At 33.1% G+C, this 72,089-nt stretch overlaps 2 protein-coding genes across 5 annotated transcripts; one reads left to right on the forward strand and one right to left on the reverse strand.

Moving 5' to 3' along the window:
• Positions 1-21,014: 21,014 nt before the first annotated feature.
• LOC114741281 (kinesin-like protein KIN-UA) lies at positions 21,015-29,132 on the forward strand. 3 transcript variants are annotated; one of them, XM_028929543.1, is made up of 19 exons: positions 21,015-21,427; positions 22,225-22,325; positions 22,444-22,566; positions 22,811-22,996; positions 23,349-23,570; positions 23,684-23,840; positions 24,133-24,282; positions 24,843-24,931; positions 25,225-25,428; positions 25,700-25,813; positions 26,074-26,193; positions 26,294-26,425; positions 26,644-26,776; positions 26,883-26,975; positions 27,375-27,500; positions 27,604-27,729; positions 28,040-28,183; positions 28,413-28,541; positions 28,620-29,132. In XM_028929543.1, the coding sequence occupies exons 1-19, from the start codon at positions 21,226-21,228 to the stop codon at positions 28,778-28,780; spliced, it is 2,712 nt and encodes a 903-aa protein (XP_028785376.1). In that variant the 5' UTR covers positions 21,015-21,225; the 3' UTR covers positions 28,781-29,132. The 3 variants fall into 3 exon arrangements, with proteins under 3 accessions (XP_028785376.1, XP_028785370.1, XP_028785381.1); XM_028929537.1 differs by having other exon boundaries at positions 21,016-21,427; positions 26,071-26,193; XM_028929548.1 differs by having other exon boundaries at positions 21,366-21,427; positions 22,235-22,325; positions 26,071-26,193.
• Positions 29,133-34,007: 4,875 nt separating this feature from the next.
• On the reverse strand, positions 34,008-35,786 carry LOC114741244 (AT-hook motif nuclear-localized protein 24-like). Of its 2 annotated transcripts, none has more exons than XM_028929506.1 (2): positions 35,605-35,786; positions 34,008-35,495 (listed from the first exon to the last, which is right to left on the reverse strand). In XM_028929506.1, exon 2 carries the CDS (start codon positions 35,402-35,404, stop codon positions 34,517-34,519), a length of 888 nt encoding a protein of 295 aa, XP_028785339.1. In that variant the 5' UTR covers positions 35,405-35,495; positions 35,605-35,786; the 3' UTR covers positions 34,008-34,516. The 2 variants fall into 2 exon arrangements, with proteins under 2 accessions (XP_028785339.1, XP_028785332.1); XM_028929499.1 differs by having other exon boundaries at positions 34,008-35,505.
• Between the last annotated feature and the right edge of the window lie 36,303 nt (positions 35,787-72,089).

Consider the following 72,089-nt stretch of genomic DNA (forward strand, 5'->3'; position numbering starts at 1 on the left):
TTTCGTTCATTTCACAATCTTTGCAAGTTGAAATCGAATCTACATTGACTTCAACCTTCGATTGTTGTTCTTCTAAAAACTTTATCCTTTTCTTAGAACTTACTAACTCCTTTGCAATTCTTACCAATTCTAAATGTAATGCATTGTATTCGGACTGTAATTCATCATAAGATGGTTCAGAAATTATTACCTCGTCTGTCTCTGATTCCTCATTTTCTTGGGCCACTAGACAGATGTTAGCGGTTTCTTCATCATCACTTTCTTCTTCTTCATCCGAAGAACTGTCTCCCCAGATTGATGTGACGAAGGCTTTCTTCTTTCTAAATCTTTCTTTCTTCTTTTCTTTGTCCTTCGTTCTGGAAAGTTGGGGACATTCCGCCTTGATATGTCCTGGCTTCTTACATTCGAAGCAAATGATTGGATCCTTTGATTCGTTCGGATATGATGAAATTCTGCGTTTCGGCTGGAACTTCTTTCCGGTTCTGTTCTTGTAGAATTTCTTGAACCTTCTGACTATAAGGCCCATTTCATCATCCTCAAGATCATCTTCATTATCATCTTCGCTCTCTTGAGTTTTAAGAGCGATGCTTTTCCGGTTCTTCTCATTCATCTCCTTTTTGTATTTTTGCTTGCTCTCATATTCAACGAGGCTCCCGAACAGCGCTGCAACAGAACCAATGGATTCTCCTTTGGTTTCTTCAATAGCTGTTACTTTCGGTTCCCATTCTTTTGTGAGACCGCTCAGTATTTTCCTCACTTGATCTTCTTGACTATATTTCTTCCCAAGTGCAGTGAGGTGGTTTATGAGATGTGAGAATCTGACTTCCATGTCTCGGATACTCTCTCCTTCCTTCATTCTGAATAATTCGAATTCGGTGGTGAGAGTGTTGATTCTGCTCTGTTTTACACTGGTGGTTCCTTCGTGAGCTATCTCCAGAGCCTCCCACATTTCCTTTGCAGTTTCCAGACTTGAGACTCTGAAATATTCCCTCTGGCTAAGTGCACACGTGAGTATGTTGATAGCTTTGTCATTTAGGGTCACCAGCTTCTTGTCTTCCTCATCGAACTCCCTGGGACTCTTGTGTACTTGCTGGCCATCTATTGTTTTCATTGGGACATAGTTGTCGTTTTCTATTACGTCCCACAAACCATACTCTGTGGCCTTGATGAAGATTTTCATCCTCATTTTCCAGAAGGTATAATTTTCTCCACTGAAGCCTGGCGGTTTAGATGTTGAACATCCTTCCGGTAGCACGCTATCTTCGAATCCTACCATTAGATCTCTCTTCGGACTGTTAAATCCTTAGTGAAGAGACCTGCTCTGATACCAAATGTTAAAATCAATCTCACCCAAGAGGGGGGTGAATTGGGTGAGTTATAAAAATTTTAAAATTAAAACGAGACAGTATTGAAAACAGAGAGTCAGAGTCAGGAGAGATTTCACCGCAGAGGGAAGACACAAGATTTATACTGGTTCGGTCTTAACCACTTGACCTACGTCCATTCCTCAGAACACCTCTGAGTATTTCACTATCTTCCAAGATCGACAGGGCTCTTGGTGCCTCGGTACAGTAATTGAATCGCTCAATCACTCCCCCTTACTCCCGTAAGGATACAAGCCCTCTCAAGAGTCCACACTCTTGAGTATCACTCAATAGTAATTAATGAAGAGTAGTTATCGACTCTCTTACAGAGTGAATTTAATGATGAACACTGACGCTCAGTAGTATTGAGGAAAACAGAGTATTGAATGCTAGGCTTAATAATCACAGGTGGTAGTTCCGCTATTCAATCCCTTCATTAATGCTTCTTCGCGCCTTTTATAGTTGAGATCGTTAAGTAGCCGTTAGACGGAAGAGCTTCTAGCCGTTGTGACTCCGTTTGCGTGTTTCGCCGATTTCAACGGTTCCGCCATTAATGCGTCTGAGCTTCTGACACTGTAGGTTGCAGTTTACGTAATCCCGTTGAAGAGCCGTTGCAGTCTTTCTTAGTGATCTGCATATTTTAAACTTTGAACAAGTAAGAGTCTTGCGGTGTATGCTTTAGTCATGAACTAAGAAGAAGAATGAATCGATTATACAAGGATTCTAGATGAGATGATTTATCTGTAAAAAGATCAGAAAGAGATCCTGGACATGCTTAATCGAAGTGGTGATCGATTACTTGTTGATCGATCAGGTTATCGATAAACAGAGTGAAAGCTTTTTGAATCAGTTCAACAATATTATCGATCAAGTGTTGGATCATTGATTTTAAGAGTTATCATAGTAAACGGAAATCGTTCCATGATCGAACAAGTGATTGAACACTTGTTGATCGAACAGATTATCGATAATTCAAATGTTATTGAAATGAAACTTCAGTCATTGATGATCGAACAACTTATCGATAAATGGATGATGGATAAGGTTATCGATAAACCATGAGTAAGAATATATTCAGTGAAAAAACACACACTATCTGGAATGATCGAACAGGTGATCGATCAATGAATATTCGAACAGGTGATCGATAAAGTGAAGAAAGAAATTTAATCCTGTAAGGTAAAGAAACTGATTATCGATCACGTTTTGTGAAAACATGAGTTTTAGGAAATCGGATGATCGATCATATTATTGAAAAGTCAATGATCGATTAGGTGATCGAAAAAATGGTTCAACATAAGTTAATGCGAATATAGCAATCCTTAGACTCTTTATCGATCATGTTATGTGAAAAGATATTATGCAAACAAGTTAAATTATCGATAATGTTATCGATAATTTGGTTGCAGAAAAACTAAATATAAGCAGATAAAAACATTGATTATCAATCATGTGATCGATAATGTTCTGATCGATAAGATTATCGATCCAGCAGTTAAGATGACTACCTGCATTCAGAGAGTTAGAGCATAATGTTCGATCATGTGATCGATAAACAAATGATCGAAAATATGATCGATAAATGATAACAGAATTAATGTGCAGAACGAGTAGAGTGTGTTACCTCTTATCGAAGTCGTTATTGATAACTGATTTATCGATCATGTGATCGATAAATGCACTTCAGATTTGGTTCTCTTTATCTGTTACTTGTTTGTTTATCTGATGTTATCGATCAAGTGATCAATAATTAACTGTAACCTTATCTGATTTCTATGTTAGCGATAATCGATCATTTTATCGATCAACAACTTATCGGATAGCTCTTCGATCAAAATACCTACTATAAGACTGATTTATACCTGAACAGTTATCTGAAAACTTAACGATAAACGATTGATCGATCAGATGATCAATCAACATACTTAACCCAATTAATCTAACTTTGTTATCATCAAAACTATAATCCTAACACAAGGCACACAAAAAAAAAAAAGAAGAAGAAGAATGAACACGAAGAAGCTGCGGGAAGTTCAAAAATGAAGGACAAGGCAAGAAGAAAAGTGTGTCAGTGTTAAGAGTGTTAGACACTCAAGTAACAAAGTAAGAGAGAGAATTAAAGAAAAGAAAGTGGGCCACAGGGGGGAATAAAAAATGGATAAGAAAAAAAAATTAATATGCATAAAGAATATGTATGGACAGGATGCAAAGGGGATTAAATATTTTTTTTAATATTTAAATAGGAATATTTTATGCATTTTAATTAAATTTTATTATTTTAATTATTACCAGTCCGATCTCTATCTAACTCATTAACTTTTGAACCACTGTCTCAACCGGTTTAATATCTGGCTTGGTTTTTTTTACCTTGCTATTCTCCCATTGCGTGTCAACTACTCAAGACGGTGTTGTTTTCCATCCTCTGCAGCCTTCATAAGCTACTAAAACTTGTAATAAAATTTTCAAAACAGCATCAGGCAAAGGACAAAAAGCAAAATAAAATAAAAATGAAAAGGGGGGCGCACATAATATATGCTCATAACCAGTTATTGATCACTAAGGTGAATGTCATTAGATAAAAGATATTTTTTAAAAAAATGATGAAGTGAATTGTATTCATTATCAGCATAATAGAAAAATTATCATGCTCATAATCTCTTTGCATTTATATATATACCACTATGTTCCTATTTATAAGCTACTAATGCTCCAAACTGCAAACCAAGATATGCATTAAATTTATAATTTTTTTTCACATTTGCCCTTGATAAAGAAAGAGTATTAAAAATAAGTGATATATTTTTTCTCACCTATTTATTAAGTCAATATGGGTAAAATTGAAAAAAGCTCATTAATTACCTATAAGTAACTTATATTTTGGAACAAACATTTTCCTTCCAAGTGACTATAAATAAGAAAATCTGTAATATAGTTCATTTTTATTTTATTTAGATTAATAATACTCATAATCTTCTTGCATTTATGTATCATTATTTGGAGGACATAAATTATGTTTAAAACAAATCACGAAAAACTAATAATGTGCAAGTTCCTATAATTTCATCTCATTTTTAATTACATCCTGATGTTTCTTTTTTCTTTTTACTTATTTCTTATAATTTTCTCAACTATAGGTATTTATCTTTATACTCATTATTTGCTAATTTGCAAGAGAAGTGATACTAGCAGCTGATGATGTGGATCTCATTTACATAAATTTTGTTCCATAGATCTAAATAAAATCACAATCAATTATAATACATATTATATGTAAATGCAAGAAGACGATTGTGTGCATAATAAATTTGTTACATGGACCGAAATAAAGTAAAAATAAACTATATTGCAAATTATATATAAATGTAAAGAGACTGTTATGAGCATAATAAAATTTATCATGCTGATAATGAATAAATTTTATTTCATTATTTCATTTTTATAAATATCTTTTTTATTTTGTATTTTTTGACGACTTGTGTTATCTAATGACATTCACTTTAGTCATAAATAACAGGTTATGAGCATATTATGTGCTTTTTGCCCTTCGCCTGATGCTGTTTCGGAAGTTTTATTACGAGTTTTAGTAGGCTGGAGAGGATGGAAAACGGCACCGTCTTGAGCAGCGGACGGGCAGCGGCGGGAAAAAGCATAGGAGAAAAGCCAAGCGCAAATTGAATTGCGCCATTTACGAATCAAACTTAACAAACTTGTAATAAACTAAATTTCTTGAAACTTCTTTGTACTTGATTCTTTTACTTGTGACTTCTAAGTAATTTTTTTCTTTCTTATTTTTTTTTTAAGTGAACGTATCCTTACTAACCAAATTTAATGCTCAAAACGCACAGTTTCGTCAAAAATAAGTCCTTGTTAGGATTACAATTCTGTATAATGCAAGAGTCAAAAGGGCTGATCAATTCGTAAAAGTTCTCCACGAGTTGATAATTTGCAATAAGTAGTCTTTTATTATCACATGCAAATCCCAAATTTTATTTATCAGAATTTAGTGACTGAACTCTTGGCATCTTTATTAAAAACAAAAGAAAAAGGACCTTTGAGAATTCCCAGGAAAAAAAGAAGAGTTAAAGTGCATCCAGCATCTCAAAGTATTTTTTTAAATGTATTTAGCGTCCTAAAGTATTTTGTAATGCATCTAGTATCGTGAAGTATTTTTTCAGATGCGTTTAATACCGTGAAGTATTTTTTAGTGCATCTATTTTTTTAGGTCTATCTAGTGCCTAAAAATATTTTTTGATACATCTTGCACCGAAACTAAAAAAAGTTTCAGGTATTGGATGCATTTAAAAAACTTTAAGGTGCTGAATGCATAAAAATATTTTAAAGTGCTAAATGCACCTGACAATATCTTTCGAGGTGCTGAGTACACCTTATCCCAGAAAAGAACTCAACTATACCCAACTTTGATGAGGCACCTTTTCGACAGAAACATTATCAGTCAAGATCTCCTCCCACATGCCTCAAAAGATCTGGTTGACTTGAAATACTAAAGTGCTGGTTGCTACCAACTCATCAAGCATCTAAAACTTTCTTGTGTATTACATGAAGATGAAGGACACTAGAGATAATAGCCTATTACTTCAAACTCCTGTGATTCAATTCAATTTAGTTGTTAGCTGAAATACCCTTTTTCTGACGGAATCACCAATACAGCAAAAATACACACACATACACAGAGACACTAAATTTGCTTCACCAATGTGGTCCATACTTTTCCAACTTAATGCAAAAGTGCATCTCATCTAGGTGGGGGAAAAAAACCCTCTTCCTTCCATTATTATGAAAGCATCCCCTGTCCCTCAAAAACTCTATTCATCTCTTGAACAGGGGATTGAAAATCATATCAGAGCTAGCTACCTAATTGTTACCCAAACCTTAATAACCTACTGAGACATAACAAACAGGTTCTTGGTTGGTTGCTTGTTTGTTCAAATTGAATTATTTGACATTTTCATGGGATTAATGTTGATTAAGATGAAGGCCCTCCATGTGAATATATTGATAGAGATAGGCGAGAGCTGGGGGATTTAAGGAGTACATATAGGTGATTGCACGATTAGAAGCACTCAACTTTTTTAAACAGAGTATTGATTAGTACTCTTCATGATGAAGAACAGGGAAAGCAAGCGTGAGCTTTTTAAGACCCTCAAATATCAAATCAGAATTTGTTTCTCCATTCTCGTGAGCTTTAATTTTTTCTTTTTAAGAGGAAAAAAGATGATGATAAAGTTTGGGGTCTCTCTGCTTTATGCAGAGAGTGCTTTTATATTATTTGACCTTTGTGTCAGTGTTGAAGTTAGGTCCATCTTATTTTGTGTTTGTGTTTGTGTTTGGCACTCATAATTTTCACCAGATTGCTACCCCGCTCACCTACTTGCTTTGGCATCTCTGCTTCTGTGTTCAGTTCTTTGTGCGCTCTTTTGGTTTCAATCTTTAAATCCCATTCCTTTTCTTTTTATGAGTAAATTGACGATTTTGATCTTTTAAAACTAAGGTTTTCCCGGTCATTTTCAAAAGTTAAGTATTTCATGGGTTTATTTTTCCGAACCCCATCATTCTTTTAAACTTTGACTGGAGTGCCGTAGAGTTCAATTCTTGTTAAACAAACTTTGTATTCAAATTTTACCAATAAAAAAGTACAGACTATTAAACCAGTGACAAATAGTTTTAAGTGATTCGATACTTGTTCTTCAAAGATAAAGTTTTAAGTTTGGATTTCAATAACTTTCATTTGAATTAGTTATGACTCAATTAATCTATTTTGTTTTACAAATTTATAATTATTTTTCTAAACAAATATATTGACCATACCTATTGAAGAGAACTTTCATCAACGATAGCAATTTCTAATGCAAAATAATTTAAGGAGGTAATTTAAGTAAACCAACATATATTTATTATAAATAACTAATTTAACTAATTTTATTAATATTTATAAATTAGTTATTTAGTTTTAATATTGAAAATCGGAGGGAATATTATTAAAAAAAAAAGATATTAGAAAATTTCTTTTCCCTAATTTAAAGTTAATGATGGACTCGCCTAATAGGAGCAAAATTATAAGTTTGGAAGGTGAAGAAAGAAAAGATTTGAATGGGAAGATGATTAGGGGGTTTTTGTGATTAAAATTGACATTATAACTACTAAAATGTTGCTTATGTAGTGGATTGAGTGTTAAATCAAATGTGTGATTCTTAGCTATTACATTTATTTCGTTAGGTAAGAGATTATGACGCAATCTCCGACAACACCAAAATTGCTCATAAACTTCTTTGCCTGCCTTCATTTATTCATTCTCACTTCATTTTCCCATCTAATTCACCCTTTTCATGCCCTTTGCATGTTACTCCGCGTACAAGGTACCAACTATATGTTCCCTCCCTTTCATGTTTTTTTGAAAGTTGATGCTTAATTACTCAATTGATAACCTTGTTACCAAATTATAAGCATTTGAATCAAATAAAAAAAAAAGTTAAGGTTAATCTAACATTTTAAAGTGTTTTTTCAGATACGCTCACCATCCTAAAGTATTTAATGGTTCAACTATTACTTAGAAGTATTTTTTTCAAATACACCTGACATCCTAAAGTATTTTATGGTTTATCCAATGCTCTAAAATATTTTTTTCAAATGTGTTTAACACCTTAAACACCCCAACCCTAAGCCCTAAATTAGAGTGCTTAATACATCCGAAAAAATAATTCACCTTCAAGGTTGTAGATGAACTACAACAGGACGCACTTAAAAAAAATTGTGGTGATTGATGAACCATAAAATATTATAAGGTGCTGAATGCATTTGATGATGCTAAATGAAACTAACTCAATGGAAAAAATGTTCAATACATTTTATAAGATTGAGATATTGAGTTTAGCCCCTTTTTTAATAAAAGTTTAAATGAGTTGAATTACAATGACTTACTAAAATTTAAATAGATTTTATTATTTAAAATACATATATAAAGTACCATCAGATTTTCTTTGGATCCCTTATTTATTCCATTTAAAATGGATATTCAGATACCCGCGCCCTGTTAAAAATATAGGGGTATTTTACTTCACTTTGTTTTTTCCTGCTCCGATCCATTTAGCCTTTAATATGAGACATTTTTTGAAAAAGAAATTTTCCGTCCTTCAGATAAGACTAAGTTCGGTAAAACATCTATGAGTTTTTCTTTTTTTAAATATCTGCATATCCAAATTGCCTATTTGGGCTGCTGTGTGACTCTAGGTTAATAATTTTAGTTAAAGATAATTTGAGAATGTTAAATAATTTTTCAACTAATCAACAATCTTAAGTAATTTTAACCACACTTTTTAATATACGTGATTCATTTAAAACGTCTTATGTAAAAAAAAAAAAAAAAAAGTATGTTTTTTTTAAACACAAATGGAGTGGATTCATGTGGCCTACAAAATTATTTTCGATGAAAATCCTCATATTCACAATAGGATTTAAGAATTCACTTTTACGTTACACAAAATAAAATTCTCCCGGCGTATAACGTAAATTCATTTTAAAATATGTGTATAACACGCTTGAATATGTTTAATTAGATAAAAGACATGGGGGCCCTATAAAAGTGAAACTAGAGTTCGTTGGCCAAAAAAAAAAGGAGCGTTTTCTGAGTCCACAGAAGGCAGATGTTGGATAATCTCACAAAAATGTACAGAATTTTAATAGAAAAAGTATTATAAAGCTATTGAAAGGAATTAAAAGGTTCCCTCTCAATGCATTTCAGTTTGAAAACAAAGAACATGCCCATTCATATTTGATTCCAAGGGCTCCGTCTTTATCACTTTTTCGTGACACAATTGTAAATCCGGGGCTTTGGCAGTAGTATTATTATTTGCCTAGATTTGCGAATACAATAATAAATTCAATAGTAGTGGTACCTGACTTTAGGGAAACTTTAACTCACTAAATAGGCGCGTTATTCCTTGTTAACAAAACTTTCGAATCCCCATGCTGATCATTTCAATTCATAGAAAATTTATAATCTCTCAGTGTTACTCTCTCTCTCTTTCTCTCTCTTCCTTTTTATAAAAAACATTCCCTCACGTAATGATATCCAAGTTTAACGTCTTGCATTTCAATTATACAAAATCAGGTTGACCCGTTCTTAAATTTGTGTTAGCTGCAATTCGATCTCATGCATCAATTTTACTGTTTTTGTGCTTCTAACTTACAAAAATATGTGAATTCATTCTTAAACTCGTGCTAATTTTTGGATTTGATTATTGCACTACTAAAAAAAATTCTTTACACTAACTAAAATGGGCCTATGACACTGAAATAATGACTATTGTATAAACAACCGTTGTTAAAAGTCCCCACTTATTACATCAATGGCAAAACTGATGTAAAAACATTATTTTTAAGCCCGATCATTTTTCCACTAGGCATAAATATTAGAAACTAATTAAAAAAAATTCACTTCTTAAACCTGCTATATTTGTTATAGTTGGTCTAAGAAGTGAAACTTTTTTTTAATTAATTATTTTTTCTTATATTAACTAGTTGTTCTTGTGACATTTATCTTTTCAAGATTTATTTCTTTTGCTTGGTTGCTCTATTTCGTCATCTCCAAATGGGTTAAATAATTTTTGAGTGTTGTATTTCATGAATCGATGCCTTCTTTGAGCTAAAAGCTAGTTCATTTTGCAAGGATTACTGGGGTCAAATCTCACAACTCTAAGTTGGGCGCTATTGTTCACTAATAAATAGGCATTTTGATTATGAGCATTAAAATGGAACATATAAACATTCCCAAGCTATTGCTCAAGGCTGTAAAAGGAAAAACTCTAATTTAATGAAACAATCATAAAATAGACTTGATTACGAATTGGCAAACAACATTCCGTATGATTGATTATGAATGAGTGGAGCATGTCTTGGTCACGATAACATCCTAATTTTTTTATCCCTAAGTGTACAATAAATTTATAAATAAATATTTATTAGCATCGATTTAACAGAAGTTAAATATATATAATTAATTAAAATAATTATGATCTTATGTGTGTGTATATGTATATAACTATATATATATGAATCAATAAATAAAATAACAAATTCAAAAAGTCTCACATAGACTAAATGATGAGAGGATAAGACTCTATGAGTCTATATATAGGTAGTAGTAGGAAGAGTTAAGAACAAATTAAATAATTTTCACACATAATTAAGATAGTCTTAGTAAAGTGTCGTGTACAATTTTGTAAATCGTTAGATTAGGCTAAAATTTAGTCTATTAGTCCAAGACATCTAAGTCAATTTCAACGGTTGGATTATTGATCAATCTCTAAGGTAAGAGTTACTAGGTATGCACTGAACTCGGTTTTCCAGATTTTGGACATAGATCCCTGAGTAGTAAATTATTATTTTTAAATTTGTTCACCATCTAATCGAGTTAAAATTTGGATAATGGACTCAAGACATCAAATACTTTAATTTTAACGATTCGATTGATAGTTAAACTTCTGTGGTAAGAATAATTTAATTTGTATTAAATTTGTTTCCCTTAATTTTTTTGAAAATACATCATAGGCTATAAATTGGGGGTTTTCTCCCTAGGTTATAAATCAATTGTAATTAATAATTCTAATGATATAATCTATTAATTTAAAGATAATATAAGATAAAAAAGCTTAAGAGTTGAATCTAAATCATGGTATCTCTGTTCTTACTTCAAACCTTATAAAAATTATACGAGCCAAAATTTTGGGTAACAATTCAGAAATGTTAGAGGGGGAGTTATGAGTTGAAATTTAATATATAGCTTACCTAGAAGATACTTTAATAATGTCTTCTTTTTTTTGTAGATCTGAAATTTGGTTTGGTAGCCCCAAGTTAAGGGTTTTGACTTTGTTTTTTTTTTTTTACTCGTAAGCACTTGTTAGACACCAGGTAACATGAATTCTTATTTCTTTCTCATACAGGTTCTTCTATGAGGAGTTTTTAATTAAACTGAACCTATCAAGATAGATTTTGAATAATATGGAATAAGAAAACTGCTTTGAAATTATTAAAAAAAAAACTCTCAAGAAATTTGGAATGCACCTGATGGGATTGGTTTATGAAGAATGAATCAATTACTAGAACTTTAGGACAGGATAGAAGCCTGATGAATGATTTTTAGATGAAATTATGAAATTGTGGCATACTATGTAGTCCACTATAGTGAAGTATCCAAGCTACTGTTTTATTTGATTGCTTTTTTTATGTCAACATGAGTTTTTGGAATGATATATTTCTGCCTTAATTACTTGAGAATACTATTGTATGGTATGATATTAATTATCTCATATGGTTATGGTATGTTTTGAATCTCATGTGATATGTATTCTTGCGATACCTGATGAGGATTGAGAAATATCACGACTATAATGAATTGGTTTAATACTCACAAAAGGTGTTGTGATGAAGACTGATACACATATATTACCATGTGGTTTGCCTCCATGGCGCATTATGGTTGGTCTCTTAGAAAGGACAGTATCCCCCCATTTTTGACACTCTAGAAGTATCCTAGGGTAATATCCCCTAAGGGCAACATCTATGCTAGGATACTGGGCAATAAACCTATTGGGGCAGTATCCCTTTTTTTTTTTGGAGAAACCCATGGCCCACATGTGCTATGCCGACTTTGGCCAGTTCATATTACACATGTGGGAACCTTGTGAGAGTTAGTAGTTTTATGATTAGAACTTAGCCCACAGGTTCAAGTTAGCATGTATAAGAAGGATATAAGAAGGGAGTTAAATGACTATTAATAGATAACGGATGATGATTAAAGCATGTATATATGTTGATATTTCCTTTAGCTCATAAGTTTGTGATATTTGTTACATACTATGTGATAATAATATGTTAATAATTTTTTAAATTGTTAGTCCCACCTAGTGTCTTTGAGAGGACACTAGTAGGAGAGGTAGTTAAGAGTTTTCATTACTGAAACAGTAGTCTCACTCTGTTACTTCTATCATTTTCAGATAAGAGGAGTAGAGGAGTCGCGACGAGGAATGAACTTGACGCGTGAGGTTACCTTTATTGGTGATTACATCTCGAACTCTAGTTTTATTTCGTCATTAGTTATTTGTCACCCAACTCCATGTTAAAACTATTGATATGCCCTTAATTATAAATTTTCTGTTGAGAGCCCTGAAGGCCATGGATCCACGATTGAAAATTTTTGAGGATTTCTTTGAAATAATTTAAATTTAATTTTGTTACATTACTTGTCACGTGCAAACTGTATCAATTAGGTACATAGAAGGCTTTGTATAACCATGTTAGGAGTAAAATTCTTTCCTAAATGGCTATGCACAATGGATAGGTATGATTCTTTTATAATCATGATATGTTGTACTACTAGCTGGTTGTCTTATCTTTTTATATCATGGTTATATGGCAAAGAGTAAAGAAATCTGGAACAAGTTTTATAACCAACTTTTTTTTTATTACCATGGTAATGATATTGGCATTTCTTATTTGTGTTAACTAATGCAAGTTCTAGATAAGATGTTACAGTCACCAAAGAAACAAAGTAAAGGTCTTGATTTCTTTGTAATCAAGACCCACCTTCTCGATCATAATTCAACCATATAGACTTATTGCCAATCCAAAAATTAAGTTTATTATGCAATTAGTTTCTTTAAATAAGAATCTTCCTCTTTAGTGCCCTAACTAATAGATTTGGGATATCTGCATGTTCCAGTTCAACAATATAAACATCTAAATGTCTAAGATTAGAGAACCTAGCACTTAACCTTAAGGCAGCAACATTTCAAGCTTAGCGATACTTGTGAAAGGAATTGAATGTTTGCTACAAGTAGATTTCATGCTTAGATATCAATTCACATATATCCAACACTTACAAAAATCACCCAAGCTCTCTCAAAATGGGGATAGAGCAACCAAACCAAAAAAGAATTGGAAAGAACAAAGCTGAAAGCAAGTTAACAACTAGCCAGTATTCCATAATATTTTCGAATCAATCAATAACAAACAGCAATGAACATAGAAAGAAAAGGCTAGCAATAAATAGCAAACCCATTCTAACTGCAAGCTATATGTAACCGCTCAAAGCAAGATAACACTATATTAATTAGAAAAGGCCAACAATAAACACATAAACAACAACGTTAGGACTTAGGGTGAGTTTGAAGAACAAAGGAATACTGAAAGAATAATCCAGCAATAAACAGCAAACCCATTTCGAACAAGCTATTTCCAATTCATACAAATAATAAGCCCACAAATAGTAACATTGATGATGAAAACGAATGAAAGAATGAGTTACAGGAGCCAAAGAAGTACATCACGTGGTTGACATTGAAAACCCCACAACATCAATGGTGATGATGAATATCTCACATAGACCATGGATATTATGAGGGCTTATTGCAAGTAACTCAAGGGAGAAATAAAATAATGAACATGAACATACCTCCGGGAAGAATAGGACAACAACAACACCAGCTCAAGCGGAGAGAGTGCCACGAGAGGCTATTCTATCTGGGAGTATGAAACTAAGCACGCAAAAGCCAATATCTACCTAGGGCAAACTTTCACTTGTTGAACCTATAACTGATGTACATATTAATTATAACTGGTATCAATGTTGATTAATACATTGTATGTTTCTCCAATCAGCGTAAATTTTCAAGAAGTGAAACCCAAAAAAACTCAGTTCACATTCATTTGCTCTTTAGACCAACTAGTGTGCATTTCTACTCTTAGGATTTGCTATTATTAGCAGAGATCATCAGAAAAATGCACAAAGATCATAAGAAACACAATATATATATTTGGTGGAGGCCCAGAGGTTGTTACAAAATATTTGAAGAAAAGATCACATATATAAACAAAAAAAAAACTACTCCTATTCATTAATCAAAGGAATAAGAGAAGAAGGGGGTTTTGTTATTGATGGCATAGAGGTAGACGATGACACGGTGGAGGCTGCGTTTAATGGCAACTACTCCGGTGGGTGGCTAGTTGAAGTGGGATGGTGGAGGCGGAGAAGGAGGGGTAAGAGGGGTGGAGAAGGAGGGAATGGAGACTGCAGGGGCAGTGTTCTCCAACACTTCACAATTGTGGGGTTGCTATGAAAATGATGGTGGAGATGAATAGTTATATTCTGAGCTTAAATAGACAGTGACAGAACATAGTGACTTTTAAAGTTTAGACATGTTACTCCAAGAAAACAAAAATGGAAGAGACAGGTGCAGCTTTCAATTTCCCGATGATAAGTAACACTAGTTATTTTCATAACCGATATAAGCTGCGTTTAGATTGATTATTCCCCCAGCATTCGCTCTAGTTTATAATTGTTACAATAGCCGCGTGCACATTCAGTACAAATATTGTATCATCATTTACAAAAATGCTAGTATCTCATTTGTTACATTATTGGCACAATAACCATGGTAGATAAGACAACGTAAAAAGGAGTGTTTTAATAGTGTTATTAGTGACTTCATTTATGAATTTCGTATAAATTTTTTTATTCAGTATGACCAACTCAATGTCGATGAATTTAATTTTAGTTATTTATATTCTAAATATATTTAAATAAAAATTTTGTCCTTTTTCATATTTTAATTATTTAATTATATATTTTTAATAGCTATTTATTGTCAAATTAAATTCTTATGATTTCATAATTTGAGTTTACAATTTGAGTTTACATCATTATTAAAAATAATATTGTTAATTTGAAGTTCAAGAATAATGACAAGATTTTAACCCAAAGAAACTAAAATCAATGACAAACATTTTGTAATTTTTTTCAGCTTACCTTTGCAATCAAAACTTTATTTTAAAACAAATTAATTTTATTGCAAAATCATTAGTGTGGTTTTTCTTTTTTGTTTAATATCGGGCTCATAACATTCGTCTTTCCTCATTAGCATGAGACAAGACCAAATGTCAATGCATCACGACAAAACTAATTTTCTATTGTTTTGCTGCTTTATTCCCCTCTCTCCCTTGTTATACAAAGCAACAATCAAAATCATGAAATTTTAAATATTGGTCAAATTTAATTAAAAATAATATTTTTATAATTCTCAAACTGTGATTATGATGACAAAAAAAAATTTTGTGATAATAATTTTAAAGAACATCATCATTAATAGTAGAAATTATACTCCTTGCTTCAAATCATCAAATCATCAAACTATTAATAAGTACAATATGCCTGATATATGATTATAGAATTCATCTATCATAAGGGGAAAAAAAGGAAAAATGACCAAAAAAAAGTTTGGAATTGTCAATTCTGAATTCAGGAAGCTAAGGGTTGAAAATGACATGAAGAAAAATAAACTTAAAATTTTGAAATTAAAAAAATCATAAAAATGCCTTTTTTTTTAAAAAAAAAAAAACTTTAACCCCTTGATGGCGCCATCGACTACAGGCGTGGTGATTGCTAGCAAAGTTTTTTTTTGTCATAAAAAATTATTTGAGGAAAGCGATGGCAGTGGAATTTGATCCCATCAAACCTTAATGATTTAGGCCAACAAAAAGAAAGGTAATCATTGAGCCACAAATGATTTATTATAAAACAATACATATATACACACATACATCAGTTAACTACTTTACTCTGGCTCTAATTCATGACAATAATTTATCTGAAAATGATAAGTCTTGATTGAGAATGACAAGTCTAAACTTGGAATTAACAAACTATCTTTTCCTAACACATAATAGGAAATAACATATGAATTAATTAAAAATGACAACAATTTATCTAGGAATGACAGGTCTTGATTGAAAAATAACAAATCCAAACTTGAGATTAACAAAACACTTTTTTTCCCTTATACATAACAAGAAATAACTTGTGAATTGATTAAAAATGATAACAATTTATCTAGGAATAACAAATTTTAATTGGGGGATTATTAGTCTAAACTTAAAATTAACAATGTGTTTTTTTATCCTTATATTACATCTGGCCCTTAATATAAGATTTCGTTTAATTTCTATTTTGGTCTTAAATATAAGATCCCAATTCACTTTGTCTCTCATATTTATACATTTTTTTTTCCAAAGTAGTCCTTCTAATAATGGTAGTTCTAGCCAATACACTTGATTGGCAAGGATATTTTAGAAAAAATAACACCTATTTATTATAAATAACTAATTTAACTTATTTTTTTAATCTCCTCAAATTAGTCAACTAGCTCTTATATTTAGGACCGGAGGTAGTACATAATATGTGAAATAACATATGAATCAATTTAAAATAACAACAATTTATTTGGGAATGATAAGTCTTGATTGTAAAATGACAAGTTTAGACTTGGAATTAACAATACCACAAACTTGAGAATCAATTAAAAATAATATTGTTACTCTCAAATCTAGGCTTGTCATTTCACAATCAAGACTTGTCATTCTTAGATAAATTATAGTTATTTTTAATAATTTACATGTTATTTTACATTATATATTAGAAAAAAGAGTTTCGTTAGTATCAAGTTTGGACTTGTAATTTTCCAATCAAGATTTATCATTCTTACATAAATTGTTGTCACTTTTTATTAATTTACATGTTATTTCCTCTTACGTATTAGAAAAAAACGCTTTGTTAATATTAAGTTTGGACTTATTATTTCTCAATTAAAACATGTCATTATCAGATAAATTGTTGTTACGAGCTAGAGTCATAGTATATGAGTTAACTTTTTTTTTTTGCATTATAAGATTAACAAATTATTGGTGGCCTCACGATCACCTTCTTTTTTTTTGTTGGCCAAAATAACCAATTGGTAGTTTCCTCAAATAATTTTTCATGGCTTAAAAAAACTCTACCACAAAAAAAAAAAAACTCTACTGGCAACCACCACACCAGCGATGGCCTCTAGCAAGGGGTTGAATTTTTTTAAAAAGACAAATGGGTATTTTTATCATTTTTCTTAAATTTCAAAATTCTAATTTAGGTTTATTTTCCTCCCTGTTATTTTCAACCCTTAACCTTTTAAATTGGGAATTGACCATTTCAAGCCTTTTTTTTTGTCATTTTCCAAAAGAATTCATCTATCATAAACCAATATTTTTTTTTCCATCCATAGATTAATATATAATTACATTAGTATATTAATATTTACTTTTATATATTACATTAGTAAAATATAAATTTTGTTTAGCTAATTTCACATTGATTAGAGAAATAGGAACTCAATTCAATATTTTTTTTTATCACTACTCTTGTTAAAAATAGGCTGTATCATTGTCATCTTATGAATTTACCCTCTGACATTTAATTGCTGACAAGGGTAACTTAGGCCAGAAAAAAGTTAATGACTTTTATTAAAGGGATAATTGCAATTAGGTCCCACTCAAGAGAATTAAATACAAAAAAGTCCCTTGAAATCATGAAATTATTCTGAAATCCCAAGGATCCTTTTTGCAATAAATTTTATTTGTTTAATTACCAAATTATTCTTCTTTTTGTTTTTTAAAATTTGTATTGACAACTGAAAGAGCAGTGGTTGACAACTCAGGGTGCAAGGATTGACAACATTTTCTCAGCATATTACACCATAAGTTGTCAAACTAGCCGCGATAGTTGTCAATCCTTGCACCCTGAGTTGTCAACCACTGCTCTTTCAGTTGTCAATGCAAACTTTAAAAAAAAAAAAGGGTAATTTGGTAAGTAAATAAATAAAATTTAATGCAAAAAATTTTTTGGGACCTTAAAATAATTTCATGATTTCAAGGGACCTTTTTGTATTTAATTCCTTTGAGTGGGACTTAATTGCCATTTTCCCTTTATTAAATGAAAGCTTATATTTTGAATCATAAAAAATTAGGAAAAAAGGACTTTTTTGGCTACCAAAAATACAAAAAGGTTTAACAACAAGGGGTTGGGCAAGATGGTAGGTAGTCTTCGCCTTCCATAAAGATGAAAATACAAATTCGATTCGTGGGAAGTGCCTTTGGTGGAAGAGGGGCTAACTCGTCCAAAGACACAATCTGTCCCCCTCAAATCCGGATTAGTCGGTTGTTCGGATGTCTAGCCCAAAGAAGACCAGAGCCCAGAAAAGGCCTCAGATACCGGATGGTTTAATGGGGAAAAAAAGAAAAAGAAAAAAAGGTTTTTATATGTGTAACGGTCTATTCTTATTTATAACTCACTTGTACTTCAAGCCCACAAATCAAGAATCAAGGAATGCATTGAATTCATAATTTTTCCCCACATTTACCTTATTAAAGAAAAGGAATCAAAATATGTTTCATATTTAGTCTCATCTATTTATTTTATCTCTCTCTACATTTATTAAGTCAACATGGGTAAAATTGAAAAAAATTCATTAATTACCTTACAAGTTACTTATATTTAGAAACAAACTTTTTCCAACTTATAAATAGAAATAAAATGATATATATGTCTTATTTATAAATTAATTCCAACATATTTCACACAAACAAAACAAAACCTTAAATTTTATTAACTCTCATTTAACATTTAATAATTTATCAAATTTACCCTATTTAATATATATAATACCTCACGAGAACAAAGTCCACACAATAATAAATAGAGGACAAAATTGTATATTTATGTAAAAAGTTGCAATCTCTGCATTATAAATATGACTAAAAAATTCTTTCTCCCTCTGTCCTATAAATATGACTAGAGGAGTATTATATTTTGTACCAAAACGAGTGAATAAAAATGAATAATAGTATTCTCTATTCAATCAATTTTTAACTACTCTATCATAATCATGACAAGTTAATTTTCTTTTTGCCAACAATCAAGAGAGTTAATTACCTCATTAAAAATCGTATAATTATAAGTTTTCAATCTTTACTCTCTAATTAACACTGACAATTTAAAAAGGCCAGTATAAAAGAATGACATTGGAAATTTTAAGGAAGGCTATTTATATTTAAAACAAGTATTATATTCCAAAAAACTTATGAAGATAACCTACATTTTAGATTCATAACTTTCTTCCACAACATGATTTACATAATCAAAAATCAAATAAGGAGTATAGCGTACAAAAGCTCGATAGCATGTACTCTTTTTAGCCTTACATATAAATTATAAAATTGTCTTACAATTAAATCACTTTCCATTTTTGCCCCTCATGAAGACTATCACCAAATCATTTCATGTTATACTCGCAACATTCTCCCTTACTAATTGGTCCTATATATAAAAAAAAACAGTTTGTATTTGTCTAAAAATTTAATAATTTTCAAGTAAAAAATTTAATGTATTTTTTATTTTTACCTTTAATTCATTATAGATTAAAGGTATATCAAGTATCTAAAGTGTTTTTTAAGTATATTAAGTATCTTAAAATATTCTATGGTGTATTCAGCGCTTTAAAATATTTTTTAAATTGCATTTAACATATATTTGGGAAAAAATTACATCTCTTACATATTTATTATAATTTCATTAGTTATCATTTATATATAGGACTGGAGGGAGCAGTGAATAATTTAGGATGGTTATTTGTAATTAATATTTGAAAATTTTGTAAAATTTTTTCATAAAATTATCCCTTTTTTGTTAAACATAAAAAAACACCCTTTGCATTTAGTGATTAGAATTCTAATGCATAAAGATAAAATTGTTATAATAAATAAGGCATTATGGTTGGCAAAACAAAGTAAGGCATTATAAAGAAAATTAATATAGAAAATACATGTGCTAACACTACAAACATAGTAACGATACGATCATTTTGCAACTTTTGATGACAAGTGATTAATATATTTGATCATTTTACCATTTAATTAAGGAAAAGTTATACAAATACTTTCTCCGATCCTAAATATAAGACTCATTTTATAGTGTAAATTACACTACAAAATAAGTTTTATATTTAAAAGAATATCAAACTAAAAATTGGGATAAAACATAAAATAGAAGCGCTCAAACATCTTGTTGTGTTTTGTGCAACAACGGGCAGAGCAAACCATACTAATAATCGAAACAAATTTGCTGACTCCAGCACAACACGCTAAAGGCAGTTTCGCTTCAACAGTGACTAATTCCTTGAGAATAAACAAACACTGATCTCGAAATTTTACTTGTATGCAAATGGAAATGTACGCTAATACGTGTTGGATTATATGCAAGTAATCTTGATCTGGTAGTACTATTATGCTTGATTCCCACGTCTTGTATTCCTCTGAATCTGCATTGTTTGTTTCTGGCAGTTCATGCTTTCTTCTCTCTGACGCGCCCCATCATCTCTTCCCAGATGGGGATCGCCACTACAACTCCGTGACATGTTTAGAATAATGTGACATGTTTAAAACAACTTGTAAGAAATTTTTTAATTATAATTTATAAAATATAAAATAAGTATGTGAGAAAAATTTTATTTTAATTTATATAAAATATGTTTATAAATATTTTAAAAAAGTTTTCAAATCTTCTGCGGATTTGATGGGGTTGGATTTTTTTTGCGATTTTTTAAAGTACTTTTAGTTTTCGTACTTTTAAATTGTTTAATGTGGTAAAAATTGAAAGTTATTTTCGAAAAGAGGACGATGCGGACCCACGATTTGATTACTGGACCGTCCCTCCCGCCGTGCAGAAAGCAAAAAAAGCTTCTACTTTAATTCATCTCTCTCTTCTGTGCAGCACTGAAGTCAAATTACACGCTCATTTTTCTCTCTCTGGAAGTTACGAAGCGTAACCCGAACTCTAATTTTTCTGCGTCACGATTCACGAATTTTTAGCGTCGCTCCGGTTTCTACTGTTTATGCATTTCCACTTTCATCACTATCATTCTTCCACTTTTAATCAATTTTTTAAACGTTATAGCAAAACCCTGTTGGAATTTCGTTGCTTGCGACAATGGCCACCTCTGGTGGTAGCAATGTTGTTAGAAATGGCACACATAATTACAGAAGCTCGCTCAAGCCGGACAGGCCTCTCTCTGCAAACTCGAACCCCAAGAATCATGTCAAGTCAAAGCCATTGTCTTCGACCGGTCAACGCCGGAATAGCACCGGCACCATCGGCGGTTCTTCCGCAGCTTCCAAGGACGACGCTGGAGGTCAGTTCCTCCATTTTCCTCTCTGTTAGCCTATGCGGATAATATTGGTAATCGGTATACTTCATGGTTCGGAATTTGAGATCTTTCGCCTCACGCCATTTTTTGGGCGGTTATTCGTTCAAGTAATTGCTTCGTGCTTCAATAATTTGAAATTACGCCTTAATTGTTGGTCATCTGGGATTGAAAGTAAACGAGTAGTTCTAGGTTGTCTAATCACCTGCCAAATTCCCAGCTTGGAATGCTCACATCGCTTCGGGGGCCAAAAATTTCATCTCCGGAGTTTAACAAGATATAAATATATGATTTTTTTTTAAAAAAAAAAAAAATTGGGCCAAAGATATTGCTGCATGAGTTGACCATGTAAATTAATGCTAATCGGAAATTTAGTTCTTCATAATGATGAATGTAGTTAGAGTATTGCCAATGAAGATCGTTAGACTTCTTGATGGACTCTTTGAGCTGTAAAGCCTGCATGGCATGGCCTTGGTCTTGCAAAATTTAAATTTTTATTTACCAAAAAGAAAAGAATGTAGTTAGAGCGTTAGACTTGCAGCAAAGTGAGATTGGGGGGAAAAAAACAAAAGAAGTGTAATGTTTGTTATTCAAATGCACTCTGAAGCCTCCTATAACTATTGTAGTTAATTTACTTTCTTTTTTGCCTCCAACGATAACTAGGGAGGCGTCTGTGCTGACTTGTGTTTTAAATAGTAATCAATGCATAAAAACACATGCCAAATTCATTGAAGCTAAGTTTTAAATTAGTGGTCTTACTTTGGCCCTAACGTGCTTGTTTGAAGTTCCTGGAAGAGTGAGAGTGGCGGTTAGATTGAGACCCAGAAATGCAGAGGAAATGGTGGCTGATGCTGATTATGCTGACTGTGTGGAACTCCAGCCAGAGGTATTCTAATTCAATTTCAGAATTTGGACCCTTTTCTTACTCGTTGACAAATAGGGTCTTGGGGACATCTTTGCACGGATCTTAGGCCGGTATTCACACTAATCTAGCTTTATTGCAGCTCAAAAGGTTAAAACTTCGGAAGCACAATTGGGATTCTGAAACTTATGAATTTGATGAGGTACTCACTGAATTTGCTTCACAAAAGCGAGTTTATGAAGTTGTGGCCAGGCCTGTTGTGGAGGTCAGTATTTATGATAAAGTGATTTGTGATTAATCTTGTATTGATGATCACTTGGTTTTGGAAGATGCATATTGGAGCATATCCAATTGTTTCTAGAATTCATTGTCCAAACTTGATTGCTGTGTTATGACAAAAAGAAGTTAAGAAGAGTTATTTCTATTTTGAAACCAAGAGCTAGGTTACCCCTGCTCTTTCTTCTTGGGAGAGTTCCTTTTATTAACAGATGTTAGTTCATCGCCTACAGAGTGTATTGGATGGTTACAATGGGACAATCATGGCATATGGACAGACTGGTACTGGTAAAACTTATACTCTTGGACGACTTGGGGAGGAAGACACTGCTGCACGTGGAATAATGGTGCGTGCCATGGAGGATATTTTAGCTGTTGTCTCTTTGGAAACTGATTCAGTCTCAGTGTCCTATCTACAGGTACTTGACATTTACCAAAAAATTAAGAGATTTGCGGATTAGGAACTGTTGGTAAAGAAATTTCCAAATGGGGACCTTAATTGAAGAGTGGTGTGTATATATGCACACAAACACATGATATTAATATTAGCCATTCTGTGGGTTAATATTTCATTCCTAAATTGGAAATTTCTCTTCCCAGAGTTCCTAAATTGTAGCTATCCCTACTATTACTACCGTTTTTGGTTATAGATATGTCTTTTCTGGGTATAAGTGTCCTATTAAACTACCTTGAAGTCTTGAATTTGATTTTAGATGATTAAAAAATATTGCATGTTAATAAGATGTTATGGCTTTTGGTGCTCCTGTTCAGCTTTATATGGAGACTATTCAAGATCTTCTAGACCCTGCTAATGATAACATATCCATTGTGGAAGACCCCAAAACAGGAGATGTTTCACTACCAGGGGCTAAGCTAGTTGAAATTAGGGACCAGCAGAGTTTTGTAGAACTGCTAAGATTAGGGGAGGCCCACCGCTTTGCTGCAAATACAAAATTGAATACAGAATCATCACGAAGTCATGCTATTCTTATGGTAAATTACACTTTGGGTGATAATTTTGCTCTTTTATTCGTAGAAGTTAATGTGCAATATTTCAAATTGTTGATTTTTTAGCTTGTTAGGGATTTGCTTTTAATTATTTGTAGGTGCACGTAAAGAGATCTGTGAAGGGAAGGGATTCAGGTCTTTCAAATGAAAATGGCAATCACTCACACATGATTAAATCATTAAAACCACCTGTTGTTCAGAAAGGCAAGTTGGTGGTAGTGGATCTTGCTGGCTCAGAGCGCATTGATAAGTCAGGTTAGAAGATTGATAGAGATTTTGTGATCTCTATGGTCGCTTGGTATAAGCTGAAGCTATTCTTTGAGGCTACCATCCATTTTTCTCTCCATTTTCCTCTTATTTTATATTTCTTGATGTGCCCTTGCATTTATTTTCTATTTGGCCAATCGGTCTGCTTATATTCCAATATCATATCTTCCTGCTTGTTTGTCTGCCTTGTTTTCAGTCTTCCATAGATGAGATGAATATTAGTTAAATTTCAGAGATAAGAAGTTTCTTTAACTTATATACTCATCATTTTTCTTGGTAGGAAGTGAAGGACATACACTTGAGGAAGCTAAATCTATCAATCTGTCCTTAAGTGCATTGGGCAAGTGTATCAATGCTCTTGCTGAGAACAGTGCCCATGTGCCATTCCGTGACTCAAAGCTTACTAGATTATTACGTGATTCATTTGGAGGTAAGGGTGTTCTAATACAAGGACCACATCATTTTTCTTATTCTCTTTTGTGTTGGCTTGAGCTTAGCTTTCTGACTATACAGCACTATACCACCTACAATGGCAATGATTTGTTGGGATAGAACATTTTATTAATAGTTAATTGAAGAATTATTTTGGAAAACATTTGTCATGTACCTAACAGTAATAAATTGTGAAGCTTGGGACACTTCACGCAATATTATTAACTTTTCAAGAATGGATAGCGAATCACTGTTAATGTGTGCACATTTAAAAATTATTTTTAAAAGCATTCGTGGCAAATTTATCTGAAGTCACTTTAATATATTGGATCATTGTAGTCAAAGCTATGTCTTGAATGAGAAGTTTCATGAATAATTTAATCGGTTGATTTGTTCTTGATTGATGGTATTGGTACTGTGCAATGCATAATTATTTTTTCACTTCTTTTAGACAGTGCAATGCATATTTGTCACAGGATATTTTGCATATTCGGTTTTCATGAACCAGATTTGTTGTAGGTTGTAGTATGAGTTTCCTGACATCTGAAGCTCTAACAGGTACAGCGAGAACTTCACTGGTCATTACCATTGGTCCATCTCCACGTCATAGGGGAGAGACTGCCAGTACTATAATGTTTGGTCAGAGGGTAAGTTGCAAATTCAATAGCTTATTTTCTTTATTCTCTCAACTTCCCTGGCCTACATCTGATAAGTGAGGTTTTGTGTTTGATCAATAGGTTAATTCTGGATGATTTTATATGCTAGGTGTCCCATGTTCTTTTTGTTAGTTGTTTTGACGTCCTGTGTTATGTGTAGACAGAACTTCGTAATTAAGACACGTGACTGTTCTCAATTTATTTCAGAGATATTGCTTATAATAAAATAAAAGTGGGTGTGCTGTAATCATTATGAAGATGCTAATTACCTGTGCAACTTGTAGGCTATGAAGGTGGAAAACATGGTAAAATTAAAGGAGGAATTTGATTACAAAAGCTTATCTAGAACGCTAGATATACAGTTAGACAGACTCAGTATGGAGCATGAGAGGCAGCAGAAGGCATTTGAAGATGAGATTGAGAGGTTAAGCAGAGAAGCAAAACGTCAGATATCTGAGGCTGAAAAACAGTATGGTGATGCATTGGAGGTTTGTTTCTACACTTTTCCCCTTTTTTTGGGGGGGTTTTATATCTGTACCATAGATTTGTATGTCCCATTTCTGTAAAATAGCTTCACTGCCGCTGCCATGCAGTTACATTTCTCTGATGTTACATATCCATAGTATCACCTTCTGTCTTGGACATGATAGCATGTGAAAAGATGATGTTTTGAGTTTGCTGAGGGCATGGAATGTGGTTGAGTTTTATGTCAGTCGAGTTATACTTTCTTGGTGAAATGACAATTTTCCTTATTCTCAGAAGGAAAGATTGAAATATCAGAAAGACTATTTGGAATCAGTTAAGAAGCTTGAAGAGCAGATGGTGATGATGCAACGGAAGAATGAGAACTCTCATCCAACATCAAATGGAGAGGTAGTGATTTTTATTATACTGTATTTGGTCTCAAGTGATTTCCGAGTGGTAAGAAATAGATTCCTTAACAGAGTAGAAGAGCAAGATATTTTGCAGATCAAAGGAAGAATCTGATTTTCCACATCACTTTGTACTTGTGCTTGTAGTTGGGCCTGTTCTCCTAATTGAGGATGGGTTTCATGTTGTTTTGGCCAATAACGTTGGTTTCATGTTAAGTCAGTGGTTGACATCCTTGTTTTTCCCCCTTGATCTCTTAGCTGTCTGCTGAGGAGGCAGCTGATCTGAAAATAATGCTTCAGAAAGAGACTCTTTCAAGAAAAGCTGCTGAAGAGGAAGTTAATAGTCTCAAAATTCAATTCACTGAACTGAAAAAGTCAGAGGTATATTTTTGTGTTTCTAATACCTGAGTTCTACTTTGCATGTGCTTTCTTCATCTATTTTGAATCTTGGCTACTGTTCACTTGGATGCTATGGTGATAGGCATCAGGAAAGTTGGAAATTTTAAAACTTCATAAGAAGTTGGAAGATGAAGCACGTGAGAAAGAGAAACTTCAAGGAGAAATAGCAATACTGCAAAGTCAATTATTGCAGTTGAGCATTGAGGCTGATGAGGTAAGTTGTATCAACATTGTACCAATGTCATAGTTGGTCTTTTCCTTTTTTGTTTTGTAGTTAATTAGTTGATCAGTTGTTATTTCAGCGGTTTTCTATAAAAGCGTGACTGGTTTTGCATCATGTCTAGTGTTCCTGACATTGTTTGCCTTCCTAAAAGGCTCTTAGTTTGTTGACCTGAACTCATTACTTCTATTGTATTTGCATGTATGTCTTAGTCACGACGACAACTTGGCAGACCTGGATCTGCAAAAGATGCTAGTGGTCCTGATTCTCTTACTTCCCAAGTTAAACAGCAACAACCTTCTGGTAATGGTGAAAAGGCCTCGATAGCTAAGCTCTTTGAACAAGGTAGTAGCATTACCCATTGCATGCATTTACAATTTGACATATTTCATTAACAAATTACTGTGCCTTTTTGAAATTAAATTTCCCTAATGATAAAAATATTTCTCAGTGGGATTGCAGAGGATTTTGTCATTACTTGAAGCTGAAGATGCTGATGTGCGAATCCATGCTGTAAAAGTCGTAGCAAATCTTGCAGCTGAAGGTTTTCTATATTGCCTACTTGTGTTAAAAAATCATATGTATGCTTCTCCTAGGGGAAAGACGTTAACGTGTGGAAGGGGGGAACACTTAGTTAACATGTCTTGTGGTTTGGGTTATTAGATGCGAATCGAACAAACCTGTGGAATATGTTAACTCTCAGTGTTCCTGATTCTGTTAAAAATCATATAAGGACAAGTACAAGGCAAAAGGGTATTTAAAACTGTCATTGCTTCCATTCAAACCTCCTCTGTGATCCAATATTTATCACATATGAGGCTTGGTTTATTACATGATGCTGCATCAAACAAGTGGGGTTTCTCCCTCTAAACTACATTTGTTGCTTTATAGACATCACGTCTAGATCCGTTAGCATTAACTTCTTTCCACCCTGGTGTTGTAGAAACAAATCAGGAGAAGATTGTAGAAGCAGGTGGTCTCAAGTCCTTGCTTATGCTACTTAAGAGCTCCCAAGATGAGATCATACATAGAGTTGCCGCAGGTGCTATTGCGAATTTAGCAATGAATGGTACAAATTCTCAACTGTAATCATAACCATGCAACCTTAATTAGATTATTAATGGAGCTCTTGTTTTTCTCTTGATCTGTAAACTTATTTTGTGTCATAACAGAAACCAACCAGGAACTCATTATGGCACAAGGGGGCATTAGTTTGTTGTCAATGGCTGCATCTAATGCTGAAGATCCTCAGACCCTACGAATGGTTGCTGGAGCTATTGCTAATCTTTGTGGCAATGGTAAACCGCTGATCTTATAATGCCTTATGATTATGTTGGTTGCCAGCACTGTAAAGTTGAAGCGCTTACTGCAATGTAGAAGTTGTATTATAATTCCCTGACTTGTTGCCAATAATAATGAGATAGATGTTGGTCAACAACAAACTCATTGAGGTTGCTCGTTTTACTAATTATTGTATGCAATAATCTGCTTTGTCAGCTAACCATTCCTTCTACTGCCTTTGCAAATGGATTAAGAACCCATCCACGATACAACATGTTTAAATATGTAGAATGACAAGTGATTAGTAGTGTAAAATGTGACAAACAGATAAGTTACAAACAAAGCTGAGGGGCGAAGGTGGTATCAAGGCTCTGCTCGGAATGATTAGATGCAGGCATCCTGATGTCCATGCACAGATTGCTCGTGGGATAGCAAACTTTGCGAAATGTGAGTCTAGAGCTTCTACTCAAGGTAAGTGGCCCATATAATGGATTACTATCTTTATCTTATGTGACGACATGGATATTTCCTTCTGAATGGTGTCGTAACTAAAACTCCTCTTTACCTTTGACATGTTTCTCATGTCTTCCTTCTCATTCGTGCATTACTTTCCTAGTTCACTTGTCATAGTCGACATACTTTGGTTATCGAAGAAAATTATTAGTCCTGTTTCATTAATGCAACGACCATATATCTACAGGAATAAAGACCGGGAGGTCTTTCCTTATTGAGGATGGTGCTCTTCCATGGATTGTACAGAGTGCCAATAATGAAGCCTCATCGATTAGGCGACATATAGAGCTTGCACTGTGTCACCTAGCACAACATGGTAAGCGTCTGCCAACAACCTAGAACTGAAGCTTCATGGAAGCAAGTCCTCTGAAATATTGTGTTTGATGTGATGCAGAAGTGAACGCAAAGGAAATGATTACCGGAGGTGCTCTGTGGGAGCTAGTTCGTATATCGAGAGATTGTTCAAGAGAAGACATAAGGACACTTGCGCATCGAACCTTAGTTGGCAGCCCGACTTTCCAAGCTGAAATGAGGCGTTTGAAGATAGTTTTGTAGACCAAATTAAAGCGGGCTTTAAAATGCAGAAGATATTACAAGTAACACAAGAAAGGAGGCATTCTTCAGTGTTCTAGCTGAAATTTTGGCAGCATAGAGTAGAGTTGGGTATGTAGCTGGCTGGTCATCAATGGGTGGCCATAATATTAATTGATTTTAATTCATGTGGGTTCTCTCAAGTTTGCCTGATCCTGTCTAGCTTGTATGTAAAATCAATTGATTTGTATATGAATTTTTAGTTGGAAGGCTAGAGATAATTTTGTATATCTTCCCGGATTGTATGTATGCTCGTTGCCCTTCACGACGGCAAGCATTGATTTGTTGATTAATGATGCTTTGTATTGTGTGGCCCCAATTCTATTCTTGAGAAGTGTTTACCCAGGAACCTTTGCTTTCTCATGAGATATGGCTTGCATAAGCCAACACATGCGCATTCACTTTTATTAGATCATGTGGTACCACCTCCGGCTCTTAACATAAGATTGACTTAGTATTATTATTTCTGCCGAGACACCATTAGATTATTTTCCCCTGGGCCAGAAGCATAGAATAACTTGAGCTTTGTTATATGATTTGGGAATTATATATTACTTCTATTTTTTGATATAAGAGTTAGATAGTTAATTTACAGATATTAAGAATAACAGTTAAGTTGATTATTTGTAACAAATGTATGTTGGTTTTTCTAAACTATCATATTTAATCATGTGTATTGGACTTATTTTTTTTATGAAAACTTCTTTAATATGTATAATCAATAGAGATATTTAGAAATAATTATAAATTTAAAAGGCAAAGTGAATTAAAGTTTTTATATTTATGATCAAATTTAACTTCAAACTAGCTTCTATATTAGTGACAAAAAATAGTAGTTAAGATTTGTTTTCCCTGGTGACATATGTAAGAAACTTTAAATTAAATGACAAGGAAATACTATTTTTAGCTTTTTTTTAAACATAAAATTATTTAACTGGGTGAGATTTTTTATTTGGATGTCTTTGAGCTTCACTATATTAGATTCATCAGTCTGAGTTGCTGTCACTTGAGATTAACGCTGTGTTTGGCTTGACGGAAGAAAGGGGAGGGAAGGGATTTTAATCAAGGGAAGGTGAGGGGAGGAAAGGGGAGGGAGCAATTTTAATAATACCTTATTTTGTTCTAATAAAAAATTGACTATTTTAACCTCAAAATTTAAATGAATTTTCTCACTTTTTTATTTTATCAAAATATAACTATATATATAATGCAATTCACTAATTTTGACTTACAAGACACAATCACACACTTATAGGATATAAGATAAAATGTCGTGAGTGATAGATTTCAATTAGAAAAAAGTCATTGAAGGTGAAAGAAAATACTGACGGCCTCTTGGAATTAGAAGAAGAGAAAAAAAAGGTTCAACAATGCTCACTAATTTTGGAGACAACTATCTCGACAACCTCTTGCTAGATATTTAAAAGAACTCTCTTATGTAGAAATGTTTACGACTGATTAGGGTTAACAAATCGACAGGGTATATGAGGAATTAAAGTATTTTAGTTAAGCTAATTTTGAAACTTAAAATTTTACCTCTCATCTCCCCTCTAAAAAACCCCACTTTTGGAGGGGAGGCTAGAAAAGAAGAGGAGGAGAAAAGAACCCCTCCCCTCTTTAAAAATATCTTAACCAAACAAGTGGAGGGGAACAACTCCTCTCTCCTCCCTTCTAAAAACCCTGTACCAAACACAATGTAAAGCTTTGCACCTCTCAATAGTAGGAAGGAAAGGACTCTCTCTCAAGGGTTTTAAGTAGTAGCAAGCCAGCAATATTCAGCAAGATATTATTAATTTATTAGTTTTCTTTCACTCAATCACTTACGGCACTGCCACTTTTAAATATTTTGCTACTTTAAGTTCTTATTTTTCTCCTAATACTATAACTTTTAACCTGTAAAACTTTTTACTATTAATGTCATGTGCCTTTATCTCCCAAAAACAAAAAAAAAGAGTGAATGAAATTTTGATGACTAAATTTTATAATCCAACTAATATGTTGGTAACAGAGTAATCAGAAACAAAAGATAAGTGAAAACATTTGGATTAGTTGGATTCACAGACTTTAAAGTTAAACACAAGTATTGAGGATCCTGTTCCCTTTAGGCTTTCCTCCTCCTCCTCCTCCTCTTCTTTTTTTTTTTTTTTAAATTTTGCATTTTTATTGCTAGGCACAGATATTCTCTTCCCTTATTAAAGATAATCCTATTCGAAACATTGTTATGTATTAAATGTGGGCACATCTTTTAATACATACTTGAACCCTGCTACAATATGAGGAATTAATCTATTATACTAAACCCAATCCTGTTGGTTAATTTTAAACATTAAATGTGGATACTTCTTGTAATAAAAATTTAAACATTGGTTCACTACGTGACATTGTATTCACTAGAGTCAACTCCCATTGGTTAATTTTCCCCTTTCTGTCTCTGCTTGTGCATGCAATATTTCTTGGGTGGCCTTTTTTTTTTTGGTGGAAAACGCCCACAAAACAGTACGGTAAACAATATTGTGCTCTGCTTGGTTAATTTTGAATGGGGCATCCTCCCTACCGTTGATATAATTTTATTCGGACATTAGTAAGAGTTAACAATCATTATTATTACTACATTAGAAATACGGTTAGTGAAAAATATGATGATTTCATAACTTTAGGAAGACATTATCAAACGTTATTGACACGGGCATGGGGTTACTGAGGCAGGAATAATGAGACCTTTGTAGGAAAATTTTATATTGGATAAATTAATCTTTTGGATCCCTATATATATACATATAGCTTTAACTTGATTGTAATTTAGTCCTTAAATGTTTATATAGATTAATTTAGTTTTGATTTGGCTACAACTCAGTTCATGAACTTTTAATCCTTATAATTTTGACTCAATTACAACTCGATTTATGAATTTTAACTTAATGCAGCTCAATCCTCATATTTTGCACTATTTAAAATATTGGTTCTTGAATTTTGGAAAAATAAAATCATATATAACATGAAGTTGAGGAACTAAAGTTTTAAATGATTAAAATTATAAGGATTGAATTGCAATGAATTAAAGTTTAAGGACTGATTTTTATTAACTATATGTCAAAACTACAAAGATTAAGTTTTACACTTGTTAAAATTTACGAATTGAATTAAAACCGAGTCAAAATTATAAAAACTAAAAGATTAACTTTCATTTTTGATGTTAGTTTATTCATATTAAAATTAAAGGTGACGAAGCCGAAGTTTTGTCAAATGAGAGGAAGAACTCGTGAAGGAACAAAGGACAATAGGAGAAATAATAGGAGGCAAGCTTTATTATATCTAATTGTTTCAAAAATACGAATGATATATTAATGATAAGATTCTTTTGTCTTCTTCAAGAATGATAAGCAGAATCGTGTCGCATGCGTTCCCTTTGTCAGTTAAAGTTAAAGATGCTTATGTAAAATTGTCCCCATGATACGAGAGTTTCAAACACTTAACCACCAATTAAGTTTCCTGTGCGTGTTTTTTATTATTAACAATTTTGTTATACAGTCCTTAGATTTCTAAAAATATTCCATAATTACCTTCCGACTAATTAGTCAAAGAGGACTGGAGGAGAAACAAATATTTGACAATTTATTTAGGAATAACTCGCTCACTGGTTTCATATAGTCTGTGCTATTCTCTTTGATCTCTAATATAGAAATTCATTGAGAGATTAAATTTAGTCTTAAATATAATACTTCAATTTATTTTATCTCTTATTTATAAATTTTTTCACAGACTATTAATATTAATTGCACATATTAAGAGGAGTTTCATCAAGATATAGTGTTATGGCAAATGATTAAAGAGGATACAATGACTAGTTCATACAGAGAAGTAGCTTAACTAATTTTTTTTAATATTTATAAATTAGTTGTCTAGCTCAAATTCTAAGTACCAAGAAAATATTTTTCAAAAAGGGAATTTTGGACATTGCAAAGTTCCGTCGCAAGTCTCCTACTTTTTGTGTAGTTGCAATATTTATGCCAATGCCTTGCAATATAGCGGTATATATAAAAACTATGCTATAAAAATAAGAAGTTATAAGTTGGATCCTGCTCATAATTTTAAATCGTTGGGTTGCCCTTATAATTAAAAAAATATTTTAATTTATGACAAATTTATTAACACCTCTCTAACATGAATAGTTAATATAATTAATTGGCCCGATGCAAAAGTGGGGAAGGAGAAGAGAAAAGCTCCAATTTTTGGTGTGAAGAAAAATAATTAATTAAAAGGATAGAACATGGGAAGAGGAAAGAATAAGGTTTGGTTGACAGGATTACATGTAGAGGATATATAGAGCCGCAACATGAAGAACCAAACTTGGTTTCAGCTTCGTTCCAACCAAGAATAGGTTGACAACTCACCTACCACCATATATATAACATAATTGTATTTGCAGCCAAACGAAGAAATTAAAGCAACATATTCTCTCTTTTAATTGAGACAATAATAATAAACCAGTTAGCTCAACAGTATAATCCTCTCTCTCTCTCTCTCTCTCTCTCTCTCTCTCTCCCCCCCCCTCTCTCTGTGTCACTATAAAATCGTTTGACCAACACATTAGAGTGACATTGAGAGATATATATACAGTAGCTAGAAATGTTACATCAACAAAGACATAAGCCAAAAGAGCGACCTTAAACGACCTAATTATTAGGAGTTCATGATTAATTTGCAATTAGCTAGGCCAGCTTTTTGAAGCAAAGCAAGTTTCAACCTGAAGCTTCATATGAGGAACGAGAGAAGGGGAGGGGGGTGGGGCTGCGCGCGCGCGCACACACACATAACGGCTGGATCGAAACCTTATTATTATGTTAAAGATTATGGATGCTTTTCAATGAAAAACTAGCTTTGGTGATGACTGCCTCGGAAAGGAGCTTTGATCAGACAATGCATGTGTGAACCATTTGATTTAATTAACTATAACCACTCCGCAAAATATATAATATAACCTTAACCATCGAAACTGTCGCACTGTTTCAATGAGTATTGAAATTTGCGATCCATTCCACCGTATAATGAACTTACCTTCACATAGATTCTTCTGCTAGCTACTATAATACAAGCTCTCCCATCAGAAATTGATACCATATATGATATACACATACATGCATGCATTAGGATATGTATATATGTTTGACGATGATCACAGCAGGCCAAGAAGAACAATAGAGAGAGAAGTTGCATTCAATGAATTAATAATCAACAACTGATCGAGAAAGTCTTACAAATCAACGCACAACACTACTACTTAGGCGAGAATTATAGTAACCTTATTCTCTTCGTCCTTGTTCTTCTTCTGTTTCCGATAACTACTCCTAGTAATAATACTACCACTACTACAACAAGAAGCTAAGTTTCAATTTCCACCTTCTTCATGTGGAAATCGAAATGTACTTGTTATTCTCAACTCTCACGAAATCAAACTCACCCAGAAGGATATATCATAATCATATCACAATCACAATTTACAGTCTCAATATTGATGGAGGTAGGAATTGATTAAACATACTATCTAATCATCATCATCATCGCCATCAAACTCGCACACAAAAGCTAAACAAAAGCAAGCAATATTATATCTCGGCTTGGTCTCGTACCTTGGACGTTTCGATAATGTCCCAAACCAAGTTTGAGAAATGGTGTCATCATCTTCAACATCATCGTCATTCATCAGTATGGAGGGCGACCTGTAGCCCAGAACGCTTCTGATGGCATCTGTATAGAATTCAGAAGATTCGGAGGCAGACCATGGAAAAGTGGAGCCGTTGCGTTTCCGTCCCCTAAAAGCTGTCCCGCTTGCTGTTGACCGCCACCTCCTGGCGACCCGATTCCGCCTTCGCCGCCGCCGCCTCCTTGAATCGGCATGGAGGGATCATCTTCTTCCAAAGGAAGCCTTTCATACGCAGCGTTACTGAACGATGCCGCCATGATCACCACTGGACCGGAAGCTATTAGTGTCCCAACCACGCTTCCTCCGACGACTTGCCCTTGTCCTCCTGCTAAATATATGGTTAATCCTGAAGCGGCCGGAGGAGCCGGCGGGGGTAAGAATGATCCGGCCAGTGACAATATCTCGAACCTTCCATGGAGAGTGACGACGGCTCCGGGAGAAGCTGGCTGCCGCAGAGTAACGTTCGTTACTGTGCCAGTCCCACTCATTATGCAAACCCCTCTCTGCCTCCGCCGTGCGAAGTTGGAGACGCTCTCGACGATGTCGCAGCCGTCGGCCACCTCCATGACGTGGGTTCTTAACGCGTTTGCGCTGTCGCGCGTGATAATAATAGGCGGCTTGGGTTTGTTCTTGGAGCCGGCAGGTCTTCCTCGAGGTCTTCTGGTGATTTCACCTTCGCCGGCGCCAGCCGCCGCCGCCATCTCTTTCCCCTCGCTGTTGCTGTTTTCTTCTCGATCCCTTTTCTGAGCGAGGTTGAGGCCGCCGCTGCTTCCGCTTTGCTCATCTTCTGTGTTTTGATGGAGAGAGTGAAATTGATGGTGTGGATGAAGATCCCTAGTGTGGAATGGAGGAGGAAGAGAATGAGGATGTGCTGTAATTGGGTCCATCAACGAATGCTTTTCTCTCAAATAAATTCAGACAGATCACTTTCTTCTTCTTCTCCTCCTTCTTCAGATCGATAATAAGCTTTCACAGTAGCTGCAGAATTCTGAATCAGAAGTAAACTAACAGTACATACAGTGGCGGTGCTATATAATATACATATATAGCTTCTGAGATTGTTTATCTTGGCTTGAGGATATAGTACCTCTCTGTGTGTGATCTTGTTGGTGTTGGAGGGAGAGAAATTGATGTGACTTTCTAGGGCATCAATCAATTAGAGAAGAACAAGTTGAACTGAATTTGCTTGAGCTGCTCTCCAAAGACGAAAGACACGTTAGCGCTTTGATGGAGAGAAAGTGATGAAAGAAAGAAACTAGAGAAAAAGAAGAGAGAGGAGGGTAGGTTTTGGAGTGTTTTCTCTCTTTATTTCAGCAAGTAGCTAGCTAGAGAGAGAGCTGGCTAGTGTTCGGATGGATCGGAGGGGTTAGGGTTTGATATTCAGCAAAATCGATCCAAAAAATTATTTTGGTTTTGATAAGACTGCGTGATTGTGGGCGGTGGATGGGTCCCACCAGTTTTCTCCCTCAAGAACATAAACGCACATACACTTGTATATGTTGAAATTTATCCTTCAAAAACACCCAAAAAAAAATTGTCAACTGTTAAAAATACGTACGTGCAATGATAAAAATATTTCTTTCTTTTTTTTAAATTAATTCAGTGAGTTGTTTCGTCTTTTTGATGGCTTTTAGGATGTAAGCAAGTTGTGTAGTTGATGAAGCAGGGAGATTATTATTGTCTGTTGCGTGTGACGCGTGTATAGAACATGGAATGATTCATATTGTAAAAGATGAGAAACCAAAGTACAGAGTTCTTATAAGTTTTGACCTTCCTTTTGTTTTATTGATAATTAGAGGCAAAAGCAAAGGTTTCCATACAAGCCTCATTACTGAGGTCGTCCTTCAGTTTCCCAAGTTTAACTCTCATATTTATACTCAGTCAAAAGTACTACAATAATCTCTACCCTATAGGAGACTTTGACCTTATTATATATACACATATATCCAGAAAGCAAGAAAACTCCATCCATATTTTCATTCTTAAAATCTTCCCCATCATTCTAAACTACTCCAGCTGAACTATATCATCGTCTGTTGTACAGCGCGTGTGTGTGTGTGTGTATGGTCAACTCTACTCTAATACTTGAAGCCAATTAAAAAGACCCAGAAGTCTATGAACTATATATATATAGCTTTTAACTGCGAAAGTTTTAGGAGACGATACATATGCTTATTAGGTTGTCTGCGTTTTATGAATTGCTTAACTGGGGTGAGATGAAGTTAGGGTAAGATGGATCATAGGTTGTAACCTAAAACTACATATATGTGGGAAGGTTTAAGGTATCTGTTAAATGTTGTTGTTGTTATGGTTTCTTTTTTTTCCTTTGTGGTTTTGGTGGTTAGCTAGGTGGGAATTGAATAAGCATAATGGATGAAATAGAAATGAAGGAACATATGGAGGGGGTGGTACAAGTATGGCAGATTTTATAAGTGAAAGCTCATAGCTGGCACATTTAAAACTGGGCTGTGTCAATCTGTCATACATATGTATGTATGGGGGAAGAGAGAGAGAGAGAGAGAGAGAGAGAGTTCAACTTTCTATGAAAGCCACATGCAGCAATTTGGAGTGGTCTGCAAATTCCATGTTTATATCCTCAAAGTCTAAGCTCTCAAGGGTTGAGGTCCACTCGCGGATACCACGACACGTGTCTCCTTGCCCGCTTCTTTCGGGTCTATTCCTGTCATCTTCATCTCTTTATTTTGCTACTTTCCTTTATACAGACTTCTACCTCTCTCTCTCTCATCTCTTCAAAATAATATTTCAGTACTGCAGAGTAAATAAACTAGTAGCTTCAGAAGAAATCCCACGGTGCAGGGGACAAGTATCCCAAGTTCTAAAGAAAAAGGAAACCGCACGTCCAAAAAAAAAAAAAAGAAGCATTAATTTCAGTCTTTGCATATATTGTAACCTAAGTCCTATGCAAGGCGCATATATATGAGTGAAGGAATGCAGCTTCGTGGTGATGGTTGGGGTAATCTTTTTCCCACTTAAAAGGACAAACACGGTTTGTTTAGAATAACTTGTAAATAGTTTATACACAGTTTTTTTACTGTGATTTATAAAATATGAGATAAGTACACGAGAGAAGTCTTGTCATATGAATCGTGAATCTAAACCAGCCTTAACTATATTGGAAAGATAGAAAGCAGATAAAGAAGTGAATGTTGGGGGGGGGGGGGAGAGAGAGGAGGGAAGCAAGTATTGTGGAGTGGGAAGAGCAGGAAAAGTGGGGAGGGCGATAGGGGCATAGCTGTAAGGTGCAAGTAGTTTGTCACACTCGCCAACTTCCCAATTGCCCCACCCACTTTCTCTCCTTTTTATAATACTACATTCCATATCATATATTTAAACATATCAATATCCATGCATTACATAATTAAGAATTTTAAATTCTTAATTTTACTTATTATATAGTGTCACAATATTCTGAATCTTAATTGTCTGAAAAAATAAGTGTTGATTATATATCTGGGAGGGGTATTTTTGGATATAAATATTGGTTATATTCAAAAATTTGTATTCGTTGAAACTGATATTTAAATAAAAAATGTGAAAATAAGATTGATTAGTAATGTGATAGTTGTTAGGAGAATAAAGAGAGGGATGTGGGGGAAGGAATTGGGATGAACGTGGAGAGGAACGAGAAAGAGAGAGAAGAGAGGAAAAGACGCGTGGTTAACGCTGACAAGCAGAGAAGCCACCCTGACGCCACCACCTCCCTCACTCTTTCTCCAATCTCTATGCCTTTCATGTTTATGTCTGCGTCTCTATGTGTGTGTGTGTTTTCCCCCGCTGAGCTTTCTCAATCCCTTTGGGTTTTTTTTAATGTACATGATAAATCACGAAAAATTCGCTAAAAAAATCTCCCACGCTAAAGATATCTAAACTTTGTCTAAAGACGGATAAGACGCAATCCAGGAATTGCAGTTCAATTATGTATAATTTTCTTTAATTACGTGTGAAATGAAAAACATTTACATCATGAGAGATTTTTCAATAATTTTTGGGTTATTTGGGTTGTTTTTGGTTTTGATCCCTCAAATTTTAAACACAAAGTTTTAGTCTTTGAAATTTAGTACGTTTGAAAATGTAAGTTTCCTTAGAAATGCAACAGTTTTAAAATATGTTAAAATGTCGTAAATTGCATAAAATTAGTGATGTGAACTCACTAGATGGCACCTATCTCAATTTTGCATTGATAACAGAGATAGGTCCTCAAAACACAGTTGTTTAGCTCCCTTTTTTCTTCTTTATTTGTCCAATGAGCTATTCACTATGCTGCTTATATTTTGAGAATTCATCCCCTTGATACAATCATTCTCTGCATTGTGTTTTGTAGCCCTATTCTTTTTTTCCTCTTATCCACACGAGATCCAATTATATGTCATCTGGTGATTTGACATAATTACTTTAACACCATTTATGATGCTTCAATAGATTTTAATACTATTACACCTCATAGACTATCGTTTTCAGAAGTATTGTAAGAGCTAAAAGCATGTCTTTAAAATTTGAGAGACCAAAACCAAAATCACTACAAAAAAATATGCTTTTAGTGACGGAATTTTTTATTTAGAGGCAGAATTAGTGACGGATTAGCAACGGAATTTGTTCCAATTAAATTCCATTGCTAATCCATCACTAATTCTTGATAGAAATTTCTCTTGCTAACCCAATTTTTGGAAAAATTAAAATGCCACGTGGCACCTCTACCAATCGCCACGTCATCACCGATGACCACCTCTACGTGTGCTGTCACCTCACCTCTGCCTATCACGTGTGCTCCTCAAAGTGACTTCTCCATGACTTGAACCTAAGACCTCCTCTGTGTGCGTGTGCGGCTTTACCAGTTGAGCTACAATGAACCTGTTGATTTATTATGTAAAATTATATATATAATATTATTTTACACAAACAATTATATATACATATATATTATTAATTTTAATCATAACTATTTTAATAAAAAATAATTTTTAAATATTTGTTTTACTATTTGTTTTATAATGTTTTATTTTTTAAAAAATATTTTTAATATAATTTTAATTTCTAATTACACTAATTTTGAATTTTAAATCATAAATAATTTTTTTATAAATATTTTTTAAATTTATTTTTAATTAACATTGATAAGATATAAAATTTAATTATATATGTATTATATTACATTATATTATATTATCTATATGTGTTTTATATATTTGAAGAAAATCATTTACAATTAGCCAAAAAAATCTTGTTATTCAAAAAATAACTACTATAATAAAATCTAATAAATTATTCTATATAAAAAATTAAATGATTTGAATAGATTATGATATTCTCCTACTTGTATATATATCCTATGTAATTCATTTTCTTAATATTCTTTGTATATACCATTTGTTTTTTGTATTGGATACCAAAATCAATCTATATCATGGGTATTAATTATATCATTATTAAATTTTATTGTTCAATGATTGAAATTCGAAATTCACTTCAATATTAGTTTGTCTTCATATAAATTTATTTTTTGGTTTTGAATTTCTATCATATACTATATATTTCAATATATTGTACATATGATAAAATTATTTCTTTCTTATATCATGATCAGTTTGTATAAGAAAGTTGTTAATATTCTTATTATATTTTTTAATTATTATTAATAATCAAGAGGAATTTATTTTAACAAAATATAAACAAGTTTTCTAAGAAATTGTCTTTCTATTTTCAGTATATCATGACATGAATGATGATATCTTCATTAACGCCAACTCCACAAATATATCAATTTATTTTATAATTAAAAATATTTTTAAATCATTATATTCTTAATTGTTATTATATAACTTTTTGTAAGATTATAATTTAAAATAATAAAATTTAAAATTAGTGACGGATTAGTAATGGAATTGTGACGGAATAGAATTAGTGACAAAAACTTTTGTGACAAACAATTTAGTGACGAAAATTTCTGACGGAAAAAATTTCATCACTAATCCCGTCGTTAAATATTTATTAACGAATTTTTTGACAAATTAGCGACAAAATTTAGTGACGGACAGAAATTCCGTAACTAATTAGTGACCGAAAAATTCCGTCACTAATCCATCAAAAAAATTAGTGATGGAATTTTGCATCGTAATTTTGTTAGAAATTAGCGACGGAATTTGTTTTCGTCGCAAAGTTTGTCAAAAATTAGTGACGGAATTTGTTTCCGTTGCTAATTAACTGTTTTTTTGTAGTGAATGGATCCAAATTTTATGGACCAAAAATTATATTAACCCATAATATTTTCATAAATTATATCTAGAGTATATGTACAACTTAATTCAAGACACTTGTGCTCTGTTTTTTTTTTTTTTTACTTTTGAATTTATATTCTTCAAAAGGCTTCTTTTTTTTCAAAAAAAAAATAGAAGTAGCTATGTTGACCAATGTTATTTGATAAATTTAGGGTTTTCTTTTTTGAAAATGCATGGAAGCACTCCCGAACAGATAGCATTAACATGCACATGTAGTTCTGCTTATGTGCGCAATAAAATATAGAAATATCTTTTATGTTGTGAAAATAAATAAATATGAAATTTTTTCCAAAAGCAACACCAGGATGAACAGGGGGCAGAAACTGACTCAATTTCACCATCCACTTTGCCTCTTGGCCCTAAAACCCATGCATTTCCAAAGATGCTCTCTCTCTCTCTCTCTCTCTCTCTCTCTCTCTCTCTCTCTCTCTCTCTCTCTCTCTCTCTCTCTCTCGCCTGACCTGAGACACACGCATGCTTCCTTTCAACTTCAAGTTTTTATTCTTCAATTCACCTCAACTCTATTCCTTTAAACCCAATTAATTAATATTACTTTCGATCCTAATTATAAGAGCTAATTGATAATTTAAAGAGATTAAGAAAAGAAGTTAAGTTAGTTATTTGTAATAAATATGTGTTGTCTTTCTTAAAATATCCTTTCTAATCAATTATATTGGCTAGCACTACCATTGATAGAAAGACTACCTTGAAAAAAATGCATAAATATGAGAGATAAAGTGAATTGAGTCCTTATATTTAGGATCAAAATAAAAATCAAGTAAAGTCTTGTATTAAGGACCGAGGTAGTAATACACGCGCGCTCACTTACCCTACTCTTTCGTTCAAACTCTCTCTTCTGTTCTTTCTATTCACATGAATGAATATTAATGTATGTTATTTATCTAGAGAGAGAGACAGAGAGACAGGAGAGTAGGAAAACAACAACAGTTAAACAGTGAATTTCATACCTGTTAGTCACAAAGCATATAATAATCATACTCTGTTTTGTATATATCTCTCTCTCTCTAAATGTTTTCATGGTGAATAATGCAGAATCTGAAGGCTTAATCTCTCTCTCTCTCTCTTTTGCCCATTTCGCAAAAAACGTAGGGTTAGGTAATTAGATACTGATATATAAACGACAAGATATAATATAGCTTATTGCTATCCAGTTTTACTGTTACGATTTTCCCAAACTAATTGGGTCAAATGGTAGCTTTTTTTCCTCCGTTCACACTTTGACCCAAAGTTTCTGTGAAGCAAGTGGATTAAAATATGATTGGCAAACAAAGAGATATATATATATATATATATACATATTTATTTCCATCATCATGTGGGGCACAAAGTCTTCATTAATAATGAAAACCAGCAAGTTCATTTGCCCCAATCACAATCACATACAGATATATATATATATATATATATATATATGCCTCAGTTAGTTTTTTTCCACATAATGACAAAACTATATATGAATGTATATATCCCTACCAAGCCTCAAATCAAGGCTCTACTGTTGACATTGACCTATCCCATCTCTATAATCTATATGGCTAGCTTAATTTTAATATCCGACTTCTACATATATATATATATATATATATATTCTCTTTATAAGACTATGAACTTGCACAAGATTCTCATTGGTTCAGAGAGAGTTCATCTGTGTGATTTAAGAACTTTGACAGAAGATTATTTTTAAGTTTGAAAGTGAATGCCTTTTCTTTCACCAGTGTGTGAGACTGGATATAATATTATATACATATATATATATATATATAGTTTCTTCTTTAGAAAGTGCAAGCACATATATGGTGACCGTTAAGTTTAGAACCAACTGTAATATTTACAACTTTTTGTTGAACTTTCTTCAGACATTAATATGGGTGTGTGTATATATATATGTACATGCTAGGTAATAAGCCGTGTTTTTAATAAATTAAAGAGTCATAACAAGCCTTGACTCTCCTAAAGGAACGTATAAGATTGTCTCCAGGCTCTCTCTGAGATCTCTTGGCAATTAAAACAATTAGTGGAATGTTTGTAAACATTTCAGATCCACGGCCTTAAAAATTTTGAAAGGAACTGCATAAGAAAGGTTCCAAGGTTGAAAAAGTAATTCGATTTCTTGAAAGTAAGATCAAAAATTTGAACCTTGTTAATGAAAAAAATTGTTTTAAGAAAGTAATTATCTTCAATAATTGAGCCTATTAACAAACTTGAATTCTACTCCAATATAATAATACTAAGGCTAAAATATATATTTGGTCATCTAACTTTGTACAAAATTTCAATTTGGTCCCTTAACTTTAAAAAACATACATTTGGTCCTTTAACCCTAAAATTATTAAGCTTTAATGATGATTTTTTATAACAATCATAGATGTTTTGAAAATTAAAATTAATATGTTAGCATTTGAGAATGTTTTGTCAATATTTAAGATCTTAATGTTATCATTTTAGGGTTAAAGGACTAAAAATATACTTTTTAAAGTTAAGGGATCAAATTAAAACCTTATACAAAGTTAAAGGACCATATGTATGCTTTAGCCTAATAATAAATACTCTATTGACAGATTAATTAAGGAAGCCAAATAAATCAGTTAACTATTACAAATGTGATCTATGATCTCCCTGAAATACTCATATAAAATATTTGATTATATATTATTTTATAACTTGGGTGAATTAGTTTAGAAAAAACATAAATATGAGAGATTAAATGAATTAGGATATTACATTTAAAATCAAATTTAATCCTCCAAATATTTATATATTTAAGATTAAATCTAATCAACCAGCCAGTGTTATATTTTGCTTTATAGTTTCATAAAAAAATTTGTGTCTCGCATTCACATTTGAAAATATTCTGCTATTTTATGCACGTTTATATTTTAGTTTTGTTCTCATCTTATAGTACTATATACAAAGTTAAGCTTTTTATTTTAAACCCATCTTAAAACTCTAATCAAACGTTTTTTTTTTAATTTTATCCGAACAAAAACATAACAGATCAAAAACTCGAGACAATCAGCCCTAAATGGTGATCATTGCATTTCTTTCATAGTGAATTGAACCAATTGATAGGGATATTGCAACCCTAGAGATTCCTGATTAATTATAATTAATTAAATAATTATTTGTTTTTCATCCTAATTAGCATCAATAAGTGGGTCCCTCAACACTGTTTAGACTTTCAGAAGATCGAAAGGATATAGTCAATTTGTCTGTTTCGAAGTTGCAAGCAGAAGCCAGCTTTGGTTTCATTCATTCAAAGTCGTCGTACCATACCCAACGTTGCGTTCACGGGTTCTAATTAATCTCAAGCAAATTAAATAATTAAATAATTATTTAATTAGGCACATAATATGCCACTATCTTGTCGTTATAGTGAATTAATTACTCCCACTAATTAAGACCTTAAATTCAGCATAACAATGATACATTGGATTTGAACGTACTGTCATGTTCTGTCGTTTCGTAAATCCACATCTAAATCATGGTCTCCAACATATATATAAGGGATTTATATTATTTATACTTTCAATTAATTAATAAAAATTTAGAATTGTTGAATTTGCTTTGTGGAGAGATTTTCATATGAGAATTTGAGCAATTCTTGTGTGATGTGTGGTCCTGAATAGTGAATAACACTGATCATTTTGAAAAACCAGAAAGATATGTAAAAACAAACCCGTAAAATGGGGCCTTAAAAATCCAACTAATAAATGTCTCATTGACTTGGGATGGATCACGACCCATATGTGTAGGGTCCCAGCTGGTAACATGTATAGGCTCCCTGAAGAAGGATCTGAATTTTCTCAATAATAAATTTAAATAAAATCTTTCGCTAAATTTAAAAAGATAGAGAGAAAGACATAAATAAAATAATTAGTTAATGAATTACGAATATAATTCTTTCATGATAACTATATATTTTGATTTCTCAACACCAATGATTAGCTTATATTCCATCCGTTTTAAGTCTTTTGTTGTTGCATATAATGATAAAATCATTAATTAATGTAAAAAAATTGAGGCACGCATGGTTAGAAAAGATAATAAATTAAAATAAGTAAACAATAATAGTTTAATCTGAAAAACATAAAACAACCATGAACAGGAGAAGTATTTGACTATTGTCGAGTTTTGGATGAGAGTTGCGCTTCAAGCCGAATTTTTCCCTCAATAGTCCTTAACCTATATCTTATTTATTTCCACTCAATTGAACCATCATTAAGTAGATTTTTCGCTCTCCTTTCAAATTTAATTACACTTAAATTTAACAGTATTTATATAAACTCCTTTAATTTGCTCTTTTTTATAAGGTAGAGAGAATTGTTTTCTTTTTAATAGAGTATAATCCACCTCGTTAAATTTATTACATTTTATCCTTAATTTATTGTTTTGTAGGCTATGATTTTCTTGAAAGAGAAAATGACAGGAAAATAACAAATGAATTTCATAATGCCAAAAACATCTTCTAAATTTGAGAAATCCCAATTTAGTCGCAATTTACTAATTTGGCATTTATAAATTTATTAAAATGACCATATTGCTCTTCATTTTATTTATTGTTTTTAAAAAACAAAGTCCCAGCTGGCCGACTGGTCACTGGAGCTCCGACGACCGGCCGACAATTAGTTGCCGGAACCCTAGTGGTCAGAAACAATTGTTTTGAAAAGTTTTACAATTTTAATATGATGGTTAACAACTTTTATAACACTATCAACAACTTTAGTATAGTAGTTAACAACAGATTTTCTGTGAAATTCAACAATTAGTCACCAGAGCTCTAGCAGCCGAAAACAATTTTTTTGAAAATTTTTACAATTTCAGTATAATGGTTAACAACTTTTATAATGCTATTAATAATTTCAGTATAACAATTAACAACAGGTTTTTCAGGAAATTTAACAATTGGTCGCCAGAGCTCCGGCGGCCGAAAACAATTTTTTTGAAAATTTTTACAACTTCAGTATAATGGTTAATAACTTCTGTAACGGTATTAACAATAGGTTTTTTAAGAAATTCAAAAAGTAGTATTTTTACAATTTCAGTAATATCGTTAACAAATTTTATAACTCTATTAGCAACTTAGGTATAGCATTTAACAATAGGTTTTTTTAAAAATTCAAAAAAGGCATTTTTACAACTTTAGCAACTATATTTTTTATTTAAAATTTTTGCAATTTCAGTATAACGGCTATCAAATTTTGTAATGTTATTAACAACTTCAATATAGCAGTTAATAACAGGTTTTTTGAAAATTCAAAAAGTAACATTTTTACAATTTTAGTAATGCCATTAACAAGTTCGGTAATTCTATTAGCAATTTCAGTATAGCATTTAACAATAGGTTTTTTTAAAAATTAAAAAAAACGCATTTTTATAACTTTAACAACTACTTTTTTTAAAAAAAATTTTACAACTTCAGTATAACGGTTAACAACTTTTGTAACACTATTAACAACTCGGTTTAGCAGTTAACAACAGGGTTTAGGGTTTAGGGTTTAGCAGTTAACAACAGGTTTTTCAGAAAATTCAAAAAGTAGCATTTTTACAACTTCAGTAATATCGTTAACAAACTCAAAAACTGTTGTTAACCGCTATACTAAGTTGCTAATAGCATTACAAAAGTTGTTAATCATTATACTGAAGTTATAAAAATTTTCAAAAAAAATTGTTTCCGGCCATCAGAGCTCTGACGACCAATTGTTAAATTTTTTGAAAAACCTATTGTTAACTACTATATTGAAATTGTTAATAGTGTTACAAAAGTTGTTAACCGTTATATTAAAATTGTAAAAACTTTCAAAAAAATAGTTTCCGACCGTCAGAGCTCCAGCGACCAATTGTTGAATTTTCTGAAAAACCTATTGTTAACCACTATACTGAAGTTATTAATAGCATTACAAAAGTTGTTAACTATTATATTGAAATTGTAAAAAATTTTAAAAAAATTATTTCAGACTACCAGAGCTCCGGTGACTGGCAGGCTAGTGGAGACTTTGGTCTTTTTAAAAACAATAAATAAAATAAAGGGCAATATGGTCATTTTAGTAAATTTATAAATGCCAAATTAGTCACTTGTGACTAAATTGAGATTTTTCAAATTCAGGAGATGTTTTTGGCATTATGAAGTTCATTTATCATTTTTCTGTCATTTTCCCTTCTTGAAAAGTATGCACATATATATAAATTATGCATGGGTGAAATTGAAACATTATTAAATTGCAAGATATAGTTAATTAGGTTTAAGATTTTTTTTTCCTTCGAAACATGTTAGAAGTATTTTATAAATAAGACCAAAGTGACTTCTTTTAATTCTAAATATAAGATCTTTTTAACAAATTTACAGATTTTTTGAAATTAAAAGTAGTTCATATGGTTATTTGTAATTAATATGCAAAGAACTTGTGACACTTTTTAAAAATATTCCTGCCATTTAATAATTAATTAGAATTTAATAAGCAGAGATCACAAAGCCCTAATAAATAAGGGTATTATGAAAAATACAATAACTAGTAGAGAAGACAAGAGAATATGGGACTTTATATTTGGGATAAATAATCAAAACTATCAAACAAATCTTATATTGTTGGCAAAAAAGAAATAGAATTTATGTCTAAGATTAGAAGGGATATATTGAAGGAGGATAAATTAAAGGGTGTTGATAATGGATGTGTTTGGATTAGTATTGGTAAAACTGACTTTTATTCTATTTAACTTTTGTAAACATAAATTATAATAAAAGTCAGTTAGTGTAATGTGATTTATGTTTAGATTAACATTTATAAAAAGTTAGTCTAAAAAGTTGAAACTTGTTTAGATGGATAATGAAAAAATAAGTTTAGATATAAAATAATAAAAAAAATAAATTTTATTAAATAATACTACCTCTGGTCTTTAATATAATATCAATTTATAATAATGACAAATTAGTTTAAAAAATAACTATAAATATTTTAAGATAATTTTTTAATTTTTTAATCTCTTCATATAAGTAAATTAAATCTTATATTAAGGGTCGGAAGTACTACATATATACATAATGTGATAGTTTTAAGAGGAATATTAAAATTAAAAATTATAAAAATAATTTAATCTTTTTTCTGGCAAACATTTATCTTTTATTTTACTAAAATAATATGATCCCACTTTTTTTATGTTTCTCTCTCTTCTTTTTTTAATCAAACGAATGCACCTCACAGTAAAAGTTATCAAAAGTTGTGATGACTTTTGAGTCAAGTCAATTGTTCTTCCGATCCTAAATATAAAATTATTTTATAATGTAATTTATATTATAAAAAGGATCTTATATTTAAAAGTAAAAGAGTAAAAACCAAATGGTTTTTCTCCTCTATGGCGCGTTCAACGTCTCATACCACTAATCCAAACACATGAAGAGTTTGGAAATTAAAAATATTGAAGTGGGTGTGATAGATGATACGCAATGTATTTGAGGCTGAAATTGAAGGTGGTTGGCGCCAAATTCAATTTTTCGTCGAGGGAGGACTGAAGAATCAAGATCACATGGGAGTGATTAAATTAAAGTTAATGCTTCTCATTGCATTAATTTAATGTCAGATTCCCATGAGAAAGCGACAAATTAGTGTACACATGTGACTGGAGGCTTCTGATTGGAATCAATTTTTGGTCGTCGCTCTAATTAATTCTTGCAAGTCCTAATTCACTTGTCTCATCATCTCACTATAGATGAGATGGAATACTTTGAAGGAAGAATCCAGGAGAAAAAAATTTGAAATTACCAAACCTCAAATCATACATTTCAATAAAAATATGTTGATATTTACAAATTAAATGTAGTGAAAACCTATTAATTAAGATATAGAAACCAACCCTGATTTGAAATTTAAATTTCAAACTTTTTTTTTTGGTGAGATGTTTTCTACTTTTAAACTTTAGGTACTCCCCCAGTTTACAATATATAGCTCTGGTCCTATTTACAATTAAGGCGCCGAGAGAGTTTTTTTTTTATCCGATTAATTAGTCACATCAGTAAATTTTTTTCATATATATATATATATATTTTACCACTAAATTTTTTCATATATACGATTATATCTTTCATTTATTGTTCATGATAATATGCCATTAAAATATAAAGCATATATTAAACGGGGGATAAAATTAAAAAAATTATTATATTTTAAGATAAAATTAATAAAATTTAATTTTCTTTTTGTTCCCATGAAGCATATTAAAAGTGTTTTACAAATAGCACTAAAGAAGTACCACTCTGATCAATATAAGTCACTTATAATTTATTCTCACATACCAAAAAATGTATTAAATTGAGACAATTTTTCAAATTTGCCCTTATTGAATTTTTTCTTCCTATCTCAAGTCTCCACATTTTCAGATCATTCTTACCTCTCCTTTCTTTCTTTCTTTTCAACAAAAACCAAATAGAGATAAAACTGGAACATGATCATTAATAACTCTACAAATAACTTCTATTCTCCTAGTCCTATTATAAGGCACTTTTAGCATATTTCATGTAGATTAAGAAAAATCTTAAATTGCATTAACTCTCCATTAAAATACAATAATTTTTTAACCTTACCCTTATTTAACATATATACCTTTTAAAAAATAATTATTTATACTATAATAAACGAAGGACAAAATAACACATTTATGTTAACAATTTAATGAAATGACTTATAAATAGAATAAAAAAATTTCTCTCTGCCTTATAAATAAGTTCAGAAAAATATTTGGGACCGAACTTTTCAACAAGTAACCTGTAATAGGGACTGAAGTGGCAAGTCAGGTTTTTAATCTTGGTTTGGTTTAAAATATAATTCCCATTTGATATTCAGAGTATTTCAAATTTGCCACAAAATACCCAAACTCGAACCCGGAATAATATTACGAAGGCCCAATTAATGGTCAGAAAGGACTGGAGTAGAACAGAATGATGGGCTGAGTTTGTTTTTCGGCCATCGGAATGATGGGGCGATAAAGAATAAAATAAATTGGAATGATAACAACTATGGGTAAGCTTTTACAAGAACCCAAAATTATCAATTTTTAAGAAATAATGATTATTATGGGAGAGATTATTCAAATGTTATGAAAAAAAAATAGGAGAGACTATTCTCATAGTTAACATAAACCAAACATTATATTAGAAGCTTATTATGTTGGAATATATGATTGCTATTATGGAAAAGTTAATCCTAGGTAGTTAAAGCAAACGAGACCTAAATATCAAGATGACCTTTTTTTCTCCTGAGAACTGGTATCTTTTTATTAGAAGTAATTCTGTTTGAGATACTATTTAATACTAAGTGTTAGCACTTCTCTCAATGAGTATTCCAATCTTAGTTCTCCACGTTGTGAAAGATTAGCCACTCTTACTAGACCATATCTCTGTTGGTTATTTACTTTTTGTTTATATTATTCAATTGTAATTTTTTTAATTATGAGATATTAGGCAAGCCCATTAATGAAACAAGGTTAGCACCAGGCCTAGGAACGGGTTCATCTATCTGGGATTGTAGGGCCATGTACTCATTTTCTTGGAAGATCATGAGAGCTACATTTTTTCATGACTAACTCAAAATTGCTCCAATTAAAACAGAGGCATGTTAGTTTTTATTCTTTAGTTATTTTATTATTTTAATTACTACTTCCGGTTATAAAAGTTAGATAATTAATTTATGAATATTAAAAAATATTTAAATTAGTTATTTATAATAATTAGGTGCTGTATTTTTTAAAATATCCTTGTCAATCATGTGCATTGAAAACTACCATTTAATGAAAACTCTTTAATATGTGCAATCACTATAAGGATTATTTTGAAGAAAAATGAATAAAAATAAAAGATAAAGTGGATTGAAATTTTACATCTAGGACCAAAATAAATTTTCATCTAACTCTTATATTAAGAATTGCAAGACCAGAGGTAGTAATTTCATAGTTTTGTGGCCCATGGTATTTGCAAGGAAATCAATTTAAATAATATACTGCAATATATGTGTATTTTAAAATAAATTTGCTTCTCTCTTTCTCTTCTCTTTGTTCTGGGGTGATGAATTTAGATTACTTTTTTAACCTAGTTAGTTCTTCTTCTTCTTCTTCTTTTTTAACCTCTTGTGCATTCTCCTATGTCAACTTCTTTTACTATTAGTATCATTTTGCTTTATTACCAAAAGAAATATATGTAATATAATACTAGTTTCGATCCTTAATATAAAAGTTAGATATTAATTTATAAATATTAAGAAGAATAGTTAAGTTAGTTACTCGTAATAAATGATGTAGTCTTCCTTAAAGTACCCTTATTAATCATGTTCATTGGAATTACCTTTTGATGAAAACCCTTTAACATGTGCAATTACTATAGGAATTACTTGGAGGTAAAATAGATAAAAATGAGAGATAAAGTGAATTAAAATATTACATTTAGTACCAAATTAATTTCACAACTAGCTTTTACATTAAAAATTGAAGATAGTATATAGTATACATAAATAGAAGTACTATTATCAAATTTTTTGTGGAAGATAATGTTAAATAATTTATTTTTATTTCTAAAAGGGGCGTTGAGTATTGTCGTGTGTGAGTATATTATTCATTATGCTAGATCTATTTCTTAATTTAAGAGTTAGTTAAGAGTTATATTTGGTTATAAATATAAGATCTTAATCCACTTTATCTTGTAAATTTATAATTTTTTTCTAAAATATTCCTAGTGATGGTAAATAGTTCCACTAAGAGATAGTTCCAATACATATTATTAAAGATGGTAGCTTAGGAAAATAACACATATTATTGACCAACTTAACTAATTTCTTTAATATCCTCAAATTAATTATCTAGTTATTATATATATATGGGCTAAAGTGTAATTTTAACAACAAAGTTTACCTTAAGGGGCATTGGGCACCATAATATTTATTTGGGTGCAAAAATATACGTAAAGTTGTCAAAAAGGGGCATTTGACACCAGGCCGTTAATGTCCATTAATTTACTGTCAAAGGGGCCCACAAATTAGTTTTAATGTGCATTTTTAACAACAAAGTTTACATCAAGGGGCACTAGGCACCATGAAGTGCACTTGGGTGTTAAAATATGTATGAACTTTCTATAAGGGAAAAAAATAACAAAATTCTTCAACTCCCATAGATGCCCATTAATTTTATTCTTTTGGATCCCACCAAATGCTATATTTTCTCTTCATTAATTTTCACTTCCAAGTCGATTCATCTTTCTCTCATCATAATCAATATGCACACTCTTTTTGTCATGTCATTTTCTCCGCCTCCAAGCCTTTATATGTATTTACGCAAAACAACAACTTTCCCTTCTAGGATAAGAGGTTCATTGTTAGCACCCAAGTATTACCTCCAGTTCTTAATATAGGATACAATAGACTAATTTGAGAAGATTTAAAAAATTAAAATAAATTACTTTAAAGTATTATATTTATCATTTTTCTCCAAATTAATTTACTTGCCTTATAAATTAATATATAATCAAATAATGCATATAAATATTTTAGAGAGATAATGTACTATATGCTATATTTAAGTAATTGTTTTGCTTCTTTAACTTTTTTTTAAAAAAATTTGTCCATGACACTAAGGAGAATAGGAAGTAGGAATGAGTGGAGAGAAGAAGTGATATTTAATGAGACCCAAAAAAAAAAATTAATGGATATTTATAGGAGTTGGACAATTTTGTTTTTTTCTCTCTTTTAGAAAGGTCATGTATATTTTTGCATCCAAGTAAACTTTATAGTGCCTAATGCCCATTGATGTAAACTTTGATGTTAAAAATACACCTTAAAATTGACTTCGTGGGCCTCTCTAACGGTAAATTAACGGACGTTAACGGTGTGGTGCCAGATGCCCCCTTTGATAACTTCAAGTATATTTTTACACCTAAATAAACTTTATAGTGCCCAATACCCCTTAGGATAAACCTTGTTGTTAAAATTGCATCTTAACCCTATATATATATATATATATATATATTAAAGACTAGAGGTAGTACGTATTAGAATAATTTCTTTTTCTATTGAAAAGAATAATTTATTTAGAGAGAAGTGGGATATTATTTGTGATGGTGAGTAAGAATAATTTACTAAATCATAAGTGAAACCTTCTTTACCCCTCAAACACTTCCCTTCTCTATTCACAGATCCCTTTCTAAAAGCATTGAAAATCTTGTTGAGATAGACTATCTTCTTGAAGATACTAAAATTCAGGAAACAAATCTACCTCTTCTCAGTCCTTACAACCTCTATCATCGTACCAATCGTGTCTCTAGAAATGTCAGAAATCTGATTTCCGCCAAACGGTCTCATGTGGAAGAAGTTGTTCAAACTACCAATCTAGAAAACTATGGTCTTCATGCCACCTCTTTTGAGCAATATATTACTATTGACATAGCCCAGCCTTTAATTGACGAATAGAAGGTTCAGGATCATACTCATCTCCATGTTGGCGCTGTACATCTCATTCTTACACTTCACAGGAGAAAAGGGATTTCAGCCATAGCTAAAATTGCTTTAGTTGATACTACATATACTTCTTATAGTAATGCTCTGATTGGTGCCATCTTAATCACTCTTAGCAGTGGTAGTGTCATTCTTACCATGGCTCCAGATTTCAACATAAAACTCTCAAATCCAACTTTGATGGATTGATTAAAGGTCCATCCAAATAGTTGGAGTAGATTAGGACCCCAAAGCTATTGTAGTAACTCTTCATCATCAGATTATCTACGGGCTCTAGAATCATGCTCTTGATCTTCATTTTCCAAATTCCACTAAAGATGCGCTTTATGTGGTCTCTGAATGAGCTGATGATACTTCCATCATCCAGATTTCCCGACAGATCCATAAAGAAGAACTTGCTTAGGTAATGCCTCTTGAATGGATCACCAATTATGAAAAGAAATTTCATGGTGTTTAAAGGGATGTCCACACTTCCACTCCCCTAAAGATAAAAAGCCTTCTTGACGACACAGTTAAATCTATTTTCTTAAAGCCAGGGCAAGAAGGTTCTTCTGTACCTTTTGGACAAATTTTGTCAATTATCCCAGCCTACACTCCATCGAAGCGAGACCCTCCAATTGCTTGGGTAGATCAAAATATCAAACCATGTTATGTGTCTCACATAAATGGTCTTCTTATCTGGGATTATACACTAGAAGAATGTGATCCTGATTGTGATTATGATGCACCTTAGTGGTGGGAAGCATTAGATGATGAAGATGAACCTGGATGGTCTTATCCCATCAGATATGTAGCAGAGAAGAAAAAGGAGAAGAAAATCCATGCATCTCTTTGTTCTAACAAAAATTATAGTCATCATAATGAAGATGATAATCATGGTCCAAAACAACGGGCTAGAAATTGGAAAGTTCCTATTCCTACTGTTTCTTCTAGTGAATTGTCATTGTATGATTTACTTAAAGAAAAATGTCATCAAGATCTCCTTCTTAAACAAAGGCCAGACCTAGTGATCCCTGTCATCCAACAACCCATCCCGTGCAAAGCAATGATAGATCCTTTTGAGCAAGATTTTCCTTTGCTTGAAAGAAGAACCAATAAAGAAACTAGGGGTGTTCACGGGACGGGATGGGACTGGGACAGGCCTGTCCAGGTCAATAGGAACGGGACAAGACTTTTGTCCCGTGTCTCATCCCCTCCCGGTTCTGTCCCGGTCTCGATGGGACGGGGACGGAACCAGGACAAGACAGGGATGTCCTGTCTCTCTTTTTTTTCCCCTTCTTCAGACTGGACTTTTTTTGTTAGGCCTGACATGTTTCCTTCTTTTTTTTTGGCCTTATTTTGCTTTGAGGCAATTTTTTCTCTATGATTATAAATTGGGCCTTCGTATCAAATGTACAAAAACTCCTCTCAACTAAAATCACAATATATTGAATTAATATTAACTGTGCATGAATTTCCTGCCCCTCTGGTACTGAATTTTCGAAAATAAGTAAACTGTATACATGTTATGAATAGCAAAATCTCTGTGGATAAATTCTTTGCATAAATTTTTCCTTAATCTCAGAGACACAAAAAGGATCCTTAATTATCTCTAGCCTCGTCTATAAATGGAGAAGGAAAAAATCAAAGCAATGCATTTGCATGAGACCAAATAAAAACGATGATAAAGAAATTGTTGATGGTGCACATCCCGCCATTCTTTTCTTTTTCTTATGAAATAGGATGCTTCTATTCCAATTAGTTGAAATAAACACAATCCCAAGCGAGCTATGCATTAGTCATCACAAGGCTTTTAATATTTTGAACTACCTAAGCAATCCAAGAAGAACACAATACACAATAATAATCTGCAATCCAAGCAAAACAATCCACTATAACAATCCGCAAGCACCAGAATTACCTTGGTGATTGTCAAAGGGCAAGGAAAGAGACTCGAAGCTGTAAACAAACTCGAAGAAGAAGGTGAGGCTGCAGGAGAGAGTCATCGAAGAGTCACCGGAACGCGTCAAAGCACTGGCTCAAGAAAAAATCCCTGAGAATGTCATGAGAGGGCACGAGCTAGCGATCTACGGATTAGAGAATGCACACGCGAGACTCTAAGACCAGAGGGAGATCTGTAGGAGACGAAAACAGGAGCTACAATGGGCTCGTGTCGTGGGGAAGGAAAGCCGACCTGAGGAAGTCTGAAGGCGGGTCTCCAAGGTGAAGCAGGGGAGGCGTCGAATTTGGTTGTGGAGGTCGCATTGTGGGGAAGGAAAGAACGAGGAAGTCTGAACTCTGAAGCCAGGGGAAGCACTAAACAAATGGTATTAGAAATTTAGGGCAACTGGAAGGGAGGTCTTTGAGTGAAGTATTTGCAAATTTTTTTTTAAAAAATATATAGTATATACCTCGGGACGGGACAACCTCGTCTCGTGTCCCGTCTCGGAATTGTCCCATCCTGTAAATTTTTTTATCTTCCCCCAAAGTTACCGAGACTAGGACAGACCCACTGGGATAGGATAATTTGAACACCCCTAAAAGAAACAAAGGTTTCAACAAGATCTTTCTCAGTCTTAACAAAAATTTCTCCCTCTGGTGAAACTAGACCAGTCTTAATAGCAGAAGAAGTTCTTAACTAGTAGACCTAGAATGCAATTGGTTAGAACAGAACCTTGACAAAGATTGACTCAAAGATTGATTTGCTAACTCTCAAAACTGATACTCTGACAAGCAGACTAGATCAAGTCTCTGATTAGGTCAAACAACTTTATATGACCTTGTCTTCTTAAGCTTATCAATTGGATGTAGATTTGAAGCAGTTTATCAAAAAAGAATACATTGGATCAAAATTTATCAGAAAGGAGCAAGAAATGTTATTGATTCGAAAGGATTTACAAAGGATCGTGCTAGATATTACAGAGGATCATTCACAAACCATCTATGACCCTTATCCATCTTACCCTTCTAGTTTCCAAACTCTTTCCTATCCAACATCGCCTCTCTCTTATCCCAGAGAGTCTGACTACAGTAAGGTTTTCAAAATGTCTTATCCCATTTTGAGATAGTTGAGAAAACGTCAACTGACTCTTTCTCCAACACAACCAATTCCTCTTCCTAGACCTCCAATAAGACCATCTCATTTCCTTTCATTTGAAAACCCTTTTCAACCATCACCCTCACATACTAAACCCATTGAACCAACACCATCCTCTCAAGGAATTATAATAAGAACTCCATCATCTCCACCAAAACAAACTTCTCTTCCAGACAGAGAAAAGAAAAAAGAAGTTGTTGATCCGAACAAAACTATAGCCACTCTCCAACCTTTGAATAAAGATCAATCATTATCAGTTGACGGCTCAGAATCTGAATCCATTTTTTTTATTGACTATAATTCTACCTCTGACTCTGAGATATATCATGATGATATTTCTAGAGTAGTCATAGTCCAACTAGATCCTACAGTTGAAGATCCCTCTAACAGAGAACTATTTATCCTAAATACATTTGAGCCAAGAAGAACATATCACAAGCCAACCACAGGTCCATGGTTCACTTTTGATGACCTTCCTCTGGAAAAATAGAGAGATAGACTCTATAAGTTTGGAGCATAGATTGACTTACAGCTTGCCAGGTATGATACAAGTCTTGAGGAAGTTCTCACAGAATTTCTCTCAAGATTGATGGGAACATTAAGATAATAGTTTCAAAGTCTCAGTGACCATTAGAAAATTACAGCAGCTAGAGTCAATAATGTAGGAACCCTCTTGGGACTCATTCATAAAGAATTCATTGGTGATTTCTAGATCATTGATAAAAGACATCATCAAGAATACTTTGAGATGAAATGTTATTCTTTGGATAAAAGAGATTTACAAAAACACTTCCAGAGAATGTTTGAAAAATATTATATGCTCAGAGGAGCCAATGATGTTAATCTCATGCATAGTTTTTATTACCTCTCTTTGAGATGAACTACAACTAGAACTTCATAGAGCTATCAATGCACTCTATAGAAATATGATTGACATTCTATAGGAGAAATCTACCCGCTAGTGTTGGCAACTATGGATAAGCTCTGTGAACAATATAAGTTTTTTAAAGAAATGTTGAAAGGACAATTAAAACTGAAGCATGCTTGCAAGAAATCTTATTTGAAGATAAAGTGTAAAGATCACAAAGATTGCTCTTGTTTTACCAAGAGAAAACCTCATTATTCACTTCAGATATCCAAAGGGTTCATATTTCAAAAGAAGATCTAAAAGGCCTTTTCTAAGATACTTCAAGGGATGCAAGCCTTATTTAAATAAGTCTGATAGGTGCTGTCCATGCAAGAAGAAAGGACATTTTGCCAAAAATTGGCCTAACAAGACAAAAAGAGATATGAAATGCTACAACATTTGCAGACTGTTCTATTAATCAACAAGGATGAAGGCATTGAATATGTTATTGAAGAACAAGATGTTCAAGATGAAAAGACACAATATGTTCTTCCTTTCTCTGAAGATGAAGAAACTAATTTTGAATCTTCATCCTAAGAAGATGATGATCACCAAGGGTATTTATACTCCATTGAACAACCTATTTGTACCCTACAATAGAATCAGTCTTCTCCAGGATCTCTTTCTTCTCAACCAGAATACAATAAAGCCATTCCCAGATTAAATGTCAAAATTTATATCCTTCTAGCAAATATGAACCACCCATTCTTGTCATTCATTTCATTGATACTGGAGCTTACAGAACTATCATGAAACTTGATATTCTTCCTTTTGAAGAATAGATTCCTTTTGATTAATATTTTCTCACTGCAGATTCAAACTTATTCAAGATTGAATGGATTACATGAAGAAAGATTGGTATCTAATTTTTTCCAAGATGTGTTTTATGGATTAAAGTTCTTGGAAGTGATCTACTTGGGAAAGATATCCTCATTGGATTTGATGCTTATTATTATCATACTATGAATCTTCAGGTATTGTCTAGAGGAATTAGATATAAAAATTTCTTTAGTTCGTATACTGAAGTTCCTAGTTTGTTTGAAATTAAACAAGCACCACTAGGATATAAAGGCATTCAGGTCATCTTCTTAAATTTTGTGCTGACAATCATCAACAATTCTCTCATCTATTTTCATTATGAAAAAATCAAGAGTTTTTTTTTTTATAAAACTCCCCTTCAAGAAGAATGACAACATCAATCCCACAAAAGCTTCTCATCCAGGAATGAATCCAGAAGATCTCAAACTTGCTAAGGAAAAATGTTCTGCACTTCTCAAACAAGACCTTATTGAGCCAACAAAATCTGATTGGACTTGCCAAGCATTCGATATTGAAAAAAGATCAGAAATCAAAAGAGGAAAGAAAAGGTTAGTTATTGATTATAAACCTCTCAATATCTTTCTTCAAGATGACAAATTTCTTTTACCAAAACCCAATTCACTTATGGTCCATCTTAAGGATGCCAAGATCTTTTCCAAGTTTGATCTTAAAGCAAGTTTTTTGCAATTGGGTATTCACCCAAAAGATCACCCTAAAACTGCTTTTTATATTCTAAATGCCCAATATCAATGGACTGTTATGCCATTTGGGCTCAAAGTCACACCATCAGTGTTCTAAAAAGCCATGATCAGAATCTTTGAACCTATGCTTGATAACCTTCTCATTTATATATATAACCCTTTTCTTTTCTCAAAAGATGAGGACTCCCATGAACTTCTATTAATCCAATTTGAAAAAATAATTGAAAAATATGGGATTATGTTGTCAACAAAGAAAGGAGAAATAGGTGTCAGAAGCATAGAATTCCTTGGAATGAATTTTGAAAATGGTCAATCTTATCTTGGACCACATATTGCAAAGAATTACTTAAGTTTCCAAATGAGAATCTCACAATAAAGTAAATTTTGCAATTTTTGGGGATTGTCAACTATCTTAGGGATTTTATCCCTTATTTGTCTAATCATACCAGCCAGCTATCTAAGCTTCTAAAAAAGAATTCTCCTGCGTGGGGAACAGACCAGATTTTAGCTGTCCAAATTCTCAAAAGAATTACTCAATATCCACCTCCTTTAAAGATACTTGATAAAGGATTGCGAATTCTCTAGACTGATGCCAGTGATAATTTTTAGGGAGTTGTCCTACTTGAAGAGATAAATGGGAAAAGATTTTACTATGGACATGCAAGTGGACAATTCAAGGAGTCAGAAAAGCATTATCATGCTACTTACAAGGAGGTTCTTGCAGTAAAAAAAAGGGACTGAGAAGTTCAGCTTTCATCTTAGTCCTTATCCATTCAGAGTAGAAATGGAAAATATGTCTTTTCCTAAGATGCTTAATCCCAAGGGAAAGATCTTGCTAGATAGCCAATTACTCTAATGGAAGGACTGGTTTTCTCGCTATAAATTCACTGTCCATCATCTTAAAGGGCACTAGAACACTATTGCAGACTACCTCTTAAGACCTCAGAAAACTTCTCAACCTCCAAAGCTTTTGTCACTCTCCACACACCAACCACTTTTCATTCTAACCATCTCTAAACTAGAAATGCCTTACAGAATGAGAGCCACCATTTTTCCTCCTGGATCCCGTCCTGAAACCCCAACAAATGTGTAAAACCTCACCAGAAGCACTATATTCTATTGGCTCCATCTTCTCTCATGAACACCAGAATTCACCCATATCCTCAGCACTTTGATGTTGACACTCCATACCTTACTATACCCATCATCAAGGGATCCATACTAGAAGAAATTTTATGGTATATTTGGTCTCTCTCAACCAATTACACCTATACCATAGCTTTCTCAGCCTTATCCATATATCACCACTTGTGTGACTCAAGAAACCAAAATTCTCCTCTTGTCACCCTCTTTGAAACACTTGCCCCTCTTTCCTACTGGAGAGAAAACTTTGAAAAATCCTTTATAATCATAATATCTAGAATGTATCATCCTCCAAACAAAGGAAACTTTTTTGTTTGTTTACTTTTTATAGATGTTATGATAAAGATGCTGATAGAAATCTTTACACAGAAAACCATATGAATCTTTGGATTACTACTCCCTTATGGCCAAAAGATGAAAGGTTATTAATGGAGAAACTTTGAAAGATATTAACTGCACTTAATGAACCAGACACAAGAGAAGGCACTGCGTGTCTTTTCCTTGGACCTTTCCCCCCAAGTCCTCCTAGTTCTCCACATAGGGCCAACTATTCAACTCTTGAAGACTTTTAGAGAAATTTTATCATGAATGCTGTCAGACCTCTAGTTTTAACAACTACATCACATGTTCCTCTTTCAGCAGAAGTATCCCAGGATCTTTATTGTTACATCCCGAGAAATTTCATCTGGACATATAGAATTAAAAATTGGGATGAGGGCCAATGTAGAAACTAGACAGGAAAACGAAACAACTTTTGAGGTGAAACCTCGATAAGGTTCAGGCTGGCATTTTCGTAATTATCAGTCTAGGAAAGGCAAAATAGAAAAATTTGAGAAAAATTCTAGAAATTTCCTATAAAATGGAAAAAGTATAAGGTACAAGTTTTGGAAACTCGGTTAAGGCCTGAAATGTGAAATTATGGTGAAAATAAATTGTTACGGAATTTCTCGTAGACAAAGCTTTTTCGGCAAATTATTGGAGAATCAGAGAAAAATAATTATTTTAATTAGTTAGAGCCCTCAATAAATTTGAAAAAAAGATGGATAAATCATTTAAATATTTATTTGAATTATAAAATTAGTTTTAGGCCTTGGAAACTCAGGAATTAATTTTAGAGAATTTATTTTCCTGTAGTAACACCAATAGAGGTCTAATAAAAAAAATTCAAAATAAATACCTAGAGGTAGTGAAAAAATCTTAAAATTTTTAGATCATGTTCTTATATTAAAAGGTGAATTATCATAAAGAAAAATGAATTTTTGGAGGTCTAGAAAAATTATGAAATGTTACTAGTGAATAATAACTAATAAAGTTGTAAATTGGTTTGGGATTTTGGTTTGGTATGTGGGCCAACTTTTGGGGCCAGCCCAAGACATTTGTGGGGCCCACATTGAGCCCAATAAGGGCCTAATTTTGTTGCTTGCTGGCCACTCCACATAATTAATTAAATAAATGCAAAATTAAGGGATAAATGCTTGGAAAACTCTAGAATTGTGCCACTTGTTCAAATCTAAACTTCTCCTATATTTGATGACTGCCACATACCCCCCATGAGGTGTCCCATTTTCAGCCAACAATAAAGGGGGAGGGGCTGATTACAATTTTCTATAAATACCCTCTCCTAAAATACAAAAAAATGTTGGAAAAATAGAAAAACAAGGGGAGGTTTTGTCACTTTGGTTCCAACTCTAGTTAATAGAAAATCTTGAGGTATTTAGGCAAGGAATCACTCAGTTTTTATCAAAAGAACATCAAGGTATATTTAAGCATCCTTATTCCTAAGTTTCAAACTTTGTTGGTAAGGGTTTTTAGCTTGAAAAATTAAGAAAAATGGTGCCAAATTTTTGCTGGACCATGTGATGTTTAAGAAAGGGTAAAAACCTTAAATACCAAGTGAAATAAGTAAGATTAAGTGGTGTATGGATTGATTTTTGAAAGAAAATCCACCTAGGATTCCTAAGCTTTAGTTCGGCCAAGTAATATTCATGGGGTAGGAGATTGTTTTTCATTGATTTGATAATTCTAATAGGTTTAAAACGTGTTTTTGTGTAGGGGTATTGTAACATCCAGACTTTTAGGCCTAGAAGCATCAAAAGTAGCCTGAATTGGATAGGCTACCAAACCCTTTTTGAGTAAAAGTCCCAAAGATGAGAAAGGAAGTCAAAGCAGTTTCAGGGACTAAACTGCAAAGTAAAAGTTTTTCAGGGGCTTCAGTATAATCAAGGTCAGAGACTCCAGTAAAGTCTCGAAGGCCTAGAGAGAGAGAAGAGACTAGATATAGGCCAAAGGTTAAGTTAGAAACCTCAAAGAGAGGATTATATGAAGTTAAGTCCAAGCAGTTAAATTCAAAAAGTTATGACCAGCAATGGCAAAAATAGAAGAGTGTACAGAAAATTTCAAGAAAATCCTAGAAAATGGAAAATAATATTCTAAGACTTTTCTATGAAGAGAAAAGATGAAAATACCCCTGAGATAGCTTAAATGGCATTTATGAGGTTATGGCCAGTAAAAAGTACACTGTTTGAGGTAATTATTTAAAATAGCAAGAGACCTCAAAAAATGTATATAAAAATGAGATTAAATGGTTAGAAGGTTGTACTAATTTATAAAATTAGTCCCGCAACCAAAAGCCAGTGGAGTGGCTTTAATAAATTAAAGAGCCGGTTTTGGCGATAAAAGGGTATTTTAGTAAATGAATTTTATGCAAGGCTTAAAGGAAGTGTTATGGCCTATGTAACATCCTAAGTTTTTATCAGGTTTTAATAGCCTCTTTTGGGTTGATTTTGAGGATAGATTAGTGATTTAATCTTGATCTGGGTGTTTGGGTTGAATTTGAGGTTTGTTGGAGGAATAGGTGAACGTACCCCTCTCAGGGTATGTTCGCCGTGGTGCACCGGGAGTTTCAGAGGGGAGTGTCTTCTCGGGAAGGTTTGGCCGCGGCGAAGTCTAGGGGACGCCGCGGCGAAGTTACTCTGGTGAGCGAGGCTTCCCTTTCGGGAAGGTTTCGCCGCGGCGAAGGTAGGGGTATGCCGCGGCGAATGTTTTCTGGGCGAGCGAGAGTTTCCTCTCGGGAAGCTTTGGCTGCGGCGAAGATTGGGGTTCGCCGCGGCGAAGTCGGGTTTTCAGGCGAGTAATCCCTCTCGGGATTAGTTCGCCGCGGCGAAAGGTCGCGATTCTATATAATCGCTGGAGGGTTCAGTTGTGCGAAAATAAGAAAATCTGAAGGAGGAGATAGGAGCTCTGCTAGGGTTTTGGTTTTGAGGCTTGGGAAAGACATTTCTAAGGATCCATTACCTCAAGTAAGTGATTTTAACCTCTAATCTATCTTCTTGATTGGAATTTGTAAGGAATTATGGTGAAACCTTAGGCTTTTCTAGGTTGTGATGAAATTGAGGTTTTTGACCGATTGTTTTGAGTTTAATTGATTGCATTGGGTTAGTTTAAGTATTTAATCGGTGTAGTTTTCCTGGATTTAAAGAATCTTGAATTTTTGGAGCTAGGGTTTATGGAAATGGATGATTTGGGATTGAGGATGATAATGTAGAGATTGATTTTGAGTTTTGTGAATTGGGTTATGTTAAGGAGGGTTAAATTGGATGTTTAATCGGTTTAGATTTGTTGTTGGAACCTTAATTGCTCAAATGAGATGTTGGAGGTTGAATTCCTATAGTGGGTCCTTGAGGTTTGAATTCTAATTGATGCTTGGAAGGAGACTTGATGTTTTAATAGACTTTGAGGACTTTGGAGTGTTGTTTTGATAGTTATACCCTTTGAGTTGGGTAGAGTTTTGATGGGAGATAGGAATTTTGTGTCCCCAAGTGTTGTTTTAGCCACATTATTAGTTTGAAAGCTAATATATGATGGTTGTGTGTTTGTGTGCTTGTGTAGACTGGTTGTGAGTCTTGGTGGTGCACGGGGCCACATTGTCGGTTTGTTATTCCTTGCTCAGGTGAGAGGTAACCACTTTCCAATCCTTAGTACTTGCTTCTGTGGTATTGTGAGTAGATTTGTGTTTTGCGCTCCAAATAGTAATTGTGTTCAAACTATATGTTGTATATAAAAAGGGAAAACCGTCTTGTGGGGTTTTGATTTATGATGAATGCATTTTTGGAATTGTGAAAGATATGCCACTGAATGAGGTTAATTGTGAAATGATTATTACTCTTTGATTATGATTTGAGCATGATGCATGATTTGGGATTTGGTGAGAGTTTGATAGTTACTACCACGTGGTAAGGCCTCCATCAATGCATAATGGTTGGCTTAGTACGTCCCACATAGTGAGGGATAGGCCTTTTGGCTCCCTATGTCCCCCAGAGTGAGGGATAGGCCTTTTATGGCTCCTTACGTCCCTCATAGTGAGGGATAGGCCGGCTTCGACTCCTGAAAATCCCCCAAAGTGAGGGATTTGGTTAGTGGGAATTGCATCATTTCACTCGCATGATTTATTGTGGCTATCTTGTTATTATATTACTTGTGAACTACCCCACTTGACACCTCACGAGCACCTATTTAGTAGTACCTAGTATTGGAAAGGTTGGTTACTGGGACTTTGTCTCACCCCGTGGTTTACAATGTTTTCAGGTGAAGTTTCTAGGCGTGCGCCTTCGGGAAGAGACGCAGAGGCTTAAGCTTGGTAGCTTCAGGCCTCTAGCCTTTGTTTATGTATGAATATGTTGTATATTGCCACAGTTAGGGTCTTTTGGTGATATTTTGATTGTTGATCTATTGTAAATTGGAGGATACGTTATCTCCTTGTTTTAGTTGGCCGGAGGCCATGGCTATTGTTTTATGGAATTTGTTTTACTTGGTGGAAAACTATTTGGATGGGCTGATTTTTGATGTATGTGTTGCCCGGGCCGGAGGCTCGGAGGCCCAGTAGATATGAATGGATTATTTTAGTTGCATGCAACGTCTATCGGGTTGACCCGAGTTTGAAAGTCAATTTCTAAAAATATGAAATTTTCCTTCTACTATGGTAGCTCGTTTTAACAGCTTTCCTTTTCTACCATAGTAGTGGACTTTATGATGATTTATGATGTTTTTAAGGTTAAGGGTTTTAGAGCCTAAGAAAATTCATAGATACTCTCTAGAATTAAAGAGAATTTATGGATCTGACAGAAAATAACTACAGAGGTCAGAGCACTGTAATTATAGAAAAGAAGTTAAACCCGGAGTAAAAGTACACCGATAAAGTGTTAATCAGAGTCTTGCACTTTACTTGGCCCACAAGTCGCCACTTGTCAAGCCTTTAATGGATGGGAATTAAAGCTTTCCAAGTGTCAAGCTACCAATGGAGAGGATCTTGACTTTGGAATATAATTATATTATGAATTAAGTTAATTAAGAGAGAGGTTTCAAGAAGGCTTAGGCATTCGACACTTGGACTTTCATTAAATGTGATAGATGAAATATTTTGAGAGCACTAAGGAGCTCATCTCTCCCCTAAATCAGATGGGAATTTCGTCCAAGGCAAAGAGGAGAGGAAAAGAGAGGGTTTTGGAAGGAGAACCAAGGAAAGCTATCAACTTTGGTTATCAATCAAGGATTCAAGGTGAGATCTTGGTTCTAGATGTGTTCTTGTCTTGTTTTCCTTCTCTTTTAAGGTTGAAAAATCTATCTTCTCTCCCTTTTGATGGCTGGTCGAAATGGTTGATGAGTGGGGAAGGGAGTTTGGTTGTTAGATCTTGCTTGAACACCTCAAACTATGGTAGATCCAAGTGGATCTATGTGAAAATTGGAAGAATTATGTGCTGATTTGATGCCTATTTCAAATTAGTTACTGTCCATATCTGGTTTTGAAATTTGGTATGCTTAAAGTACACTCTGTGAGTTTTAAATCCATGGGTAGAAAACTTCATTTGGATATGTGTACAATTTATGGTGATTTTTCAAAGTTAGGGTTTGAAATCTGGAAACAGTGTTGAACTTTTGGGAGAGTGTCGAGTTCCGTACAATTCTCGTACTGTTCGGCATAGAATTGGTTTCTGAAACTATTTTTCCTTTAAATTTAACTTAAGGAGCTTTCAGTGAGACTTGGAAGCACTCAATTTAGATTTTTCTAGATTTAATTATGAATTTTCAAAGTTGAGCAAAAATTCTGGAGTTTCTACGTGAACAGTACCCGTGAACCAAAATTCCCAGATTTGGTATTCTTGAATCTAAGGCCATCTAAAGTGGTCCTAATTGACAAGAAATGGATCTTAAGGATGGGAAATGATAAGATTTATATTAGAAAAGTTAGAAAGAAAACCCTAAGACTAAGAGAAAGGGTTGAGGTTCAAGAAAGCTAGTCTTGAACTTTATGTAATCTAATGGTCCTAATGGATTGTGTGATCATTATGGTTATGTTTAGGACCTTTGGAACATCCAAGAGGATGTTTGGTTATGTTGATCGAATGCCGACATGGTTGGAAAGTCAAGGGAGTCAAAGGGAAAGTAAGAGGAAAGCTTCAGGTGCAAGGTAGTGAACTTACCCTTTATGTGCCTGACATGGTATGCTCATGTGTTGGTTTGTATTTGTTGTTTGAATGATGTTGTGACATGATGATTGTTGCTGGAAATGCTGTTTTTAATATGTTCCCATGGCCATGCATTTTTATACCAAGCATAAAGCATGATGGCATGTCACTAGTTAACTTAAGTTTATGAAAAACTACTTACCATACACTAGCATCCATCTTGTGCATGTATGTGGTAATGTTTGCTACTAAGATTCCCCCGAATCTCACCCCTTCGTAACCAACCATTTAGGTCAATCAATGATGGGCACTAATGGCATGAGAAGCAAGGAGAAGAAGTGGAGAATTATTGATGCTAATGATTGATACTAATATTCAATGTATAATTCTCCTATGTTATAATTATGTTGTGAATGCCATGTATTTAATTATAAAGCTTATGGCATGTATAGGAATGTATAAGTATGAATGGGAAAAAGTAAACCCATGTTAGGTATGCCAAAGAAATAAAAAGAATTAAAGTAAAGAGATGTTAAGGGATAAAACGTAGGTCATGGAGCAGTTAGTTTTGAGCTTCAGTTTGGCCTATCATATGAATGAGTTAAGCTACAAAATTTGGTATACTTATAGTGCACATCCCAAGCTTTAAAATGAGTGGTGAATCATCTCATTTGGATGTGTATACGAAGAGATATGAATTTTCAAAGTTAAGGCGGAGAATCTGGAAAGTCCAGATTTTACCAAACGAATAGTAATCTTAATCTAATAAACTGTACATTTTCAGTGAGGATAAGTTCAGTTGAATATTTTTTCCTTAAAGATCATTGAAAGAGCTTTCTGTAGAATTTTGGAACACCTCGATACGATTTTTCTAGAATTAGTTATGATTTTTCAAAGTTGGACCTGTAATCTGAAAACTGGACAGTGAACAGTAATTTTCCTAAAATTAACGTCCAAATTGAAATTTTTAAGTGTAAGACCATCTAACATGGTCTGGAATAGTTCTAAATGAATGCTAAGGTACTATATAAGTAAGCCGTGACAGGTATACTATTGGGAAGTGCTTAAAATCATTGAAGTCAAAAATGAAATTTTTGAAAGATTATACCCCATATTCGGCCAAGATGAATTCATGGGAAAGAAGTTTGATTTTCAAAAATCTGATTCCATATTTGAATTCCTCATAAAAAATTGTTTAGGAATAAGTCATGAGGTTATTGAATCTAAAGGAAGAATTATTTTGTTAAAAATCAAAGAAAAAGGGGAAAATTGTTAAGTTAAAGATAAAGTGCTATGTTTAAGTTGTTTGGTTATTAATATAGCCTATGTTATGCTTGAATTAATAGGCTTTGTGAGGAGGAATCAAGGAGAATCATTATCCCTTGAGGAGACCAAGTTAATCAAGTAGTAAAAGGTAGTTTTGAATTATAATTTGATTGTTTATCTTGCTTGCTTAATATGATTTGTTGTTGCTTGGATTGAGGAACTTGTATTGTGACCATGGTTGGTTGGAAATGCATTATAATGGTTCTAATTGACGTATAATAGGATAATAAAGGGGATGTTACACTTATCAAGGAGACTCATAAATTCAGCTCACTTAACCTGAATGACTCCATTTCCCTCAGCTAAGTTTTCAATCACAGGCTCTATTGCTTGCAGGAGAATCCTAAGATCCTAACCAAGATGATAATGATGAAACCCTACCCACAAATTTTGAAGAATACCAATGCACAAGGAGTCACAGGCCACTTTCACATTACACCACAAGAATCTATGACTCTGATACTGACAACTCTGACCCAAAAGATGTCATGAACTTGTCCCTAAGTCATGAACCCATCTATAAAGACTAGTGGGACATATCATCAAGGAATCTACTTTGTGTTGTGCCAAAAGATAAGGAGGATCTACTAGGAATCTGCTTTATGTCATACGTATACTTTATCTTTATCTTTATTAAAGTAGTTTGCCTTGTTGTAATAATTAAAGTCGTTTGTCTTGTTGTAATCCTTAAAGGCATCTTTGCCTTTATGTCATGTCATAATAATGGTGTCTAAAACCTTTACTTTTAGAGTTTATCATGTTATGGCCCTAAGGTCTCTATATAAACCATTCTTTGCCTATAGTTAGAGGCAAAGCCAGTTGTAATAACTTTCCTATATAATACTAGTGTGCTTGTGCTTTTCTTATGGCTTCTCTCTAAATTTCTTTTCTTCTGAAAGCCTTACTTATAATACCTTTCTTCTATCATCAAAGATTCTGAGTATGCTTTGCACTTGCCTCTCTAAGAGAATTTTGTACATCAGAAACAGAATCTGACCATGATCCTTTAAGGTGTGTAGTAACGACTTTTCCAGTTACCTTATAACTGGTATTCAAAGATGGAAGTCCTAACGTGGCCTATTAATGAGTTGAGAATGAGTGACCTTACCTAGAGTAAAGCTTTGAATATCATACTATGTTAGCTTAGTTTGTTTTAGCTAATCACCCACAAGTGGTATCAAAACCAAGTTTCGATTTTGGGACCTGTTGGCTATGGGCCATATGAAATATGAGTTGAATTCAAATAATCACAATATGAAATATAAGTTGAAGAATCAATAGAAAAAATATAGTAGTAATATATTTCTCAAATTACATGCAATACATATAAAAAAAATCATTTTTATTAAAACAAATAAATAATAATGAATAATATGATTTATGTTCGCTACACTTCGTGCAATATATATAGTGTTAGGGTAAGAAAAAAAAAGAAATTGCAATAGATTGTTGCATTACATGTTGCAGTACATGTAGTAGTAATATACAAGGTTTACACATATTCTTTCCTGTTAGCTATAGTTGTTGTTTCGTGTTTATGTGCTTACTTTTTATGGCAGCTTGCATTTTTAGGTAGGGAGAGATGGTAAGGTCTAGAAGGATCGTTCCTACCAAAAATAGGACATTGCCTATGCTTGAACAATCTCAATAGCAAAGTTGAGAGACTCCTTTGATGCAAATGCGAGAAGTGTTAATTGCATTAGTGGATGAACGGATAAGAAATTTGAAAAAGAAAAAGCTAGGAAGGAAGAAGAGGATGCAAACTACAATAATGGAAGTCCTAACAAAAATAGACATGAGGTTATGAGCATTAAAAACTCAAGAAAGTAGACTAGTCATGATAGTATGAATACCAAAGAGACTCAGTGGAGAGATGCTCAGGGGTGATGCTCTGCTTATGTGAGGCCTACTAGAGGAGTTGGTAAGAGGGTTAATCAGGACTTAGGAAGCTCATGGTGGGGTAGGAGCGAAAACCAAAATGAACTTGCATGATAGGGTTATTTATAAAAGAAGCAGGCCTAGAAGAACCATGATGGGGGAAGCCAAAACCCCATCATGATTTTTCTATGTCTGCACCCAATGTCAGTGGACCTTGCTAAAAAAAGTGAAAATATGCATTCAGGACAATGCTAGGAGAATTATCAGTGCCACAAGTTGGAGCATATTGTTTGCAACTACCTAGAGACCCAATAGATTCCTAAGAGTAGTCATTCCCCTATTCTAGGATATGTCCTTAAGATGACTCAAGAAGAAGCTGGGATATCCCGTGATCTCATTAGAGGTACAGTTTCACTCCAAGGACATGATACTTCTGTCTTATTTGATTTGGGTGCTATGCTTTCATTCTTATTTATTGAGTATGCCAAAAAGTTGAATTTACATGTGATGGATTGGCTTTATGATTTGAGAGTTCTATACTTGCTGAGGCTATACTTATGACTACTTAGGCATGTTAATTATTGTCTTTTGGTTTGAGGACTGACTTTGTGATTAGTTTTTTTTTTCCGCTTAAAGTCATTGATATGATTATTAGCATGGATTAATTATTAGCTAATAATGCCATCCTCAATTATAGGAATAAACTTATGACTTTTTCCTTATATATTACGTCTTTTGAGGCCCACACTATTATTGGCTACTCAAGCAAACAAGTGTATTTAAGGAAATTTCTAGGGATATATGGTGTTCTTCTCTAGTAGTGTGGATAAGGAGATTAAGATTGACCAGATTGAGATAGTGAATGAATTTTTGAAGGTACTACTAGAGGAGGTGTTCAGGTTAGCCCCAGAGAGAATGATTTCTTTTCAAAAGCACCCTACCGGATGTTCCCTTAGAAGTTGATTGGGCTAAAGATGTAAAGAGAAGAATTACTTGAGAAGGGGCTCATTCAACAAAGTGTTTCATAATAGAGTTCATCAATACTATTTGTAAAGAAGAAGGATGGTAACCTGCGGTTATGTATTAACTACTATTAATTGAATCAAGTGACAATTAAGGATAAGTATCCTCTACGACCTCCTAGATCATTTCATATGGTCATCTATTTTTGCTAAGATTGACTTGAAGTTGGGTTGCCATCAGTTAAGGGTTAGAGCAAAGGATATTTCGAATATGGCTTTCCATACAAGATTTGTGCATTGTGTATCACCTTAACTATAAACCATATATAGAGCTAAAAAAGTCAATTAGACCCACATTATATGGCATTACACTTGGAAAAACCTTATTTTAAAAAATTCATTCTTAGGTTATTATTCACTTGGTAACCCTAAAAATTTTACCAACTTTGAAAATTCATAACTAATTCTAAAAAAATTAAAACAAGGTGGTTCAAAATTTTGTTCGAAGATCTTTTAATTCTCTACATAGAAAAAGTAGTCACCATTCTATTACTCATTCCATTTAGGCTCCATTTTGCTTTAAAAAAATTAATGTTTATTTGGTCAATTTAATTTTCTAGCTTCTTACTATAACTTCAAAAATTCATAAGTTTTCTTGTACAACTCCAAATTTGGTGATCTATGACTCTATTTGAAGCTTAGAATGTGAAATTTAAGCTTACCAAATTTCAGGGTCAAATTCCATCGTTTCCTAGAATAGTCATAGGCCAAAAATTCGGGTTTTATAGGCAAATAAACTCCTTTTTAGTTACCTTACCTTATAAAATTAAATCCTTATGTTCCATCTTCATTCATGACCATTCAAAGCAGCAAGTATTAGATACTATAGCACTTCCCAAGAGTTGAGAACATCATCCATACAAGCATTTATCATAATATATAATTCTTATAATTACACAACATGTGAAATGCATGGTAATTCAAACGTAACTCTTCAAGCATCCACATTCTTTTTCTTGTCCCTTGATGAGCCAACCCCTATCAATAAATTTCATATAAAGGGGGGTGAGATTTTCAAGAAATCCCAGTAACAAAGAATATCAATCATCAAAATGTAAGGTTAGTTCATGCCATATGCAAGCATTATACTTATGCAATATCATGCCACTAATACACCATGAAAGAGGAGTACATAACATACCATTCAACAACTCAAATACACATATTTTCCAAGGCATCAATGTAAGGAGTTAAACATATATTCAACCACATCATGGCATATACACATAACAAAAGCAACCAATGCAATTCAATACTAAAATTATAAGTTCTTGCTACCTCTTTACAAACTTGATTCCTTAATTCCTTGTCCTTGTTTTTAAATCCTCCCTTGTTTAATGCCAATGCGTATCAAGTAAACAATAATGACATTCCAATCAACTCAAACAATTCCATTAAGCACTTTAACCTAAAACCCTAACCCTTTAACCTTTATTTTAGGGT

Source organism: Neltuma alba, unplaced genomic scaffold, assembly GCF_004799145.2.
Source record: "Neltuma alba isolate B1F8T4 unplaced genomic scaffold, ASM479914v2 tig00000609_pilon, whole genome shotgun sequence".
NCBI lineage: Eukaryota > Viridiplantae > Streptophyta > Magnoliopsida > Fabales > Fabaceae > Neltuma > Neltuma alba.

Coding starts and splice junctions, on each gene's coding strand:
- LOC114741281 (XM_028929537.1), top strand. CDS start 21,226: ATGGCCACCTCTGGTGGTAGCAATGTTGTTAGAAATGGCACACATAAT. Junction 21,428..22,224: donor TTCCAAGGACGACGCTGGAG/GTCAGTTCCTCC, acceptor GCTTGTTTGAAG/TTCCTGGAAGAGTGAGAGTG. Junction 23,571..23,683: donor GAAGTCATGCTATTCTTATG/GTAAATTACACT, acceptor AATTATTTGTAG/GTGCACGTAAAGAGATCTGT.
- LOC114741244 (XM_028929506.1), bottom strand. CDS start 35,404: ATGGACCCAATTACAGCACATCCTCATTCTCTTCCTCCTCCATTCCAC.